The following is a 68859-nucleotide window of genomic DNA, read 5'->3' as shown; positions in this document are numbered from 1 at the left end:
TATTTTTCATTCTAATAATTGTATTAGTACTAAACTAATACAAATCCCACACATGATATGACCTATTATAAAGCATAAATACTGACTCGTATGAGAAAACTAACATGCATAATAGTGTATAGATGGAGAGACTTATGTGTCAATATAATATAATTCCTTAACCAATAAACAATAATTACAAATACCACATATCCTGATAAAAAATAATATATATAGTATTTCCTTTTGAACTTTAAAACAATATATTTACCATTATTTATATGTGTATATATATATATATATACATACATATATATATATATACATACATATATATACATATATACATACATATATATATATATACATACATATATATATATATACATACATACATATATATATACATACGTATATATATATATATATATATATATATATATATATATATATATGTATATATATATATATATGTATGTATATATATATATATATATATGTATATATATATATATATATATACATACATATATATATATATATATACATACATATATATATATATATATACATACATATATATATATATATATATATGTATTGTTGGGCTGATGGCCCATATTCAGCCCATGTGGGCTTTATCAGCCCACAGCCCACAGCCCACAGCCCACACCCCCTCTTAACCTAACTCTAATTAAGATTAGGGGGTGTGGTGGCTGCGTTTTAGAGGCAGATTAAAGCTATAAAAAGGCAGCAACGAGGCAGATCTTTAGAGTGACGGGATTCCAAAGAGAAGAAGGAGAACAAGGCAGAAAAGGAAGAGAAAGAAAGGGAAGAAGACAAGGACAACGCAGAGAGACTTTTTACAATTATCTAGCAGTGTTCTCATCTCAGGTTAGATCAAATCTACAGTAGACTCTTGCTGTGATTACTTGAGGAGGTTTTAGATATTGTGGGCAATGACGTGATCCTTGTATCCCAGTTATTCTCTTGTGGTTGTTGCTAGGGTTTTGGGCAAGAGATTGAGATTTGTATATTCATTATTCTCATAGTGGATTATCTCTAGTTTACCCCGTGGTTTTTACCCTTCACATTGAAGGGGTTTTCCACGTATATCTTGGTGTTCTGTTTGATTGTGTTTCCATTTTATTCCGCTGCGTATTTTGGTCTTTTAGTATTTGTTCCTATACAAAGGTTATTCCTGTTTATATCCCCATCAACTGGTATCAGAGCAGGGTTTTGGTGATTTAATTTTTGTATTTGAACATGGAGGCCAGTAATATTTTTCGCATGATTAGTTTGAATGGAAACAATTGGATGATATGAAAACCAAGAATGGAAGATCTCTTGTATTGCAAAGATTTGTATGGACCTTTGCAGGGGATAGTGCAAAACCTACAACTATGACAGATGATGAGTGGAAGAGGTTAGATCGAAAAACAATTGGGTTTATTAGACAGTGGCTTGATGATAGTGTCTTTCACCATGTTTCTACTGAAATTTCTGCATATTCTCTTTGGAAAAAATTGGAAAGTCTCTATGAAAGAAAAACAGTTGGCAACAAAGCTTTTTTGATCAGAAAACTTGTGAACCTAAAATATAGAGAGGGTGCTTCTATTGCTGAGCATTTGAATGAAATGCAGAGTATTACTAACCAGTTATCCTCTATGAAAATGTCTCTTGATGATGAGTTGCAGGCATTGTTACTTCTCAGTTCATTACCAGAAAGTTGGGAGACACTGGTGGTTTCCCTTAGTAATTCTGCGCCAGATGGTATTGTCACTATGAGTCAAGTAACAAGCAGTTTGTTGAATGAGGAGTTGAGAAGAAAGAGTTTGGCAACATCTCAGAATGATTCACAAGCACTTATCTCAGAGAACAGAGGAAGGTCAAAGTCCAGAAGCAGTTCATGTATGGGTAGGAGCAAGTCAAGATCAAGAAAAGATATTGTTTGCTATAACTGTGGTGAGAAAGGACATTACAAGAACCAATGTAAGCAACCTAAGAAGAACAAGAAAAAGGGAAAATAAGTGGAGTCTACAGAGTCAAAGGATAATACTACAGCTATAGTGCAGGGTGGTGATTATTTGATTTTGTCTCCTTCTGATGATATTTTTTCTTGTGTGTGTCAGGATCTTGAGTGGGTGATTGACACAAGTGCTTCTTATCATGCTACACCTCGGAGAGAGTTTTTTGCTACATACAGGTCTGGAAACTTTGGTGTTGTCAAGATGGGCAACTATGGCACAGCAGACATCATTGGCATGGGTGATATCCATTTAAAGACCAACCTTGGCTGCAAGTTGGTACTTAAGGATGTGAGGCATGTGGTTGACTTGAGGCTGAATTTAATTTCAATTGGAAGACTAGATGATGAAGCGTATGAAAACAGATTTTATAGAGGGCAATGGAAGCTCAGTAAGGGTTCTCTTGTTATAGTTAGTGGAAAGAAATGTCATACTTTGTACAGGTTGCAGGCTAAAGCTTATGGTGAGCAGTTAAATGCTACAGAGAAAGACTTCAGTATGGAGTTGTGGCATAGGCGATTCGGACAAATGAGCGAGAAGGGGCTGCAAGCTCTTTCCAAGAGAGAGGTATTGCTAGATCTCAGAGGTATACATCTGAACCCTTGTATTGATTGTTTGGCTGGTAAACAACATAGAGTTTCATTTGCTAGTGCTGCTTTGTCTAGAAAAATGCATGCCTTAGACCGTGTTTATACAGATGTATGTGGTCCTTTGAGGACAAAAACTCCTGGTGGATCTGTTGAGGTTCTTGGTATAAGTGGTGCACTTTATTTTGTCACTTTTATAGATGATTTTTCTAGGAAAGTTTGGGCTTATGCTTTGAAGACCAAAGATCAGGTTATTAATGTCTTCAAAGAGTTTCATGCTAGGGTTGAAAGGGAGACAGAAAGGAAATTGAAATGCATAAGATCAGATAATGGTGGTGAGTATACGGGATTGTTTAATGACTATTGCAGGTCACATGGGATCCAACATGAGATGACAGTTCCTGGTACACCTCAGCATAATGCAATTGCAGAGAGGATGAACCACACCATCATGGAAAAGATCAGATGTATGCTTTCACAGGCCAAGCTACCCAAAAGGTTTTGGGATGAGGCTTTGAGGACTACAGTTGATGTGATCAACTTATCATCATGTACAACCCTAGATGGTGATGTTGCAGAGCATGTATGGTCAGAGAAAGATGTTTCCTACAGGCATTTGAGAGTATTTGGTTGTCATGCATTTGTACATGTTCCAGATAATGAGAGGTCCAAGCTGGATGGTAAGTCTAAAGAATGTATTTTTCTTGGTTACTCACATGATCAGTTTGGTTACAGGCTTTGGGATCCAGAAAAGCAGAAGGTGTTCAAGAGCAGAGATGTGGTCTTCTTTGAGGATCAAACCTTTGAGGATTTGAAGAAGAAGGCACCAGCCAAGACTTCTGCAGAAGGATTAGCAGATTGTGACCCAGTTATTCCTCCAGTATATCAGGGTGATGGGGGAGATGTGCAGGAAAATAGTGTAGAGCCTGATGTTGATTTACCTGCAGGACATGTTGAGCAAGAAGAAGTAGGAGAGCAAGTTCCCGCAGAACCTCAATTGAGAAGATCTTCTAGACAACGTCAACCTTCCAGAAGATACTCTATAGATGAGTATGTGATGCTTACTGATGCAGGTGAACTAGAGAGTTACCAGGAAGTAGTTGAGAGTGAGCAGAAAGAGAAGTGGTTAGTTGCTATGCAGGAAAAGATGGATGCTCTTCAGAAGAACCACACTTATGATTTGGTGCTGCTACCAAATGGAATGAAGACCTTACCAAAAGAAAGACAGGAGATATGCCGACAGTTGGTCGGTATAGCTTCACATTAAGGAGTCATGGGACAGCCTCCCTTATGGGCTGAAGGGGGAGGTTGTTGGGCTGATGGCCCATATTCAGCCCATGTGGGCTTTATCAGCCCACAGCCCACACCCCCTCTTAACCTAACCCTGATTAAGATTAGGGGGGTGTGGTGGCTACGTTTTAGAGGCAGATTAAAGCTATAAAAAGGCAGCAACGAGGCAGATCTTTAGAGTGACGGGATTCCAAAGAGAAAAAGGAGAACAAGGCAAAAAAGGAAGAGAAAGAAAGGGAAGAAGACAAGGACAACGCAGAGAGACTGTTCACAATCATCTAGCAGTGTTCTCATCTCAGGTTATATCAAATCTACAGTAGACTCTTGCTGTGATTACTTGAGGAGGTTTTAGATATTGTGGGCAGTGACGTGATCCTTGTATCCCTTTTATTCTCTTGTGGTTGTTGCTAGGGTTTTGGGCAAGAGATTGAGATTTGTATATTCATTATTCTTATAGTGGATTATCTCTAGTTTGACCCGTGGTTTTTACCCTTCACATTGAAGGGGTTTTCCACATATATCTTGGTGTTCTGTTTGATTGTGTTTCCATTTTATTCCGTTGCGTATTTTGGTCTTCTAGTATTTGTTCCTATACAAAGATTATTCCTGTTTATATCCTCATCATTACTTATATTGAAAGAGACCCAACATAGTTCAAACGCTTTGATTCCTATAGTAATCCCTGTAGTAGTCCATTGTACTAACCATCCTTTATTGTTTTACTTGGAGCAGCACCACTGTCTTCTTATTCTTGTCTCATATATTTATTCACGCTGACAATGGTCATACCATTGCTTGTTTATGCTTCACCTCTCCTAACATTACAACACATATTCTAGTGAAGTACTTCTTTACAGTTCGAAGATTTTTCTAATACTAAGTTTGGTTCTTAACTATGCTACCTTTACACGCAAGAAATTTGGGTTTCTAGAATGACTATGGCTTGCATTGATATATACCTATTTCAATAATCGATTAGGGCATAAAAACTCAGAACCGATTGCATTTTTCTATGCTGATATATAAGCAATTTGGGTTTCCACAAGAACGAAACTTGACTTTTGAACAAAAACAACATTTCCTAGCACTACTTCTCCTGATCTTATTGTAGCTGGTGACTCTAATGAATCTCTTGTCGATTTTACTTTTTCTATTTATGATCTCGTCACCTTAATTGGCTTTCATTCGACTTCTTCAATTCCGTTCTCAAGGTGAACTCAACTTGATACTACTTCTAATCTTGGGGTGCTAATGAGAGCTTCAGAAGAACAAACAAATAGTATACCACTTCTTCTACGTCAAGCCAATATATTCTATTCACTAAACAAAAAAGGCTATCTCAATAAGCCTTTCCCTAACATAAGTCTTTATAGGGTGTGTCGATGTTCATTCTTAATGCAAGCCTCTAGGGTGTGGCACTGATATTCATTCTCAATACAAGCCTAAGTATGTTAATAGTGTTTTAGATTGTTTATTAAATTCTATACTTAAAGGAAACGCTTAATCGTTGGCAAGCCCTTGTGCATTAGGGCAGAGTTTATCGTTAGTGCTCATATTCTCTTCTTTGAAATAGGGATAGTAGTTCCTCAGCTCGTTTACTTAAAGTTTAGTCCCTAGCTCTAAGTGAGAAAAGTAAGAAGTCAAGAGTTAGATATTGAGTTTTTAAAGTAAAGAGAGTCAAGAGTGAGAGAGATCCATATAAAACAAATCATAGTTAAGAGTTAGTTTACTCTATTATTGACTTTGTACTTGAACTTCTTTTGATGGATAGAGAGGTGTGCTTATGGGAGTTACTTAAGTTGCACATTAGAGAGTCCTGAGCCCTATAGTTAATTATTCTATTACTCTTTATTTTACTTACTTTTACTCACTTATATAAGTCGATACTCTGTTTGTTATATTGTTTACTTGCACTTACTTCTATAAACCTATACTCTATTGTTTATATTACTTACTCGCACTTACTTCCATAAGCCTATACTATACTTACTTAGTACTTACATGCTTACCTTACTTACACTTACTTCCATAAGCCTATACTTACTTCACTTGCATTTACTTCCAAAAGCCTATACTCTACTTACTTGAACTTATGCTTACCTTACCTACACTTATGCTTAATGTATTTGGGATGTTTACACTTAAGGCAGTTTTGTGGTGCCTCAATTTAATGATTAAGTGAGTTTTGAAGTAATAGTAGTCAAATGTCAACTCTTATAGAAATAGCGAGCGAGATTTTCTTCTCTGAGTACTTCATACTCGCCCTACTATAGCATAGTGCCAGAGGTTGTCTTGGAGAGTGCTTTTAATCACTCTTCTTTTTAACCTATTATTTATAAGGTGTATATTCCTTATTCAATTATATTATATGCAAGAGATATTCAACAAGTGTTGCGAACAAGCTAATGAACAAATGTAGGATGATAATATTGTACTTGAGTAATAGTCATGAACATGTGATTTGTACTTGAGTAATAGCATAGCCATGAGCAAGTGTTCTATACTCGAGTAATAGCCTTGAGCAAGTGTTCGAGGGAAAGGCAAAGTCAATAATAAATAAATCAAATATATTGATCGGTGCCTCTACCTCTATCCTATAGTTTAGAGTTTAGCTATCGATATCATATATTTAAGAACTAATAGCAACCCAACAAGTAACGGTGACTAAGTACGAAAGAACTCACGTTAACACAAATAAGCAAGTAAAGAACTTGCATTAAAAGAGTTAAAAGCATTAGAAATTTAAGCACTAACGTGAGTGGAAACCTTTGGTTAAATTATTGAATGGAAATATATTTTTCTTTCATCTTTGTTATAGTTCATTTTATGATAGGTTCTTTTTCAAGGGCTCTTGTCATCTTAATTTTTTCTTTTGAATTCAATGGCCATTACTAATAAAGGTCTAGGTAGGGGATTTAATGGGATTTTGGGATAAAATCTACCTTCAAGCCTTACCTTGGAGTGGAGTTGGCTATAGACTCTATTCGAAAGTAATCATATAATTCAATTCCTTTGGTCGGACACAAGTGTGATATGAATTATGACGATGAGGAATAGACATGCTTTCCTGGGTTCCTTCAAGGGCTCCTAAAAAAAGCTTTCCCAGTAGGATTCTTGCTTTCCTGGGTTATCTTGGAGGTATCTAATATCAATCACTTAGAAAAGAGATAGACATGCTATTACCTCAAATAAAAAGGAGAGCCTATGATTGAGTGTGAGACCTCCTCTCCATTGATATAAGATACGACATTTATAGCCTTTCTATTAATTTATCTATATCTTGGAAAGTGAATGAATTATATAAGAGAGGCAAAAGTAAAAAAGGAGGTTTTGTGATGGTTTTGAAAGATTTTCTAGAAATCCAGGCTAGAGATTCCCATCGAGATATTTCTATAATCAGCAGTTCGTTCTATTGCACCCCAATGAAGCACTTTTCTTTCCTATAATCAATACAGTATCCTTTTTATGTCATACTCTTTATTATATCATAAAAGAAGAATTTTGATATTCAGTGTCTTTTGAAAAAGGGAAGAAAATGTGAAATCAATCTATATTCTTTATTTTTTTAAGAATACTTATCAGCCTTGGGGTAATTGAATTCACTTTCAATAGCTCAAATTGCTTATAAGAAAAGAATTAGTTTAATAAAGAAATAGAGAATGTGAGTTATCATGCATGAGCATAGGATTCCTTTCAGTTTAGTGGAATTCAATTTTCCCTGCTTAAAGTGATTGTAAAGGCTACTTTCAAGCTTAAAGGAGATTAGCAGTATGATTCATACTAGTGTTTTCGAACTCATAAGTAGTGATTCATACTAGTGTTTTTGAATGCTTCGATAGTCATACGTGTATGACATTCTAACAATTGATTGAATATTGAAACATCCATAGAGATAAAGAAGCCATTGATCGAGCCAACAAGGAATAAGGTGATTCAGCTTGGGCTTAAGTTGATATTGCTTTAGTATGAAAGAGTCAAAATAAAAGATAAAAAAACAAGGTCAAAGAATAAAGAAGGGCCAGAGAGTTCCCTCCCATCATCTCATCAATAAGTTGATTGATTCGTTAGGGCTTTCTATTTCTAGCTAATGGAAGACTATACAGGAGTAGTTTATAGGGCTAAAGTATCTTAGGGGAAGAAGTGATATTTGAGGTGGTTGGAGATTAACATCATAGTTCACAGGTCAAACTATCTATCTTCTTTCTTATTATTGGTGCTCGAGTCATGCACCTCTTTATAGTCAATTTTTAAGACAAATTTGTAGTCAAGCTCATTTTCCTCAATCACATTCTTTCTTACCCAATATAGAGGGAGACTCTAATATACCTTAGCTATATACTTGAATAGTTTACTTAATTCTCAAAAAAGGAGATCTATATCTTTTCATGAGCTAAGATATATCAAATTTAAAATGAACACTACCTTATACTTATTATACTTAGGAGTTTATCGAGCGTAATGATCCCCTTGATATCCAATCCCTTTGAAAAGTGTATGTAAATTCACTTTTATAAATAGTCTATCATGTCCCATTTGATTCTTTTGGCACAAAAGCCTAGAAATATGGGCTGAATCTATTTTCATTCCAATGGTAAGCCCAATCGTAAGCATATGTAGGTCTCGAACACTAGCAAACCCACTTTTATAAGGCTACCTATTTTTATGTAAGTTCTTAGCGATCTCCTTTCAATATCTTTTATAATACCAGTATCAGTTAAGTAGAGTTCTCTTACAAGCAATAGGAGATAGATCTAGTTTGAGTCTCTAGCCTTGTAACTTATAGCCATTTTCTAGCCTAGCCTATTACAACAGTTTACTTTGCTCTGATTAAGTTATTTCTATGTTTATCCCTAGCGATTATTTAAAAGAGTCCAATCCGCTTCAAAAAAGGCCTTAGTGTTGTTGAAATAGCACTATCAGTAATTATAGTTCTCTCAATAGACACCCCACCCCCCCCTCTCTTTCGGAGTAATATAAACCTAATCGCATTATACGATCAGAGGAGATGCCTTACGTTGGATTTTTTATAAGCTTATCTAGGGTTGATATCTGAGCACTTTCTATAAAGCTTTTCTTTTTTCTCTCGTAAACAAACAATCATGATATTGTAAAATTTACCGATACTACCGATGCCTAATAAACATCACCTTAAGTGTATAGATATTTTTCAAATCATAAGAGCATATACAATATGTTCTAAAATGTATTAATAATAAACCTTGATACTAGTCTAACTTAGCGTTAGAAAGTAAGAAACCCTAAATATTAAACAACTTCAATTGCAAAGGATACTGTGTTAGTTGTCTCATTCCTTCTCATGCACAGAAAACTAGTGATAATATCACCAATAGCAAAATTTTATATATACCAAAAATAAAATAAAAAATTCTTAATCTTTGCTTCTTAAGACTCGTTTTATTATTCCTTCGTATTTCTGTATAACTAGAAAAAAAATATTTATAAGAAGATCAACTCTAAGAAAACAAGAACATATTCAAGAATAAAAAATGAAATAAATTTAGTTGTGACATTTTCTTTCTAGATTCCATCATGGTTTTTGTTTTTTTGATAATGGCCAATTCCTTAACTGTTTTTTAATTAAACTACCATATAGACTGATCTATTTTTCATCTATACAATTAGAAGACACACCCTTAGAATATCAACTCCAAAAATAAATAAGAACATTTTCAAGAGTTGGAAACAAGATGGTATGCGTCTCGAGAGGTCCCTAAAGGGTCGTGTCATCATAGGCATCGATCCACTTTCCATCGACAAGCCCCTAGATCCTCAATAGTCCTGATTTCATCAATCAATCAATACAAGCCTATGGTTCCACACTCATCTGGCCATCAACCAAACCCCTAAGACTTGGATCAAAGTCAAGAATCGACACTACAGGACAAGATTAAGGAAAGATTGGATTGATGGAAACCAAACAAAAACCAGTCAGGAATTGAAACAACAAAATAAGATTGAAGAATGAGAAGAGACCAAGATATGTCAGTTTGCAATAAGAAAAGGTGAGTTCACTTGTTTGATGGTAGAGAGGGCAGATGGGAGGGGGAAGGTTACGGCCAAGGACACCCACATGGAGCACCGCCATTGGGGTCGGACGGAGTCATCGAGTGCAAAGTAAGACAAAGACAAAGACAACTCTAAGATGGGGTGGTTTGAAATTATCACTCCTTTGACATCGCTACATCACCGTGTACAAATATAGTGACGTCTCTCCCTGATGACATGGATATATAACGATTGATACGTTTAGTTAAATCTCATATTTTGATGATAGAATTAATTATAAATTATTTAATTTAATCTATATATTGAAAAAAATATACAGGATTAACTATGATAGTAGTAAAACATAAAGCAGGTGTTGTGCCAGAGTTAAGATCGAGACTTTGTCGAGAGTTCGAGAGTTCGTCGGAAGTCTAGACGTTCGTCGGAAGTTCTACTAGAACTAACCGAGAAGTCCAAGAGCTTGTCAAAGAAGCTCATCGGAACTTGCCAAGAAGTTCATCGTAAAGTCCAGGAGCTTACCGGGAGTCCGTCGGAACATTGCCGAGAGATCGTCGGAAGTTCGCCGAAAGATCGTCGGAAGTTCGCCGAAAGATCGTCGGAGGCTCGTTGGAAGAACAATTGACGTACCATAACAAAAATACTTTATTAAATATCTTAATCATTATAGTTAGTCCTTAAGTTGAATTAGGTTTGGGAGATAATCCCACTAACTCAGTCAGGGGTCAATTGGGCCCTTAACAAGACTGAATTGGGCCAGTTGAAATAGCCCATTCAGCACCTGAAGTCACGGTCGGCGATGGCACCATGACCTAGTCTCCCAAGTGGTCTGGGCGGTGGTACCACCAACAGTTAATGCTGCTAGTGGTGGTACTACCCCTGTCAAGTGGTGGTACCGCTAGAGCTCAGTCTTTGAGAGCTCTGTCAGGCGATGATACCGCCTAGTGTCAGGTGTCATGCGATGGTACCATCAGTACCCCGTAAATCCGAGATATTATACTTTTTAGCTCTAATTCTAAAGTCATTGTGCCTATAAATATCCTACCCTTTTCTGCATAGAAGAGTAAGAAAGTGCAATCAAAAGTATGAAAAAAATCTTAAGTGTTAGGGTATTAAAAGTGTTGTAAAAGTGAGAAGAGTCCTCCTCCTCCCTCTCTTAGCTTTGTAATCATCCAAGAAATAGGAGTGAGGCTTGTAAAGATTATCTCCTAAACCCATGAAAAGGAGAAAGCATTGTAAAGAGGTTGTTGGTCTTTGCTTATTGAAGGAGGACCATTAGTGGATATCGATGACCTCGACGGAGGAGGAATCGGAAGTGGATGTAGGTCACAACGACCGAACCACTATAAATTTCGGTGTATTCTTTCCTTACTGTAAATTCTGTTTACTGCATTCAACTTTATTACATCGTAAACTACTCAACCTTCTCTTCTCTATTTATTCAAAGTGAAATAAATAATTTGAGTCGAAATCATTTTTATCCTACGAAGGATTTTGAATCGACATAATTTTTTCGCAGTACTAATTCACCCCAACCCCCCCCCCCTCTTAGTATCGCTCTTGATCCTAACAATTGGTATCAGAGCAAGGTCACTCTTATTTGGTTTGAAACCTAAGAGAGATGACATTTGTTGACAACCAAGAAGGTCATTCAATCACACGTCCTCCAATGTTCAATGGGACGGATTACATATATTTGAAAACTAGAATGAGGATCTTTCTGATTTCTATGGATTTTGAGCTATGAAACATTATCAAAAATGGTTTTCAAAAGTCTTTATCTTCCAATGATTGGAATGAGTTGGAGGAGAAGACTTTCACTTTAAATGTCATGGCTATGAATGTCTTGTTCTATGCTTTAGATAAAAACAAGTTCAATCGAGTGTTTATTTGTGAAACGACCTTTGATATTTGACACACTCTCGTAATAACTCATGAAGGAAGTAGTAGAGTAAAGGAGTCAAAGATAAATCTTTTAATTCATACTTATGAATTGTTTCGGATGAAGCCAAGCGAGACAATTATCGACATGTACATCCGTTTTACGGATATCGTCAATAGTCTAAAAGTTCTTGGCAAATATTTTTTAAAATTTAAACTTTTAATAAAATATTGAGATCTCTTCTAAAGAATTGGGACCCTAAAGTAACAGTCATTCAAAAGGTCAAGGATTTAAATAACTTCCCTCTTGAAGAACTAATCAGGTCACTAATGACCTATGATATGACTTGCAATGCTCATGAAGAGCTTGAGAATAATCTTCCAATGAATAGGAAAGATATGACACTAAGAACTCATGAAGACCATTTGAAAGAAAATTCAAGTGATGAGGACTATGATGATGACTTGGCACTCTTGACAAGAAAGTTCAAAAAATTTATAAAAAGGAATAAATTTAAAAATGACACTAAAAATAAAATTGAACCCAAGAAAGAACAAGTTATATGCTATGAATGCAAAAAGGCAGGACATTTTAAAAGCGAATGTCCCCAAGAAAAGAAGAAGCAACCAAAAAAGAAAAAGATTCTTAAAGCAACTTGGGACGATTTAAGTGTATCTGAAGAAGAGGAGCCAACCAACACAGAGCAAGTTGCTCACTATACACTAATAGCTATTGGAGATGAAGTAAGCAGTTCATTAGATGCAAATTTATCTTTTGATGAACTACTAAGTACTTTTCATGATTTATTTGATGAATGTAAATTAGTTAGTAAAAAATATAAATTATTGAAATAGGAGTATGCTTCTCTTGTTAGCGATTTTAATAGATTAAAAATTGAGCATGATGATAGTTTAGCTCCTTGCACAAAATATAATAAATTAGAAACACTTAAAAAGGAAAACTTGCTACTTAAAGAAACCTTAGAAAAGTTTGAGGTTGGTAGCAAGTCCTTGAACATGATCCTTGCCAATAAGGGTCACATTCATAGAAGAGGTGGAATTGGATTTGTGAGTAGCTCTCACCAAAATCTAACTACCTTTGTTAAAGGCCCTACCTTGCATGTATCACCCCACACCAAATGCAACTTTTGTTGCAAACTTGGACATGTTGCCTATAAATGTCTACTTAAAAGATATAATCCACACAAATTGATTTAAGTTCCTAAAGGAACCTCAAATGACTAAATGCAATATGATAAGTTGTGTAGATCGATTTTTGAGGCATCCAAGGTCAAATGGGTATCTAAAAATCATCCTTTTTTATAGAAATATTTATGAGCAAGAGATGATACTTTGATAGTGGATACTCAAGGTATATGACTAAAGATCCATCTCAATTCTCTAAGATCACTAACCTAGATGAACGGTATGCCACCTTTGGAGATAACAATAAGGGTAAAATCATTGGCAAAGGAACTATAGGTAACAAATCTAACTTTTTGATTGAAGATATAGTGTTGGTTGATGGCTTAAAGCATAATCTTTTGAGCATTAGTCAATTGTGTGATAAAGGATACATCATTAGATTTGAATCTAATGCTTGCATAATTGAAAAATCACATAAAAACACATCCATGATTGCCCTAAAATAAAATAATATATACACTATTAACATTGATGATCTTTGTAATAAAATATGTTTTTTGATTTTGAATGACGATGCTTGGCTTTGACATAGGAGATTAAGTACTAATCTCTCAAATCTCATCCAAAGAACTCGTAAGAGGAATTCCTAACATTAAGTTTGTTAAAGATAATGTGTGTGATGAGCATGTCAACTAGGAAAATAAATAAAAGACAGTTTCAAAACCAAAGAATCAAATAAGCACATTTAAATCATTGCAATTGATTCATATGGATTGTTTGGACAAATTAATATATCAAACCTAGGAGGTAGCAAATACGCTTTGTCATTATAGATGATTATAGTAGATATACTTGGACATACTTCTTGACACATAAAAGTGAATAACTAGGAAAACAAATAAAAGATAGTTTCAAACCAAAAAATCAAATAAGCATATTTAGATCATTGCAATTGATTCATATGGATTATTAAGACAAATTGATACATTAAACCTAGGAGATAGCAAATACGCTTTTGATTATAGTAGATATACTTGTACATATTTCTTGACACATAAGAGTGATTGCTTTAAGTATTTTTTAAATTAAAAATCATAATTAAATTATTCTAAATTCAGTTCTAATTTAATTTAGACCGAATAGATTATCGGGCTGATTGCATTTTGATTTGATTTGGATTGAAATAAACAGTGATCACAACTATGCATGAGAATTGAATACTCTTTCTCTCTCTCTCAACTTTGGTGCGCATCTCTCTCTGGTTCGGACTCTTGACGTTAACGAGAAAAGATATTTCATATTTGGATTAATATAGTGAATATTTTTTATTTTGATATGACGTATCAGTATCTGTATATTTCTCCCCATAACAAAATATAATACTGGTCCCATCCATGATGAGGAACAAAATTAAGATGTGATCTTCTCATCGACATACGTACAGTATCAATTAGATACATGCACTATGCTTCGGTATTTTGTACTCCATGTCCCCCACAACCTAACCCATAAACTAATGGCAATTGAAAAGGATTTGAGGTGTACTCATCAATTTGTGTTTATATGCTCATCCATCACTATGTTCCATCAATACAAGTTTGGGCAGACTCAATAAAATCTAACCTCCATTATTATTATTATTATTATTATTATTATTATTATTATTATTATTATTATTATTATATATATATATATATATATATATATATATATATATATATATATATATATATATATATAAGTGCCTGTATTCGGCAACTTTAAGAATCGCCCTCTATCTTTGTGTCTTTGGTTTGCGGACCGCTGAGATATGTATCCTCGCATAAATGTAGATTCTTCTGCACCGAATCCTCAACACACACACCCTCTTTCCGGATTTCTTTCCCCTTCTCCGTAAGCTCGAATTGGAGTTTCCAACTTCTGCAAGGTATGCTAATCCTTCCCTCTCTGTTCTTGTCGTATTTGTTGTCACTGTTGTTTGCTCGCATCAAAATTGTATCTTTCTTGCTGGAAGTCTTGATGATGTTCCAGACTATTTTTCTCGATCTTCCCTCGTTTTCGAGGAGGATCGATTAGAATTTCTGATCAAAATATGATCCTTGGATGCCATTCAATATCAGTTCTTTACCCTCCAGTTTAAGTTTCATCTTAGCTGCCGATTCGTCTTCTCTTGGCATAAAATGATTCGGCTTTGAGCTAAAACTTGTATCCATCTGTCCTCCCTTTTGGAGTAATTGGCCGTTGTGCCAAGTGGTTGTCTCCGTCCAGGATTTCTCCTGTTCTTTGCACTGCTTGGTGGGCGAGAAGGGAGCAATGGAAGGAGGAGAGACGTTCCCAGTCTTGGGAAATGGCAGCCAAGGGGACGACAAGGTCTTTGGGCAAGTGCAGAGCCGGTTGGACCAGAACAGGAAACTGATCAACGAGATCAACCAGAACCAGGCGTCGAGGATCCCCGGACGCCTCAACCGCAACGCCCGCCTCATCGGGAAGCTCAACAGCAACATCCGCCGCGTCGTCGACGTGGACGTCGAGCTCTCCCTCTCCTTCACCGGGTCTAGGAGGCATCATCACCTGAAGCTGAAGCTGCTTCCCAAGGGAAGCCTGGCTACGAGAGAGTCAGGGCATGAAGCAGAGACCTCTCAACCCTCGAGGTCTGTCTCAAGTGCTATATTCTTTCAGATGCTTTAATGCATCCGCAAGAAAGCAACTTAGAATCTGAACGTAGAGTGGATGATTTTGCTTCCCCGTCTTCTCTTTTGCGGCAATCTCTCAAGCACGAGCGTATAAAGATGTTGTGGGAGACAGAGATCTCTACAGAGCGGTGCCATAGAAGAGGACAAGCGGCAGGCATAAAGCTTCCTTCAGATGGTGGAAGGCAGAGCAGAGCATTGGTCTTCTATTTTCAATCGGGATAATTAATCCATTAATTTAATATATTTCGATAATATCATTTCAGAATGCGTAGTGTCTATCTAATTTTTATAAATCAATTTAACTCGTCTTTCACTTTTGGGATTAACTCGTTTCTCATTTAGGACATCAATTAAATAAATTTTAGGAAATTGATATTACGTGATTTTTAGAAAAACACTCAATTTTTATTTTTATTTTTTAATAAAAATACGTGACGAAGATAAATTTTTAATTCATAATTTTATAATAAACTGTCAATGTCTTTGCCAACTAAACTAGCTAACTGACACTCTCAATTTTTATTTTTTTCTCTTAATTTTAATTTTTTTCTTCTTTTTTTTCTCTTACTCCTCAAAGGTAACGAGATCTTGGATAGACGACGTTATCTTAGGACAGAGATTAGGCAAGACTATGGATAGACGATGTCATCTTAGGACGAAGATTGAATGACGTCATGATGATGGGACAGGAGGAAATGAGTGTATATATAAAATTATTAAAAATGAGAGACACTCTGAAAGAAAAAAAACATATATCTGCTAATATAAACAAGTCGGGACAGCATCATATATCGAACACACAATTTCTACGTCGGTTGATATATCTGCTAAGATCGACAGACCAAATCTCTTATTGCATTACTAGATTAGGACAGAAATTTACAACACGATGTGGAAGGCAATAATTAACAGAAATTTAAATTCAGAACTCGATCAGACCATTAATGTAATTTAGCCGACAAAATATATCATTAAACTAATACTTGACTCTGCCTCTAGGCCAAGTGCGACATAACTCTAGCGGAGGCCACCTTCTTCACCAGTAGCCTCCATCTCTCGTCCTCGTCCTCCTCCGATTCCCCTTCCTTCTCCTGCATCCTCCGCTTGAATTGTCTATGGATTCGCAATGATACGAAGGCAAGTGAGTTACTTTCTCGGCTATTTAACTCACAGCAAGACCGAAAACGAGAGAATGCAACAAGAATAGATAACTTACATGCAGAGGGGAACCTTGCAGGAGGCGTCGTCGACCTCGTCGCAGATGGAGGCGTGGAGGCGGAGCAGCTGCCACAGGCGCTTGCAGCGTCGGCACCCGTGCTGCTGCCGCTTCTGCCGGTCGCACGCCGCGAAGTGGCGGATGAGCTGCCGGAGGCCGCGGCAACTGACGGCGTTGGGGCAGGGGGGGCGGGCGTGGGCTGGGAGGAGCCGGCCTGAGGGCCCCACCTCCCCGCACCCGTCGGCGCAGATGTGGCGCAAGCAGTCCATGGCCTCGTGCAGCTCCGCGTACAGCCTCTGCTCCGCCTTCCTCCTCGCCTGCCGCCGCCGCCGCTGTTCGCACCACAAGCAAAGCCACGACCCCATCAATCTATCTGTGTCTCTCGGCCGCCATGGCGAAGTTGGGTGCGTCGAGGGAGTTGATGCGTACGTACCAGGTGGGCGTGGTGGAGGAACTGGAGGATGTGGAGCTCGAGCCAGGGGTCGTGGTCCTGGAGGAACCGCCAGCCCTCGGTCTGCTCCACCGCGGCGAAGTCCTTCGATAGCAGCTGCAGGCACCGCAGGTGGAGGCGCGGCGCGTCGCACCGCTGCGACAGCACCAGCACGTCCACCACGCCCTCGGCGGTCAGCCGCAACGAGAGCGCCCGCTCGGCAGCGCGCTTCAACCACCCGACGCGGTACGCGCGCGACAGCGCCAACAGGTGCATTCCGTGCTCCCCGATCATCTCCTCCTCTGTGGCCAACACGCACCTGTCGTACGCCCGCCTATAAAACTCGTCATGGATGACTACAGGGAAGAAGAAGAGGAGGAGCATGACAGAGAACTAACAGAACGGAAGGAAGAAGAGATTCAAGACCTGGCAAAGTAGAGTGAGTGAACGAAGGCATTGACAGCGTCGCATGGGACGCCAAGAATGGGGATCTCCCTTCCTCGACTCCTGCCCTTATGCGGTCCACCCAGTATGCTCTCCAGCACAGGCGACGCAGAAGCCTTGGATTCAAGACGAAACAAAAGAAGAATAAGCGAAACGAGAAGGTCGCAAGCGAGACATTATGTCAGGCAGGTGAGCGACGCGGAAGGCCGCGGTCGGTTACCAGAACGGTGGAGTGAACAGGTATTCGCCGCCCGCCGGACGTCACGATCCGGACATCGGCCGGCGGGATCTCGACACTCCCGACCTCAAGCCACCGCTGGATCTCCGCCTCGCCGCGTTTCTTCTCTTCTTCGGTCATGTTTCCGAGCCAACGACGGATGTTTTGTGCTTCAACAACCCACCGATCCCTCGATATATATAGTGTGGGGAAGAGGACACGAAATGGATCGGAAGAAAAAGCCAAATGACAAATATGCCCCTACAGCACCTTACGATTCATCCCCATCAGAGCCATTAAAAACATCTTCCGGATGTCAATTATATCAAGCAAGTATGGAAAAGAAATAAGCCATTGTTGGATAATGAAGAATCATATAACTTTATTTTTCGGGACTTACTCCATCAACCATGATGGAAGAGGCGGGGAATGAAGACGGGTCACGATAGAAGGGGTCACGGACATGATAGAAGGGGTCACGGCTGTTAATTTACACGTCCCTTGGAGACCAGAAGAGGCGTCCTTCCCGTCTCCAAGGCTCGAGAGATTGGTGACGATGACTTGCAAGGATCCGAGTCATCCTCATCCTTAACAGCTCAGTTCCAACTTCTTCTGTGTAGTCGACTTGGCACTTCCCTTTTTGCCTATTCTTGAGGATAATTGACACTTTCATTAGTTCTTTTGGGTCAACAGTTCTTTTCGAGGACCACAAGAAAATATTTGGACAACGGTTCCTCTCTGAGTACATAGCAACTTCAGATTTATAAACGCGTCAGAAGCAAATTAAGTTTCCTTCTTCATCTTCATTTTGTTCCTCATTTATGACAATGTCCTGATTCTTTTTTTTTCTCCTTTTTTTTTTTTTACTTATATAAAACTCTTCACTGTAGCTGCATGAAAGATAAAGAAAATAATTTAACCCTCCACTAATAGTTTTCTAGTAATTCTTTTCCTTAATCTGCAAGAATCTCTTCTTTCACCACTGCATACTATCTTAAAGTATTCTTATTTAATCCTCCAACAATCTAATTATTCATGCATAAATATTTTTTTTGACTTAGAGTTAGAGAAATTGACTATGGAACTAACTTAATTATCGGAGGGATTGACTTGAGAAACTTCTCGTAACTTCGATTTTTGTGCACGTGACAATTCGGGAGAATATAATTTTTATCTCGACCGACTCTATATACATGTATATAAATAAGGATCACATCGTGGTGCCTAAGACATCGACAATATTTTTTCCCAATATATTGTATTCCTTTTCACTCCAATTACATGGTTTATGTCAAAACTAATATACGAAAAAAAAAATGTAAAAATTATTATCTAAATATCTATCACGCCTTCTTCCCCTCTAAAACCATGTTGCTTTCCTCGGTCTTCTTATCTAAATATATCCATCATGGCTCCTTCCCCCACCCCAAAAGCATGTTGTTTCCCCCGATCTTCTTGTCTGCGACAGTTCCCTTTTGTCCCTAATATCCTTTTTTCTTCTTCAAGACCAAAAATTAATCTGTTTATTCATTTATCTATTTATTTTAAATTCTATGGGTCCCACCCAACATGAAACATTTCCACAACCGCAACTTACAATGACATTGTCAGCTGATAACCAAAGCATTTGCAGTGACGACGAATCCTGCAATCACGACGAATCCTGCAATCCACCAAAGTTATGCAGCATTACGAGCGGATGATCTCTCGTGCAATGGCAGCATCCACAGCATTCGAATCGATGCGGCCATCCACCTCACGTCCTTCTCCTTCCTTTTTCTTCTCTCATGCCTATATATACCCTAATTCTCACGTCCGACATGTCTGTAGTCCTCTCCGGTTCACGCTACCAAGAAAGATGATAAGCTGGGGCGACATTTACAAGGTGGTGGTGGCCATGGCGCCGCTGTACGTCGCTCTGGGTCTCGGGTACGGTTCGGTGCGGTGGTGCCGCATCATCACGCCGGAGCAGTGCGAGGCCATCAACCGCCTCGTCTCCTGCATCACCCTCCCTCTGTTCACCTTTGAGTTCACGCTCCACGTCGACCCCTTCGCCATGAACTACCGTTTCATCGCCGCCGACGCCGTCTCCAAGGTCATCATCGCCGTGCTATTAGCCGCGTGGCCCAAGTGCAGCAGCAAGGGCAGCTACTGCTGGTCCGTCACCAGCTTCTCCCTTTCCACCCTCACCAATTCCTTGGTGGTGGGCGTGCCGCTGGTGAGCGCCATGTACGGGCGGTGGGCGCAGGACCTGGTGGTGCAGCTCTCGGTGGTACAGGCGATCGTGTGGCTCACGCTGTTGTTGTTCGTGTTCGAACTCCGCAAGGCGGGGTGCGGGCTGTTCTCGATGGCAGCAGCTCCCTCCTCCGCCGGTGGCGAGCTCGCGTCTGTCGAGTCACCGCCGCTCAACGACGTCGACGGCGGCGGCCCCGAGGTCACACCACGACCTTCCTTCTGGTCGCTGATGAAGACGGTGTGGCTCAAGCTTGCTCTCAATCCCAACTCATACGCGAGCATCGTCGGCATCACCTGGGCCTTCATCGCAAACAGGTACAGCACCGCAAACAACACGGCACGACGACACAGCTTCAAACACTTTGCTTGCATCTGATGGATCACTGACTCAGGTGGCATTTCGAGATGCCAAGCATCATGGAGGGTTCAATTCTGATCATGTCCAAGGCAGGGATTGGAATGGCCATGTTCAGCATGGGTAAACACATCAAACTCACCACTAAATCCTAACCATTATGGTGGATCAATCCGATGAACCCATCGCCATTGTTTTGCAGGGCTGTTCATGGCTCTGCAAGAGAAGATACTCGCCTGTGGACCGAGCCTGACCGCATTTGGGATGGTCTTGAAGTTTATCGCAGGCCCGGCAGCCACGGCCATCGGAGCCATCGCCGTCGGACTTCGTGGGGACGTCCTGCATCTGGCAATCATACAGGTAATCTAACTGTTCTGCCATTGTTTCGGTTGCATGCAATCTGAAGCAGAAGATGATCGTAGTTTACATTCTGATAGACTCAATGATCATTACTTCGATCAGCTCCACCAAAGTATATCTTTGATGTAATTTACACAAGACAGACAGATCACATGCACAACTATTTTATTTCTTGGAGATGGGAGAGAAAGCTTTGCATCCATACGAACACATCAAGACCATAAATAACCACAGCATGTGTAGAGCAAGAAATTGACCTTAAGACCTCCTATAAGGAAGAAAGTGTATGACATCTTCATCATTTCTAGATCAGAATTGGGAGGGCTTTATTCTCTACAGAGAAAATAACTCTGCATGTTGAGTCGATTAATTCTGCTGGTGCTGAACATTTCGCAGGCTGCACTGCCTCAGTCCATCACCTCTTTCATCTTCGCAAGAGAATACGGATTGCATGCTGATGTGCTAAGCACTGCGTAAGTTGATACATATCAAGATTGCATACACAGATTACACATAATATATTATGTTCTTCTGTTGTTTTAGCCATCTTTCCTGATTAGTTTATGATCATTCTCTTCTTTTTCAGGGTAATTTTTGGGATGCTGGTTTCTTTGCCTGTGCTTGTGGCATACTATGTGGTTCTGGGTTTCATGAGCTAACCCCAAACTCTTAACCCTTGTTCTGTTTTTGCTCTCCTGGAAAATTCTTCTTTCCTCCTGAATGTGTGTTTCTCTGCAATCCCTGTGTTGGTGAATTCTATGATGAGTCAAGGCTGAATATTATTCTACAACAAGCTTGGCTTTCTTGTATTTGTGATCATTTAGAAACATGATGCAGAAGATGAGGAGAAAAGAAAAAGGAAAATGTAAGTTATAAAGACAGATCAATTTTGTGGTTTTTTATTTTCCCAATTGCACCTATGGGTTTGTGGAATGTGCATCTGATGCTCACAAGATTACAAGGATGATGCCATGATATGTACTCCAATCCACAAGTAAATAAATGATGAACAAAATCAAGCATATGAATCCTTTACATACAAGTTATAGGTTAGCTTTCTATCTGCAGATGCCAAATAGGTCATAACAAAACCTAGAAGGTTTCCTGCTATCAGAAAGTTCAACAGGAGTGGCTTTGGAAAACATCATCTTCCCAGGAGAGAAAACTTTGAAGCATAAAAGACTGGTGGTTTTGGGAATTGTTCAAGAATACTGCATTGATCTCAAGACAGGAGAAGAACCCTCAGTACATTAAAGTGATGAGGCAGCTCAGACTGACTATAAAATAGAAATTACAGGCCAGTCATGTTAAATGAAAGAATAAAAAAATTAGCATTCCAAATGCACAAGGGTCACTAAAGTACCCTCAGAACATACATCTATAATCTATTATCATTGACAAAGAATTGAAAACATTATTAGAGGATTGAGCTATACATTTGTTGCTATGACTCTGAAACAGATGGCTGCTTTACATGAGACTTTTTTTTATTGTGATTGATTTCATCTTGGCAGCTGATGACAACTCTCCATGTGTCGAGCTTGACAGTGAACTGTATAGTGTGGTTAACTAATTTGTACTTAATTGTTTGAGTTAGTTTATGTTGAAAGTTTACTACTATCGTCCAGGGTTTGTCTTAGGTTAAGGATATGGATCGGACCAGCAATTATCTTCTGATACAGCCTTCTGCCATCTTTTCCTGAAGATATCTGATTCAACATAAGATCGCTGCCTCACCTGCAAAATAGCTCGATCGAATCAAATTAGGATAAAGAAAGCAGAAAAGAAAGATGGGCCTTATTTGTCCAAGACAGTAGTAACAGAATATCAAATAGTAGTAGGTGCTTGAATATATCATCAAAAAGGTGACCAGAAGCAATATGGCGAATGCAATTACTTACCGCATAGCTGTCGTTGGCAGCAGGTCTTTCAGAAGATACCTGTCGAGTACAAATCTATGAGTCAGATGGGTCAAAATAACTATAATTTGGAAAAGGCATGAGAACCTGACCGGTTCTCCATAATGAAGACTTAGACATGAAACAAAGTATAATACTTGGTCATTGCATCTTCGAGATTACAAAAAAAACTGAAGAGCCGAATAGTTCATGAGGCATTTGGAACAAGGGTGACAGGAGAAGGTTGTGGTCGAAAGTGATAATATTATCATTTTGAAAAAAAAAATATTTTATGAAAATTTTTGAAAGTTAAGATATTAAACAGAATTTTTTTCAAGAATAGTTTTTAAAGAAAATTTCAATATTATTATTATTATTATTATTATTATTATTATTATTATTATTATTATTATTATTATTATTATTATTATTATTATTATTATTATTATTATTATTATTATTATTATTATTATTATTATTATTATTATTATTATTATTATTATTATTATTATTATTATTATTATTATTATTATTATTATTATTATTATTATTATTATTATTATTATTATTATTATTATTATTATTATTATTATTATTATTATTATTATTATTATTATTATTATTATTATTATTATTATTATTATTATTATCGTGGATGATAAGAATATTAACCTCTTGCTCTGGTACCACAATGGAACTGGTCCATGAATCGCCTTCCCCTGGCCCCTCCTAGCCACGCCTCCCTTTTCCCCTGGGGGTTCGATCGTAGAAGAAGAAGGGCCGCCGATTCCCCCTCTCGCCTCCTCCTTCCTCCTCCTCCGTTTAACTTCCGACGCGAGCGTGCGAGAACAACCCCCAACACCTCGCTTCCCTCCCACCACGAGAGGAAGTCACGATTCCGTCACCGATCCGCACATGTACCCACCCAGAAGAGCGGTAAATAGGCGAGAAAGATCGGATCTTGCGCCTCTTCCGCCGTTGATCTCTCGTCCGAACATCTCTCCGTGAGAAATCCCGAAATCCTGGGTGCTTTTTCTACCAGAATTGGTGCATCTCCGCCCGTTTTCGGTTCTCTCCTCTCCCCTCCCCTCCCCCCCCCCCCCCCCCCCCTCTCGACCCCTTCTTTGGGCCTCAAGGAAATCCGGCCTCTTTTCTTGATTTGGGGCTCGCCTGGTTGGCCGCCGAGGATCCTGGTGCTGGGATATTCGAGTCGGCCAATCGACGCCTTCTGGATCGGTTTCCTGAGGTCTTGGTTTTGCGGGAGCTCCAGGGTTTTCGTCTTTGTTGAGAGGAAATCAGGTCCTTTCTGATCTCGAATTGTGCTTTGGAGGACTGGGATTGGTCACATGGAAGAGGACTGCACTTTAAGGTTTGGGTGGGTTCCTTGTCTACTCTGGTAGACCGGTTCATCTGCAGTGGCTTTGGTGGTTCTGGAAGTAGGCAATGCTGTACTAGCACGAACTGATCTGGGTTATTTCTGGTTTTTGTGACTTCCTCCTTTGTGTAAGTTTGATTTTGCCACGAGAGGAGAAAACCTTGCTGAGTGATTACACAGTGTTATAGTTAGGTTTATGCCCAATTCGAAGGTGTATGTCGTTTTCTTGACTGATTGATGTGGGTTGGGTCGAGAGCAATGGCGAGGTTCTGAATCTGGATATGTGTGTGGGGACATGGTGCAGAAGCAGGAGCATGGCTGGTGGTCCGTTCCCTTACCGGAACAACGTTACTGGAAAGTAGGATTTCTAGCCAAACGAGGCTCACTGTGCAATGTCTCGCTGCTTCCCATTTCCACCACCAGGATATGAAAAGAAGACAAGTGACCACATAGACTTGCTAGCAGAGGTGCTGAAGTTATATGCATTCATTAATTTGTTTGTTTTAATTTACCTTTATTTTGTTGGCTTATCATCTTTTGGTTGTGCGCAAGCTGTTTTTGCATTGGCCGAATCTTATTCTTTACTTTTGCAGATAACATGTTGTATGTATCCTATGTGGCAAAAACTTCTGGTTCAATAAATTATCTGGTTTTGCTTGAGACTATTAATCACAAACTGAAAAATGCATAAACTTTTAAGTGCTTTGTAACTAAGACTATATTAATCGCTTTGTTGATTGCCTTATCACATGTCAGTGCGGCAAGTTAAATACTGGATTAGTTCTAATGGTGACGGGATCTTATTTTATGACACTGAACTACTATGGTCTTACATTTGTTGTTTTAGATCACCTGAAGTTTGATGTTGGAACATGTTGGATTTTGGTGGTGCTCCTTTTCCCTTTAAATAATGAGCCAAACATTCTAGGATTTCAGTCTTATTATATGGTTTTCAACTTTGGCTCTCATGGCTATTTTTGTCCAATTTTCTAGTGCCATTACAGCAGGAAAGGATTTTTTACCTTACCATGTTCAACTAAAAAGCCGTTGAGATATATTTTCTGTTATGTTCAATTCATGACTTATGGTGGACAATACAACATCTTGATGTATCATGTTGGTCTTTGTTATTGAAGTTACTCATCTTTATATGTTTCATTTCACTTAGCTATATTTTTCATAGAATTAAATACAATGGCATAGCTAGCATTCTGTATTAATCCAACTGAGAACTTGTGCACAGCTACTGTGGTATGCCACATAATTATCGAACTCCGCGTTTTTTAATAATTTTTTGGTGTCTGTTTAGAATGTACCATCTGGAACATCCTGGTCCTATTAGTTTCCATTACTAGTGGTGGTATCAGTACCAATAGTGAGCTTAAATTTTAAACTTGATCTTTTTCACATTTTTACTTGATTTTTTCACTTATCATTTGATTTCATGTTTTTTGTTTTCTACTAAGTCTACAATTGTAACTTGTGAAGTTTTACTGTGCTGAAGCTTGTGACGGTAATTTTAAGTCTTACCACACTTAAACTTCATGCTATCTGTGACACAAACTTTTTTTTTTCGAAATTATATCTTTAGTTGAAAGAGGAAACAAGTTTTCATTTTTCTCTTTTAAAATTTAGTTAAGTACAAGCCAACTTATTTAGTTCTTGCCATAATCATTCTTTGGATGAATTTGATTCCTTTAATTTAAATCATTAACATTCTCTTCAGAGTACTTGAAGATTTAAAATGGCTTTCTAGTTGAGATTCTCTCTGGTAGTTAAATGTTAATACAGAAGCTTGAGTGAGGTAGGGCTAGCTCATACTTAGCACTCCTAATGTGCTGACAGTGCCATGTAGGCTTTTGACTTGTGTTTTGGTTCATTATACCAGTTTGAAACTTAGTCTTTAAGTATTACATCTTCTGTAAGTATGATTATTAGAGACCGATATGATATGATGCAGATTAACCGATATACATTACTGAAAAAGCTTAGTTCCAGTAAGGATAGGGATATTAAACTATGCAACAAATCTGCACTTTTGTTTAGGGGTAAGACATTATGGACTATTTTTGTAGGTAAAGGTGATAATCAGTGATGTACAATTGAAATGAATTTTTAATGTATGTTAGGGGGGGAAATATCTACTCTTAGTAAAAATAATCATAGAGAAAGCAACAAGAAGTATCAATGAAAGAAGAAATTATCATTTGATGTCACTGATAATTTTGATAGGTGATACAAATGATCTAAATTTATTCACTGATTTTGTTGATCGTCTATTGCTCAACATTAAAAATTGAAGTCTCGTAAGAATTATCTGCATAATACTTCTAAAATCACCCAATGTATTAAAGCTCAAACATTATTTAAAAGTCTGATTCTTTGGATATATATTGTAATCAACAATAGAGTTTGATGTGGATGTGGGAATATTTATATGTATTTTGTCGGAGAGTTCCATTCTTTTTAGTAACTAGAGAAGTAGAGCTTGGATACTCAGTTGGAAGGTAGTCTCGATAAGTAAAGCTTGGATAGTCATGTGAGACAGATTTTGCACTTTGGGTGCTAATCATGACATTTTATGATGTACGGTAAAAAGAGATTTCTTAATGTGCTACTAGCCTTGTTTTCTGCAATCCTTTGCATTTTTACAATAGAAGGCAAGCTTTAATACAATGGTGAGGTTGCACCTTTGCACCATGGTGAATAGAGTTTGAGGTATGGAAACAATCTCTCTCTACTTATAGAGACAAGGCTGCATATGTTAGACTCTTCCCAGACCCAGCATTGGCGGCATTGGATTTGTCCAAAACTAAATATCAATTTATGAAAACTATTGTATTTTACTCATATAAGAGGGCAAGCTCTGGTTTCATCATAAGGGTGCTCCTTTTTGACATGGGTAACCACAATTCAAGTCACGGACTTTGTCTTTTTGTTTCCAAAGGTGAGACTATATATGTCATGACCTGAAGCCTTGTATCAGTGGGATCTCATGCATTGAAACTCAAAGCCTTGTATCGGTGAGATCTCATGCATTGAGCTCCCCATTATAGCTTTAATTTATAGGAGCATCGTGATTGTTTCTGGGAGTCATAATTCCAGAGTTCTGCTACTCACTGATTTTTGAGGTACATTTAGAAAATGTTGAAACTGTTTATGTTGCCATGTCATTAGTTTGATAACTTGATGTCATTTTGTAATGTTGTGTATGAGATTCATACTTCTTAATTTACCTACAAGTGTTTTCTTATGTTCCAAAAATGCAGTCATCTTAAACTTCTTAGGATTTAATAATTTAGGTGCCTTACCTTGATATATGCTGTTCATCTAAAATACTGATGTATTAAAGTTAGTGGGAAGCTTGATGATATAAGCTCCTAGGTGCGAAACATTTAATTAGTGCAGTTGATTAGTTTATGTTGAATATGATATTTTCTTTCTGATGTTTCAGTTGGTTTGATTTAAATTTATATCATGTTTTTTTCCCTATGTGCAGCTTAGTGATAGCTATCTGGATTAACAGTAGATCGGTTATTGGGGGGGTTCTTTTCTTGGTTCCTTTACTTTTTGGATGTTGTTTTCTAATATATTATGATATCTGGATAATGGCATGCAAACTTTTTTCGCTTGGCTGAAGTAGCTCTTCGTGTTGTTTACATGTTTATAGTTGAGTTAATGTCTTTGTAATGTTGTTAGATCATTTTTTGGTGAGGATCTGAAACTTCAAACTTGTTTACCTTTGCTTCTGTGGTCAATTTTGTCAACTTTTAGGAGAAACGTAAAGAGAAGAAACATAAAAAGGAGAAGGACAAAGAAAAGAAAGAAGATAAAGAAAGAAAAGACACAGATCGGAGTAAAGGTAAACACAAGGAAAAGAAGGACCGAAAAGAAAAGCATAAAGAGAAGAAAAGAAAGAATAAGAACAAGGACAAAAGCAGGATATTATATGACAGGGCTGACAAACAGACCGAGTCTCCACATGGAGACATGCTTGGAGAATGCAGTCAGAAGACTGAGGAAACTAAACCTTCTAAATTTGCTGAGAAATTGGAGAGGAAGATTGAAGATGAAGAAAAAATGGCAGCAAACAGAGAGGCTGACAACTTCCAAAAAAGCATCGGTAACTTGGCTGATGCGACTGCAATGGTCAAGGAAAGAGTTGATGGTGATAAAATCGTTCCCCCCACCATGGGTCCTCTACAAAGGAGAATTGATGGTTTTGAAAGGCCGACCGACAAATTTACTTTTTCTACTCAAATCAAAAATGAGGCACTGGGCTCTGCAAATGCAGTCAAGAAGGAAAAAAGTACACATGACAAATTGGTTCCAAAACTTCCTAGTACGGGACAAAAAGGAAATGGTCATACAAAATCACCCTTGGAATACCCGGTGGGTTCTGTTCACAAAAGATTTGAGGGTCCATATGCTGCAGCTGCAATGGAAATTGATAACCAAAATAGTAAAAAAGTTGTCTCAAGCTCCAACAGTGACGTTCCAAGAACCATTAATGGGATGGGCCAACCAGCACAAAGCTTTTCTGCTTGTAAAAATGTTGGTGCTATCGGTCTTGCCACTAAGATGGAGGACAGAGGGCGAGCTAACAAAATCCTTCAAAACCACATCCTTGCAGAGCAAAGAAGAGTTGTTGGGATGGACGAGGCAGTGGCGAGGGATGCCAGCAACAAGATTGAGGAGGGGAAAGCGAAGAGCAAGGAGAGGAATGCTGATGATAGGAAAAAGGAAAGACATAGGGACCGGGTTCGCGATGAGAAGAAAATCAAAGATTCAGACAAGCACAAGGGCAAAAAGAAAGAGAAGACGAAAGTAAAGGAGAAAGGTGAACAGAAGGATAAAGAACTAAAAGAGCCAAGAGATGGCAGGAAAAAGGATCAGTTAGATAGTCTAGATGTAAAAACTTTAGCACCTCAGACAGATAATGCAGAGAGTTACCTTACTGATGAAACTATGAAGAAGAGAAAGGAAATTGATACAAATGGTTTTTCCAATGGTAAGTCATCTAATTTATCTATTCCTTTGTAATCCTGTAAGTACTCTTAGTTTCTATGGTGTTATAAACCTCATTTGTTTGGTTTATATCACTACATTGTCCCTGACATTGCAGAGAATAATTTGAGGCCCAACAAATTTCCAAAAACAGATCCTTCATCTCACCTTGGTGAAGAGAATGGGAGGACACTGGAATCATCACATGTTGGTGCAGCTAGTTCTCCATTAAAACTTGGAGCCATAAACAATGTTCTGGTGGAAAAGCCAATAGATAACAAGGAACACAAGATAAATGGCAAAGCGAGAGCTCAGTCATTCTCTGACAGATCGAGGCATCCAGTTGCTACAGATAGTGGTGCAACTGGTAAAGCTTATACAATTCCCCACCCGGACTCTGTGCATCTTGACAAAATATATTCTATTCCCAAAGTGGATGAATGGCCCGAGTATGACGACCAAGAGTGGCTATTCAGCAGCTGTCACCTGCTGCAAAAGCCGAAGACACAGCTTGGAGGTGATGAGGTACCCCAGGTTTGGTCCGAAGTACTCAGAATCGAGTCAGAGGACGTCGTTGCTTTGCCTTATGTCATACCTTTCTGATATCAGATGTTCCTGATAAGTGCCTGATTTACCTTGGAAGATATGGCAGCATGAACGAATAGGTGATTTGTTCTTTTGGTGCCTTCAGTTTCCATATCCCTGTTATTTCTGCTATGAGCTTCCTGGCTGAGTGAGAAAAAAAAAGGTCAAAGAAAGATGGCTCTATACTTGCAAGACTTGGATAAACTAGCATTCATATGGTTCAAGTCTGAATTATTTTCAGATACATAAGTGATTCAAGTCCATGAAATAGAAGGGAGATATTGCTAGATCATTACGGCGCTTCCACTGTCTTCAAGTGTTCAGAGGAGAGCTTGGTCTTCTTGCACTGTCGCACAATTTTGATTTGTATCAATGTAAATCTTTTGGTAAACAGAAATGTACATTGGAGGGGGAGAGGAGATGATGATATTGAGTCTTCTGTGATTCATCCATGTTTCAGTTGTTATGGTTGGTTTACTTCTCTTTCTCACTCTCTTGGAAAGTTTTGATTTGTATCATATTCGACCATTTTTCATTATGCAGTCAATGATCTTATTGCTTCAAGTCATGATGAATGGTGCAAACTTGGATTCACATCAATCATCATCTATTGCTATTTTCTTTGTCGACTATGGGGAAGAAATGCAACATACCATTGTACGGTGATGGATCAGTAAGAGAATGCTACAATGAATGATTCACAGACACTCATCATCTCGAACACCACTCAGGTGTTTGTTTGCAGTTGTTCATGACATCTGACACGATCCTTTCGACCATGCATCTGCCATCCATGAAGATCTCAGGGTAAGTCTCCTGCAAGCCGCCAAGCATCCTCTTCGCCGCCTCCACAATCTCCACGGCTGCTGCGTCGATCAACCAGTGAGAGCCCGAACCTACGGCGCCAACAAGTGCGGCGACCCTGTCCGAGATCGGCACAAGCACGCCTCTAATAAAGCTCCAAAAGTTTTCGATCTCGGCCGCCATGTGATGCTTTGTACCCGCTTGCCATCTGAGGACTCCAAATGGCAACACGATGAGAAGAGCAGCTCCCGAAGAACTCACACACCAAAACAGTGGCTTCAGCATCGTATCCTGGGGAGGAACTCCCATCAATGCCATCAAAAGGAGAGGATAAGATCGAACATATTTTACATAGCCATGGAGAAGAGATGAGGTATCACTGTCACCAGATGGAACCTCAAGAACACTATTAATGGAAGGCACTGCATCAGAAAGGGACAATTCTTCCGAAGACATTATAAATTCTGCTGACCAAGCGCAGGCCAGTTTCAGATGAGGTGAAGGTGATGAATGGGCTTGTTCGATGGGCAACGCTGGCTCAGGAGGGAGACTGCAGCTGAACACTTTCACAGCAGAAGTGAAGCTGCATGGAGACCTTTATGTCAGTGATGTGATGGTGGTGAAGGAGAGAGAAACCATGTCCCCACATGTTTCTTTTGGATGGTAGAGAGAAGATGATGGAATCAATGATGGAAAGGGAGGTTGGTATAAATGCCAAATCAATATATATATTTTTTAATCTTTTATTTATATTTTCTTTAAAAAATAATTTTATTTTGTTACCCTGAGTTGCATGCAAGAGGTTGGTAGGGGTAATTTGAAGCTACATGGAATTTATACCAGAAGAAAAATCATCCAATAGATTTATATCGACGAAGAAAAATATAAATTTTTGGTCATATATATATAATTAAATAAAATAAATACTTTTTTTGAATTAAATCAAAGTTAAACCATCAACTCTCGTATAGATCCGAATAAATTTTCTTCTGATATCCTTAGATTTACTAGAGAAAATATTAAAACCACTCAAAGTATTTTTTTTCTTTACAAAAATACTTACAAAACAAACAAATCATGATTTCTAAGGGTTCTTTTTACACTTAGTTTCTTGTCCATCAACTAATCTTATTGTTTAAATAATTTGGATTAAAGAACTTTGTTCACTTGATCCTAAACATCCTTTATTCCTTTCAAGAATGGAAAGTATGCCATTTATCTAAAAAGACAAAGAGAAGCTCTCGCCACTTTGCTTTGTATGCTTAAAAACTCTAACATGAGCAGATGTTAAAGAGATGAATGACACCTTAATCTGCATTCCATTTTGTGCTGATGCATTTTAATGCAATATAGCTTTTACTTTCCTTGGAATGAACAAAAAAAGTAGGAGGGAGTGCTTAAAGCTTCCACTGGATGCTTGACCATAAAACACTTGGAACACTTCAATTGATGCATAGTTGATTCCATCACATGAATCATTAAACAGTCACCCAAACAGTGCAATGAACACCTTTCTGCCATCACCAAACTTTGCTGGTTGATGAAAGCATGCCTGTCTCCTCCACAGATTTCAAAGAAAAGAAAGCAGCTTTCTCTGAGACAGCCACAGTCTTTGTACAACCATGTGAAAGGTTATACCATCAGCATCATCGGTTGGCTTCAGGAATCAATGCCATGGTTGGCACCAAAGAATCTGAAACTAAAAGTTTGGGATGAAGAATTAGAGTCCAGGTTTCAATGTGAGGCACATGATTCAGGGTGGTTGTCTGCATGCTGCTAATGAAGAAGGAGAAGAAGGTGAGGGAGAGAGAGACAGAGAGAGAGAGAGGGTGGGGTGTGGGGTGGGGGGGGGGGTCTCCCAAAGCAGAGCCAAAAGAGACAGAAACATGTGAGGCTCAAAAGAGACAATTTTTGAGTTGTCCAGCTTGAAGAGAAGCATCCCATCAACTTTCTCACACAAATGAGAAAGGCAGAAGAAATGAGAAAAAAAGGATTTTTAATGCACTGTCAAATTCAACTAAAGAAATTTGTGCACACAACATTCTTTTTTTTAACTGTTAGAATAGTTTTTTGGGTGCTTTCTTTGTACTGAAAAGTCTGACACCAATCATGTTTATTCTTTTATTTTAAGAACTGAGAATTTAAGGCTTATTTATGAAAATAATTAATTTTTTTGAGGATAAAACATGTGTCATATTTTTGGTATTAAATTATATATATGTTAAAATTTATAAATTGGCTGTGACAATTATATGTATTTTTTAAAACTAATAACATGATTGTTTTTTCTTACACTTAGAAAACATAAAAAAAGAAAAAAAAACATAAAAATAATAATAATAATGTCTAAATTATTTAGTGTCGATTATATGAATATTTTATCTTCTTATATCTATATAAAAAAGTTATGTCTCCAGTTAAATTTAAAATATTTATATTTTTATTATTTATAGCTTTTAAGTCTATAGTAATTGTATTACTCCTTCTCACCAATAACATAATTTTTTTTTTCTTATGTTTAGAAAATATAGTAGTAATGATATTTTTTGAAAATTTCTAAGTAGCACTCAAAAAATTCAAAAATAATACTCCTAATAATGTGAAAATATCATTTTACCCCATATGGGGTTGACTCTCTTTGTTTACAGCATTATACGAGGGTTGGTCACCCCCTTTTACCATAACCATCGTGTAAGGGTTAGCTACCCCTCCTCCATTATGCACGGGGTTATCATCGTAAGTTATTAAATTTCGATAAAAATAATGTTGTAAATGATGATCGGCAAACTAAGTTGAGTGGAGGAGACGATCAAAGCGATAGAGAGTTGAAAAAAAAAGTATGAATTTTTTTCAACAATTCACCCAAATAACAATAAAAAATATAAAGTAATGCCTATAAAGGCCTACTCACAAAATTTCCAAAGGCTTTGGCCTCCCCCTATAGATAGAGAACCTTTTTGACTCCACTCAAGCTACCCTAACAATGCATTGAGTTGCCTTCTGAGTTGGGATATGAAGTGTTCGCAGATGGTGTTTTCTCTTGGACCTTCTGATGTGTCCCTGAAACTTTCTGTACATGCATGATGGAGACATCAAGATCCACAAGGGTCCACAAAATAATTGCAGAGACATGAAGCAACAACAACAGGAAGAAGCCTTCAAACACAAATAGAGATTGTTCTAATGAAACTTGCTTTTCCTCATATGCACAACACAAAAACACATGAATCATCATAAAATGTTTTCTCTCTCAATTCATATACAAGTAAACAAAAACAAAAACAAAAGATCGGATGCGATCCGGCACACAGATCACCATAACGGACGGTTCGATTTGATCCAAATTAAAAAAATATTTTTAAAATTTAAATATGATAATTTAATTAAACAAAATTACAAGAGTAATCGCAATGTGGCAAACTATTGTCGTCTGTGATTGTCTATGCTGCTCACAATCTTTCTATCAGTTACTTACTTCTCCTTCTTGTTGGCTTCATCTCCTCATCTTCTCTAATACTTTCTACCAATAACAACAATAGTACTAAATACGGAAGAAGCCAATATAATCCAAGCGGCCAATTTGTCTCCTCCCATAGCAAGAAAGTGAGCAATTCCAACGCTATACACATCAGAGAGCGCACCCCAAACGTACGCATACAAGTATTTGTACGAGCTACGCATCCATTAGGCGTAACGGCTGTGATGTACCCGTATGGGTTTTCTATGCGGGCGTACGCAAGTCTTGTCGCTCGGTAGAATTCCGCTCACATGGCCGTATCGGTGATTGATGTCGCGACCGCCTCCATTTTGCATTTCTCACCGTCCGATCGGATCACGCTCATCTTAATGCAAGATCCGACGGTATACGATGGTTCTGTAGACCCTCTGCCTTCCCTCCGCATTCTCATTACTGGAATTCCCCCCTTCGACTGTCAGTAGCACTCAAAAGTGTCGTCTCTTTGAGGGGGGAAGAGAGAGAGATAGAGAGAGAGGACATTGGCGAGATCTTGGGAGATGGAGGGCGAGGAGAACCGGAGGGAGCAGACGCCAGGTGGGGGTCTTCTCCTGTGCTTCGTGCTCTTCGCGTTGCGTGGATTCTTTTGGTGTAGGTTTTTGTGTGGTTTTGGGGCTTAGATAGTGTGTTTCCTCTTCTTGAAGGGAGCGCGAGCCATGGAGGTGGGAAGGTGTGCCACCGGTGCGGGTGGGTGTACCCCAACCCGCACCCCAGCAAGAAGCACCGGACGGCCCACCGGAAGCACTGCAGCGCGGCGGCCCCGGGGCTGCCGGATGGAGCCGCCGACGTAGCCGCAGCCGTGGAGGTGAAGATGGCGCCTCCTGAGCAGCTCTCCGATGAGGACCCGAGGAATGTGTCTGGTACGGAGTCATAAGTTTTTACCGTTTTGTGCCTTCTGTTGCTCATCTTTTGGGGTTTGGTTGGTGCGATTGAGTTATTTTGCAGGAGAGGAGGTGGTGGAGGAGGAACCAAAGCCGGAGGGGGAAAAAGGGAGAGGAATGGACCAATCTGGAGTAGACGTCGAAGAACCGTGTAAAGGTGCGATCTTGGAGGCCGACGCCGCCGGTATGTGGACTACGTTGTGGCGATCTTTCATTTCTTTGCTATTTTCAGCTTATACTTTCATGAGACTGTCGAGGTCTTTTGGGTGGATTGTTTATCTTTACATAGCATAGGCCAAAAGGCTTGAATATGCTATCAACGTTTGCTGTTTTGATCTCTGTGGAATTTTATTGCGTGCCGTGTTCTCTTTATTCTTTCTTTATTTTTTTTGTTAATGGTTATCTTCTCTTATAATTAAATGGTAGAAAATTACTACCAGATTGTTAAATTGATGAACTAATATATTTCTTTTGATTGGTAAGAAATATAAGATTATGTGATGAATTGAGTTGTAATTTAATGACTTCCTGAATTGACAGTTTTATGGATAATTTAACTGTTTGTAAATTGGAACCATCACCATCAATTCTTAACCGGTCTGTGTTTTTCATGACTCCAAGGCTTGAATTATTGAAAGGATTGACATCAGTTCTTTCCTTACATGTTAGCTGTGAATTCAGCATATCTTTGTATATAACAAATTTCCTTCTTAGTTTTTGTTCAGATTTTTTTGGTGGATTTTTAATTGAACATATACTTCTTATTGTCATCTTTGACAAATTCTGCCATCATTCTATGAGTTCATAGAGATGTTTTGTACAGCTCATGTATGGCTTGTTCCGTTGTTACCTGAAGTCTTATACTTGTCCTTGGACTAGTATAATGTGCATGATTTATGTCATATAAGCTTAACTTGCTAATCCTTTACCTTTTGTTTGGTATATGAAAAGGGTGATTTAAAATATCTTAAGAAACTACATCATGGACTGGGATTCTCTGTTGTACCTAACTGGTGCAGTGCAGCAGAGGACTATTTGCTATGACTAGTCCTCTAGAGATCTGAAACTATTGACCAGAAGTATGAATGTTCTGTTCTGTTGCAGTTCAAAAGAAGCTCATGAATCTTTGGTGAAATATTTAAAATGAGATTAACAATTTAAGTATGTAGATTTGAACAAGATATGTTATTCTAAAGACACTTCCTTGTAGTATAGTTCTTCTCATTTGATTTGAAATTTTCACAATGCACTGTACCAATGCAGATTATTCTCCCGAATCAGATGCTTCATGTCATGGCAACAAGGTTCTGAGTTCTGATGTGGAATCAACGGCAAGTCAACTGGATGACACAATACACTTGGACAATGATTCAGTCACATGCCGAGGTGATAAGGTCTGTACAATGGAAGGGATAGATAGTTCATCTGAGTCCCCTTTGACCAAAGGATTTTGCCTAGATGCTTTGGAGGAAATGGATCATGCTGCAGTTCAAAATATGGTAGATAGTGCTACTGTAGAAGATAATATAATCATTGGAAACTATGTAGAAGACAAATTAGATATGCAGATTCCTGGCCCGCAGATCCTACCTCATGGTTCTTGTGCTAATTCCTCGCTGACAGACTCTGAGTTTCAGAGGATAGACAAATCCATGGAGTTTAGCATGATTGTAGATCAAGCAAACGCAATAACCACACTGGTTTCTGGTCTTCCTGATGAGGTTTCGGCAAATACAATGGAATTTGAATCAGTCATCTGCACTTCACCAGATGAGAAGACTGATGTTGCAGGACAAATCTCCCAAGTTCAGCCATTCTGCAATGATGGGCCATCCATGGGGTTTAGCATGATTGTAGATCAAGCAAATGCAATAACCACACTAATTTCTGGTCTTCCTGATGAGGTTTCGGCAAATACAATGGAATTTGAATCAGTCATCTGCACTTTACCGGATGAGAAGACTGATGTTGCAGGACAAATCTCCCAAGTTCAACCATTCTGCAATGATGGGCCATCCATGGGGTTTAGCATGATTGTAGATCAAGCAAATGCAATAACCACACTGATTTCTGGTCTTCCCGATGAGGTTTCGGCAAATACAATGGAATTTGAATCAGTCATCTGCACTTTACCAGATGAGAAGACTGATGTTGCAGGACAAATCTCCCAAGTTCAACCATTCTGCAATGATGGGCCATCCATGGGGTTTAGCATGATTGTAGATCAAGCAAATGCAATAACCACACTGATTTCTGGTCTTCCCGATGAGGTTTCGGCAAATACAATGGAATTTGAATCAGTCATCTGCACTTCACCAGATGAGAAGACTGATGTTGCAGGACAAATCTCCCAAGTTCAACCATTCTGCAATGATGGGCCATCCATGGGGTCTAGCATGATTGTAGATGAAGAAAATGCAATAACCACACTAATTTCTGGTCTTCCTGATGAGGTTTCGGCAAATACAATGGAATTTGAGTCAGTCATCTGCACTTCACCAGATGAGAAGACTGATGTTGCAGGACAAATCTCCCAAGTTCAACGATTCTGTAATGATGGGCCATCCATGGGGTTTAGCATGATTGTAGATCAAGCAAATGCAATAACCACACTGATTTCTGGTCTTCCTGATGAGGTTTCGGCAAATACAATGGAATTTGAATCAGTCATCTGCACTTCACCAGATGAGAAGACTGATGTTGCAGGACAAATCTCCCAAGTTCAACCATTCTGCAATGATGGGCCATCCATGGGGTTTAGCATGATTGTAGATCAAGCAAATGCAATAACCACACTGATTTCTGGTCTTCCTGATGAGGTTTTGGCAAATACAATGGAATTTGAATCAGTCATCTGCACTTCACCAGATGAGAAGACTGATGTTGCAGGACAAATCTCCCAAGTTCAACCATTCTGCAATGATGGGCCATCCATGGGGTTTAGCATGATTGTAGATCAAGCAAATGCAATAACCACACTGATTTCTGGTCTTCCTGATGAGGTTTTGGCAAATACAATGGAATTTGAATCAGTCATCTGCACTTCACCAGATGAGAAGACTGATGTTGCAGGACAAATCTCCCAAGTTCAACCATTCTGCAATGATGGGCCATCCATAGGGTTTAGCATGATTGTAGATCAAGCAAATGCAATAACTACACGGATTTCTGGTCTTCCTGATGAGGTTTCGGCAAATACAATGGAATTTGAATCAGTCATCTGCACTTCACCAGATGAGAAGACTGATGTTGCAGGACAAATATCCCAAGTTCAACCATTCTGCAATGATGGGCCATCCATGGGGTTTAGCATGATTGTAGATCAAGCAAATGCAATAACTACACTGATTTCTGGTCTTCCTGATGAGGTTTCGGCAATTACAATGGAATTTGAATCAGTCATCTGCACTTCACCAGATGAGAAGACTGATGTTGCAGGACAAATCTCCCAAGTTCAACCATTCTGCAATGATGGTCCATGCAATTTGGAGATTACTGATGGTGAACTCTTTGAGACTCCTACTCATTTATCAGCATGTGGTTATCAGATTGCATTGCCTGCTAACTCACCAGTAAATGGAAATGACCCGGAGTGTCCGCATTCATTACCAATATCATCAAACATGCTTTTGGTTGAATATACCAAGGTGAAAATTGAGTCTCTTGAAGACTCTGGGTTGGTGGAACCTGATCTTACAATTTGTGCAAATGCTGAAGCAGGAAGCAACATAGGTAGACATGTAATTGTTGAGTCGTCAGTTGTAGAATCAGATAAAAATGGCAAAAGTATTTCTTCAACCTTGCAAGTTAATGTCAATGAGATGGAAAGGGATGAGTCAAATGATGAACGCAACTGTCAGGATATGAACAGTGATAGGTCTCAGGTGGTCAATGAATTTGAATTTGAAGATGGGGCATCAGCGAATAAGTTTGAAGGTCCGAAAGGAGAATCAGATTGGCTTAAAACACCTGAACAAGTTCCAAGTGTAAACAAGGCAATGGATTTAGATGATCGAGTACCTAATTCATGTGAAACTTGTTACCTGTACAAAGGAAAGGGTACCAACCTATCTCATGAAGGAATCTCAGCTGATAATTTGAGGGTTGCAGATTCTGCTGTCTCGCTTTCTGGTATGAGCCAATTTAGTGCAACATCTGAAATAAGTAATAATAGTCAAATTGTTAGACAAGGAACAACAGAAATAAACATTGATGCTCTGGTTGAGGATAAAAATCTTGAAATGTTTAAAGAAAATAATATGGATTTAAAAACAAATTCTCAACCTGAAGGTCATACCACAGAATTGGAGCCTCCAACCAGAGATGATATTGGAAGGACAGAATTGCAGAACAACGAGGATGTAATTGTTGCAGATAGTGTCTTAAGCTTAACCCAAGAGGATTTCAGCTTCAGGTGTTTACGTAGTGTTTTGAATAATTACTTGGATCAACAGGATGTCCAAGAAACTCCTGTAGAAAGATTCAAACAAAATGCTGATCTCGATGAAACAATTGATCAGTCTCAGAGGCAAGCAGAAGCTTTTTTCAAGGAAGAAATTTCAGAGAATGGGCTTCCTAGTGAGCATTATGATACACTGTATCCCAACAAAGATGAAACTAACAAAATGGAGACTACATGTGGATATCAACTGGAACTGCAGAATGTTTTTGTGGTTGGAAGAATTAACCATGTTAGCAGTGACAAGAATAACTCATATAACCCATTTGTTACAGAAATGGATCATGTGCCCACTGCTGAAAAAGAATATAGTCTTCTCGCCATACTCGAGGATGAACCAAACACAAATGCACACAGTAAAGCTGGTTTGTGCCATGATGATGAAGAAATCCTTAAAACTGAGGAATGCTCTGAATCGAAAGTTGATGTGCGATCTTTTATTGGAAAGCCTGGCAATGATTATGACTCAAAAACTAGTGATAGATCTGGAGTTGCTCCTAGCATCTTTTATCAGTCTTCAAAAGAGGAAGATGTTCATGACAAATCTATGCAACAAAATGAGTTTTATATTGAAATGGTAGATTACTCGATCAATTCAAACAGCCAAACCGGCAACATTGATGCAGTTTCAGAATCTGTTCCAGGTTAGAATTATATCTGTTTTTCTTTCTGTTTGATGCTAGCGGATACTTTGACATACTCTGGAAATTCATTTTATTATTTGGGAGAAACACTCTTCACATTGCTGCTTCAGGTTTATTTTAACAAACAGTCCATTCTGACAAAGAAGATCTAGGGCATTGAGATCAAGCAAAGATAGATCCAACTACTAAAGAACAGTAATGCTCATGTGATGTAGAACAGAATAGAGAGAACAGAGAAGTAGAGAGAAAGCAAGAGAGCAAGAGAGCAAGAGAGCAAGAGAAGAGTGTAAGAGACTCGAAGAGAGAAGATGCAAGCATTTTTTCATTCAAATCTGAAGTGCTTGATTTATTGACAAGCTCTACTATTCATAAGGGTTTAGGAGTATTGGTACATTTAGTGAAGACAATGATTCCCAAAACTAATCTTTTAGGGAATTAGTATGTCTTCTAGAAATCCAAAATGTGACTTCTAGGATATCTAAATAGTAAATGAGTGCATTTAGTACCAAGGGAGTCTCTAGAAAAACTAATTGATGACTTTTTGTTGATTATAAACTTTTCTAAAGTTTTTTGTAAAGCTAGATAGTTCTTCATCATCATGTTTCTTCAAAATTCTAGGCGATCAAATTCAGTTGGTCTGGATCTTATCTCTAATAACACAAGGGTATACTACAAGGCAACGAAGAGGCACTAGAAAAAAAAAGGACATGGAAAAAGCTCTACATGATCCAGAGTAGAATTTCAGTGTGGTTGAATCAGCATGCCCGATAGTTGCTAGAACTTCATTCCATTTAGTGATTGTCATTAAACTACCGATCTCATATGGAGTCTTAGTTGTAGATGGTGATGCATAATTTATAATTTACAAGAGAAAAGTATTTGTCAGATGCCTAGAACTTCTGTAGGAGTCAGCATCTGTAACTCATTGTTGCAAACATTAGAAGTTGAGACTGGTGAACAAACTTTTAGTTCTCTCAGTACCATTCAATTTATTTAGTGACTTGGAAGATGTCATGGCCCCTGCAAGATTTGCACTTTGAACTTCTATGAGGTCAACACATGTGAAAGATGTTGAACTATCTATGAGGGCTTTTCTACGATAATGAACTCAAGAGTTCTAAAGTGAACTGTTGTGTTTTGGACATGGCCATCGTCATCGAGTTATTTGAAATTTAATCATAATTCTTTTTTCTTTTTAAGGGTCTTTTACCTGTTTCAAGAACTATTCTTTACCACTTCTATTTCAGATGGAGCAATACCATCCTTGAGTAGTGCAATGGAGGAAGGGTCCAATTTTGATGCAGAAGTTTCACCACCCACAGATTCTCTCGTCACTAGGGATCTACACACTTCTGATCCAACAACAGAAGGTACTACTCACAAAAGCAATCTCGATCACAATGATACATTGGAAGAACCTTCTGATCCAGCAGCAGACTCTCTCGCCACTAAGGATCTACACACTTCTGATCCAGCAACAGAAAGAACTATTCACAATCTCGATCACAATGATACATTGGAAGAACCTTCCTTGATACCCCTTGTGGAGCCAGAGCAGAAATCAGATTCTATTGAGAACAAATCAGTCCATGATTCCAAAGATGAACCGGAAGGAAGAAATATCAAAGAGGAGAACACTGCCGGCGAAGTGCCAGACTCGAATGCTGGAAAACCACATGTTATGCTGAAGAATCTCCTTGCTGAAGCAGAACTTGAGAGTAAACAGGAGGCAACCGGCAGCCAAGGGTACAATGCATCACCGTCGTCCAAGAGAAGTTGTGGGGGTTCACAAGATGATGGACAATCACTGAGAACAGCAATATCCGATGGGCCTCTCGATACTCAAGCGGATCACAGGGAATGGAACTCTCCTGCTAGGCTCCCTGTCACCAAGCATGAGAAGAAGAAAGCAAAAGGAAGGCAATCTTGGGTACCATTCATTTGCTGTCCCTCTGTGAACTGAGTTCATATGCAGGAAATGGAACATTGTTGTCATTCTCTATCCTATTTCTATCGAAAATGAGATATCAAGATATTGCAAGTTTGTTGTAAGTATTAGACCTAGATAACATGATACTCTTCTTTTTGCTTTGTTTTTTTGTAAAATCCAGTTGATAATTCTTACTACATTGGTATTTGGCATCAGTTTCTTTGTGATAAATGTCGGTACACAAGTATTTGGTGAGTGGCTTCAAATGTTAGTCTTGATTAGAATGAAATCGAGTAGTTTATATCTATTTCTTTGCAAGGATTAGACCCCCCCCTCTTGTTCTTTCCTTATGTTGTTTAGGTTGAAACCTATTTGAGGTTTGCTTAACAATGATTCTTGTGGAGCTAACTAGAGACCAGTATGGGATTCTCATATTAAGGTGAATGGAACTCTAAATAACTTATAGATTTTTAAATATTAATCCAAATATATTTAGGTTCTAATGATAATGGACCTACCATAGTCTAATGAATCAACTCAGTTACTTTCCACATAATCTTTTTGCATCATATTATTCATTCTGATAAGGATGTGATAACTGACATGTTAAATTTATTGATCTAAAATTATATAAGCCCAAATCATTAGTAGTGAAGTCAACAATTGTACTTCCAAATCCAGTAGGACTATATCTGGTGTCAAAAAAGGCAAATATATATGTTCTCTCTTGCACTCATAACAGCTCAAATTTAAGTGGCTGCAGAGGCAGTGTGACCAGAAAGGTAATAAAAATGTTCTCTCTTGCTGACCTCTTCAGCGTTAACACCACAAAGAATGCAGCAAAGGAAGCATAACGATCCAATTTTGGTGGATGAAAATACAAAAACCAACCACGATGGTAAATTGTCACTTTAAAACCTTACAACACTGTAATTGTCCCCTACAGATGGTTGGACCATCACTTGATACCATCTCATGCATACAAAAGTTTTCATGCCAAGTAAAACGATCAAAGGAATCTCAATGTATCTCGAATGGTCATAGGTAATGTTGTTAGTGACTTCACCCGTTCGTCCCTGTCGCCTGCTGCAGATTGCCTAGTTTCCTGCTTTCTGTAGATTATTACCAAAAGCAAGTCGAGGTGTCATTTATGTGCATTTGCAGCATTAATTTCATGGTTGTTTAACTTTCTAAGATAAAGAGTACTTACGCTGGCTTCCGTTGGCTCTAATTTGCTCATTTTAGCAAAGATGTTGCTGTAAAATTTGGCATCTTTCTTGTTGTATTCCTTCATCTTCTCCTTCAAAGTTTTGTATTCCAATTTCACATCCCTATATGATGACACAACCATGAGTGGACCAAGTATCGATAGTGAATGTCTATACTCGAACAGTAACATCAAAAAATATTTTCACCCTTGGCAAACCTGTTATCAGGATCAATTTCAAGTGCTTTCTTAATGTCCAACTCTGCAAGATCAAAGTCAGCGAGCTGGATATAAGCTTGGGCCCTCCTATACAGGGCCTTAACATTTCTGCTCTCAGTCTCCAGCACCTAGATTTGCAATCGCTCATACTTAGTATACATACAAAATGAAGGACTACTCCATATCGGTCAATTCAACACATATGATGAGCTGAGATAGCGATCAATACCTTCGTGCAGAGCTTTTCTGCCTCTTTGTAATCTTTGAGCTTCAATTTGCAGGCTGCATTGTTGAGACTGCATATGGCTTTCAGTGCTTTGGATTGCTTCTTTTCCTCTTCACTGAATGAGCTGTCATGCTCGATGAACTTTGAACCCTGTACACAAAGAATAACAAAAGAGATAAGTGACAAATATCAAAATAATTATATGGGACAAAGAGACAAGAAACTGATGAAATACATAAAACAAAACCTTTTCGTATCTCTTGGAAGCTCTCATATATTTGCCCATTTTGAACAGTGCATTTCCCTCTTCTTTCTTTTTAGCAGCTGCTTCAATCTTCTCTGCAGTGTTCATGTCCCATGACTCTTTCTCCTGAAGATATATGTTGTGAGATTCGTTTGTTTCCAGAACTAGAATGTGTTCATCAAATATGTAAGTTTGGGAAGAGATACACACCTTTACAAATGATACAAGCTCAACCTCATAAATAACAGTGGAGTTGGCAGGAACCACAGCAAGGTCCTGCTTTGATTCAGTGGACAAGAAGGCATATTCAGGTGGAATTGTCACCAAAGCAATCTCTCCGTTATTCATTGTCATCACTGCTTGGTCAAGACCTTCGATAACTTTTTCTGTCAAAAATATCATGAATCAACCATTCCTATTTTCATTGGCACTTGATGCAGACCCAAAAAGGAAAAAAAAAGGACAAAATGATAATAATACCTTCAGCAGTCTTGAACTCAAATGGTTCCTGCTCATCATGACCCTTCTTCACAAAAATTGTCCCATCTTGTAGTTTCCCAATCAGTTTCACTGGAGATACCAAACTAAAAATGCATCAGATGTCAACCTAAAGGGAACCAAGTCATATGACTTGTGAATCACTACCTGTCACAACTGCTCCTTCATTTGGGTGATCATAACCTTCTCCTTCCTTGAGGATCATTTTAATTATCTTCTTGTCATCCCCTATCTGTGTAACAGTCTTCCAAGAGACTAACTCAAGCTCCACATAAAGATTTGCATTTGGTGGCACGGCACCTTCGTCTCCAGAAGCTGGTCTACCTTTCTCACCAAACGCATCTGTCCTCCAAAAGCACATCAAACATAATTGCTAAGATTAAAGTTTATAACAATTTATCCGTAGTTAAACTACAAAATTAGTCTGATTAACTTACATTGTGGTTTCACAGTGAGAAGCACCTTTTCAGCCCTCTTCATAGTCTTTACAGCTTTAGCTAGTGCAGGACAGAAGAGACCTAACCCCAGGAACATATTCCAGTAAGCAAATAAGACCAGCATTCCAAAAACACAGTTCGTTCATACTATACCAACCATCTTTAACGGTAAATTCTACTCCCTCTGATTTTGAGATAACAGTTCCATCCTCAAGCCGGGCTTCATATTTCACTAAAGAGACAGAAGATATTGCCAATTTTAGGTTTATAAAGCACACATACAACAACGAACCAGTTTTCAAGGACAACAGAATGTACCGAGCACTTCATCTAAATCTTTTGGATTCTCCCACTTTTCTCCTTCCTTGAGGATCTTCTTGAATATACCACCATCTTTGCATATGTCCTTGACACTACACCATGACAGTAGCTCCACATCAAATTGGAGAGTGGCATTCGGTGGGATAGTGGGAGGAGAACCATGTTCACCATAAGCCAATTCCGGAGGAATGGTGAAGATGGCATTTTCACCCTTCTTCATGGTTTTAATACCTTGATCCCATCCCTTTATGACTTGACCTAAAAGAAGGAAAGTGCAAATAAGAGGCTTACGCAATTGATTTCTTGACAGAGGTTCCAATACATGCTGGTAACTGAGGTGTGCAGAACAGGAAGCATGCAGAAAGTGCAAGCAATAGAAGTTGTGAACAGCTCATAGTCACTCTTCTGGTGCTGTTGATGCATATGTGCAGCAGACATTAGGCATAGCAGACAGCAAACACCCAAAGTAACTATCGAGTTTCCAGAAAAGGCAACTATTCATCATATCTTAGATAGCAACGAGCATGGTAGCATTCCTTTGGAGAATCTATGACCACGAAATGAGCAGAAGCAAGTCTATAAAGACAAAAGCCCACCTTGACCGAGCTTGAACTTGAACGGCGTACCCCGATCACGGCTCGAGTCGAACTTGGTCCCATCGAGCAGAGTCCCAGTGTAGTGCACTGCGATCCAAAACCACAAAGGTCAGGTTTTTCGTCATCCCAAAACTCACTCGCCAAAACCAACGAAGGGAAAAGAAGAGCAAAACACGCTACTTTTCACCAAAGCTCGACAACCCATGTACCTTCAACTTCGTCGCCGGCCTCGGGCACGTCCCACCCGTCCCCCTTCTTGACGAGCTTCTTCTTGAGCCCCTGCTTCCCGATCTCCTTCTCCTCGCCGATCTCGAACGAGGGGTCCTCGTCGGGGAGATCCATCAGGCGGTCGTCCGCTGCCTCCTCGCTACCCGGGAGATCGAAGTCTTCCTCCTCCATGACGGCGGCTCGGCGCAGAGATTAGGGCAACGGGATTGGTTTCGGACAACGCGAGCGATCGAACCGGATTGGGGGGGGGGGGGGGGGGGGGCGGATAAAGACTAGAGATTTATAGTGAGCAGCAAAGCAGAAGGGCTTCTAGAGACTTCTGAAGGGCGAGTGAAGCGTTTCCCATTCGACCGCTTCTATGTATACAAAGATTATTCATTTTTATATATTTAATAAAACATTAATATTAATATTTTATTTATCTAATTTAATGTTTATGATTGGCTGGAATAGACGATTGTAATCGATGTATTTACTCGTTACTAACCTCTTTTTTTTTTTTTTTTTTTTCTTTCTTATCCTTCACATATGCCTTATACAAAACAGTTAATTCTAGATTTAAATTCGTTGTTGTACTTCCTATAATGAAAGAAGGGCGATTTTTCTAAAAGAAAGCTTCTATCACTTTTTTTTTTATAATGCCGCCTCACGTTTTCTGTTTTTTTATTCAGTATTTTTATTTTTTTCTAATATTTTAAATATCATTCGTTATAGTCGGTTGTCGTCGTATGTCTATGTCTCATTGTGAGATATCATTATTTTGATTCTTTTATTTTCGTCCTATCATGATCATTTCCGACGATGATCAATATAGATATCAAATATGAAAATTAAGAATAATGATATGATATTAGAAAAGTAAAAATTTGAAGAGCTTTTATAAGAAAATCAATCGTGATAAAAGGAGTTTACTATTCATAATCTTTTTTACTATTTATAATCCCTTAAAAATAATAAAATATTATTTTTTTTTATTATTTATAATTTTAGTATTATCGATTTTATTTTATTTTTTCCTACAATCCCTTATTTTATTATGCTCCCTATCGCCACCATCACTATTAATATTGCTACGTTGCTTATCATTGTTATCAAAAGTCATCCTCCAAAGAGGAAGAAAAAAAAAATAGGAGGAAGATGGAGAAGATGAGAAACAAGAAAATAATATTTATATTTATTTATAAAAAATAATTTTAAAATAATAAAAAAAATAAAAAAAAAATAAAAAATATAATTTATATATGAATCCAACTTGATCAATATATGTCTAACCTAATCCAATCCACATACTGAATCGGGTGTGACATGGTTTGGCCAACGTGATCCAAATTTGAGTGTAAAACTATCTTCTATTGAATCTCAGATTTTGATGATAAAATCAATTGATAAAGTTATGATTTAATCAGTGTTTGAGTGATGTTAGACTAACTTTGATTATGGAAAGGTAAATCGATTGAAGCAAGAAGAATCAGACATTAGGCTAGAGTGAAACATGTCAAAAGATTGGACGTTGGGCCGGAGGACTGGTCGACGTGTAGGAAGGACTTCATGCCATGAGTTCGGGCATCGGACAAGAATGATCAGATATTGCACCAAAAAGATCAGATGTTGTGGGAGGTCAACATGTTGATCGGGCAACACACCGAAGGAGAGGACCAAGTGTCAAAAGTTCAAACGAAGCGCCGGATGAACCAATGATATGCTGAACAACATAAGATTTGTGTTTGTAATCGGTCGTGTCTTGATCAAAGTATGTTATGTCGTAATTGAGTTAGTTTTGGGTGTAACTATGCTAACTCAATTAGGGGCCCATTGGACCTGTTCTGGGGTTGAGTTAGGCTCATTGAGAGGCCTATTCAATGACCCAAAGTTGGGTCAAGCAGTGGTATCGCTAGAACAAGCGGTGGAATCGCTTGTGAGCTGGAAAAATACGAAATGTACTTCTTACAAAAGACCCTGGTACTGTTAGTATTAAGTGGTGGTACCACCCAAGCATAATCTTCCATACTATGTCAGGTGGTGGTACCGCCCAATGTCAGTACTGTAGGTGGTGGTACTGCTTAGTGTTAGTACTGTAGGCGGTGGTACCTCTAGTACCTCGAAAACCCGAGGATTTAAATTTTGGCTCCAAATTTTGAAGTCATTTAGGGTCTATAAATATCCTACTAATTCCTGCTTAGGTAAGCAAGAAAAAGAGTAGAAAGGGGAAAAGTATACTTAAGAAAAAAATATGTAATCTCTCTTGAGTTATTGAGTCTGTTCCTCGTAAAGTTAGAAGTTTTGTAAGGGAGGAGTGAGGTTTAAAAGAGAGGTGTAAAGGTTCTCTTCTGAGCCTATGAAAAAGAGAAATATTGTAAAGAGGGTAGATAGTCTTTGCTCATTGAAAGAAGATCGTTAGTGAATGTCGGTGGCATCGACGGAAGATGAATAAGGAGTGGACATAGGTCGCAATGACCGAACCACTATAAATTCGGTGTGCAATTTTTGTTCTGCTTTTCATTATCATTCCTTATTGATTTAACTACTACTACTCTTACTTACACTCTAAGTTTAAAACATATTTCTCATACAGCTTCATCAAATGAATTTTTTCAAATCGACGTTTTTATCAAAAGCACTAATTCACGCATCCTCTTAGTGTCGTTTACGATCCTAACAGTTGGTATCAAAGCTAAGTTTCTCTCTATTGGTTTAACACCCAAGAGAGACTAAATGATTTTTTTCGATAATCTAGAGGGTTATTCTATCACTCGTCCTCCTATGTTTGGACATCAAGAGAAATAAGAATTGTTAGTTTGTACATCTTAAGCAAAAATTAATAACTTACACATCTCAAAAAATTATCAGCTTGCATATTTAAAAAAAAAATTCTAGTTACACTTTTCTCATTTTTGTGGATGACAAATGAGAAGAATTTATGATGATTTAAATCATGCATGGTATGATGTACTTTGATGTTTTGAAATCATGATTATGCATAAAATACTCATGATTTTATGATGCATTGATCAATTAGTTCTTTGCATGGAATGAAGAAATACTCATGATTTTCTATATTTAAAGTTTCTTTTAATATGACAGAGATAATAGAAATTTAGTTTAAACTCCATAATCAATTGGTTGTTATCGTAAAAAAGAGAGAGATCAATCTCAAATTTTGATGATGAAATCAATTGATGAAGCTATGATCTAATCAGTATTTGAGTGATAGAGGACTAACTTTGATCATGGAAAGACAAATCGATTAAAGTATGCAGAATAAGATGTTAGGCCGGAGTGGAACATGTCAGAAGATTGAACGTTGGGACGAAGGATTGATCGACATATCAGAAGGACTTCGTGCCATGAGTTCGGACATCAAGCAAAAAGGATCGTATATTACATTAAGGAGATTGGATATTTCGGGAGGTCAACATACTGATTAGACAATACGTTGAAGGAGAGGACGAAGTGCCGAAGGTTCAAACGAAGTGCCGAATGGGCCAATGACATACCGGACAATATAGAATTCGTGTTTATAATAAGTCGTGTCTTGATTGAAATAGGTTAGGTCGTAATTGAGTTAGTTTTGAGTGGAACCATACTAACTTAATTAGGGGCCTGATCTGGAACTGAGTCGAACTCATTGGGAGGCTCATTCAGTGACCCAAAGTTGGGTCAAGTGGTGGTACTGCCATAACAGGTTATGGAACAACCTGTGAGTTGAAAAAATACAAAATGTACTTCTTCCAAAAGACCCAACGATGGTACCGCTAATACCCAAAAACTTAGGGATTTAAATTTTAGCTCTAATTTTTTAAGTTAATTAGGATCTATAAATACCCTATTAATTCCTACTTGGTAAGAAAGAAAAAGAGTAAAAAGGGAGAAACTATACTTAGAGAAAAAAAATTGTGTAATCTCTCTTTAGTTAGTGAGTCTCTTACTCCTAGAGTTAGAAGTTTTGTAAGGGAGGAGTGAGGTCTAAAAGTAAGGTGTAAATGTTCTATTCTAAGCATTTGAAAATGAGAAAGAGTTATAAAAATGTTAGTTGATCTTTGCCCATTAAAAGAAAATCGTTAGTGAATGTCGATAGCTTTGACGAAAAAGGAATCAAGATTGGGTGTAGGTTACGACAACTAAATCACTATAAATTCGATGTACAATTTCTGTTCTGCTTTTCATTATCATTGCTTATTGATTTAACTACTACTACTCTTACTCGCACTCTTAAGTTTAAAATGCATTTCCGATATCTCTGAACGAAAAATTTTAAAATGATGTTTTTATCGAAAACACTAATTCACTCTCCCCTCTCTTAGCATAGTTTATGGTCTTAACATCTTCGAGGTCATCTTTCATTATATTATAAAATTATTTCTGTAATATTATTCTTACATTTTATATTTTTAACATAATATTATAATTTAAAATAATTTTAACAAAATTATTAAATCTATAATGTGATCAGTTGATCCATCACTTCCACTTGATCTGATTCTAACTGATGGACCTGGGTTGATGTTGGTGATCATCGTCTTGTACATGTGTTTGAGGGACTCAAATCTGTGACGAACTAAAATTTAAGAACTCATTTGGGATTAACCCTATAGTTTTAGGATTATATATGTGATTAACCCAACTTAATTAATTTTTTGCAGATTGCCATTTTCTGCAACTAATTTTGTGATGATAAGTCAGTGTTCTACAAAAGCTTTATGTAATCACATTCACAAGATGAAGTGAATAAGGTGTGTGTATATATATACATATACACACACACATATATATATATACATACATACATACATATATATATATATATATATATATATATATATATATATATATATATATATATATACATGTATATATGTATATACATATACATATATATGTATATATATATGTATATATATACATATACATATATGTATATACATATACATATATATATATAAATATACATATACATATACATATATATACATATACATATACATATACATATATATATATATACAAATACATATACATATATATATATATATATATATATATATGTGTGTGTGTGTATATATATATATGTGTATATATAAATATATATATATATATATGTATATGTATATATGTATATATATATACATATATACATATACATATACATATATACATATACATATATATATATACATATATATATATACATATACATATATATATATATACATATATATATATACATATACATATATATATATATATATATATATATATATATATATATATATATATGTATGTATGCATGTATGTATGTATGTATATGTATATGTATACATACATACATACATACATACATGCATACATACATACATGCATACATACATACATACATATATATATATATATATATATATATATATATATATATATATATATATATATATATATATATATATGTATAACATTATTTTGATGACAATCAAAATATTATAAAAGATCAAAATAAAATTGTAATACTAGCAGTATGATTTAAATAGGATAGTCTCGATCCGTCCAATAATCTTTCTTAATATTTTTTCTTAAAATGTGATAGTATCGACAAACGTGGACTCGGGGTCGACATGAATAATTAAAAATTTAGCCCAAAAATTAAATTATATAATCCATTCTATAATTTCTAAGATATTATTTCGATCCAAAAATGAAGCCAATAGATTAGAGGTATAAAAATTATTTAAAAAAATGATATTACCATTATTCTGTTGGATTATTTATATCTGAAAAGGTTCTAACAGATAAAAAAATCGAAAAAGGCAAAAAATTCCTCAAGAAATTGTTCAAATGATAATTTTCAAGGTAGTATTTGAATTCAAACAAAAAAAAGTGGGGCCATCAAATCAGAAGAATTCAGATTGCCGCAAGCCAATTAATATGATCACGAGATGGAGCTTGTGGTATTAAATGGCATGGATCAATGCAAAGACAAGAACAGTGTGCACCCCACCCCCCACCCTAAAATTAATATACTACATGGAGGAAGAGCCCTAAGCAAGAGTGTTATGTGTGCGAGACAAAGAGGAAGAGGACACACACCTTGGACTTCCAATGTCCATGTTGTGAGCACTAATCCATGCATCAAGAATCATCCACTGCATTAGATGCCAAAGGGAATTGAAATCACTCTGACCTTCTCCCTCCTTTTACCTCTATCTAGTGATGTGTGGATAGTGTAGTTTATTGCTCATCACTTAATGTGCTCTTCAACCGGGAAGAATACAAATTATAAGTTGGAAAACTTGTTGATCTCATAAATCTTCCCTAACTTAGTGGGCAAAGAATTTATTAGATCATTACCAAATTCAGAGATAAATCCTTACCTTCACCATTTATTATTTACAATATATATATATCTATATATGTGAGGATTTAAGATATATATATAGGAGAATATAATTCCAAACGGAGGAAAGACTTCTTCGCCCACCACCTGTTTGTTCTGTTCCCATACGGATAGCCGCTTCTTCCTCAGGTTCACCCAATCCCATCAACGGCTCGCTCCCGCTCAGAACGAGATCGAAGGCTTGCAGAGCCAAACAGAGCATCCACTCGCCTCCATCTGTCGCAAATCCAACACAGTGTTCGTGTTGGTGAGGGGTGGGGGCGAGGGGGTTTCAGCCAAAGGCCTCTTCTTCTTCTCCTCTTATCTCCCAACCCATCCTCCCTCTCTTCTCCCTGTGGAAGGCGAGAAGCGCACAAGGAGAGAGCGAGCGTTGGTTGCCCCGGGCGCTCCCTCGGCCTCCGAAGACACTGCCTTGGCCGACCCGGACGTCATGGAGAAGGACGAGCAGAAGGAGAAGCAACCCGGGGAGGAGCAGAGCGGCGACGCGGAGGAGAAGATGAACAGGAAGCTCAGCTGCACCACCGTCGACGAGGACGGCGGCGACGAGGACGAGGAGGAGAAGGGACCCGTGGAGCTCGGCCCGCAGATCGGGCTCAAGGAGCAGCTTGAGATGGACAAGGTGCGGTGTGCGACGTGGCCGCGAGGATGAAGGAGAGGGTGTGTTTGGTGCTGATCATGCAGGGTTGTGGTCTTGCAGGACGACGAGAGCTTGAGGAAGTGGAAGGAGCAGCTCCTCGGAAGCATTGATCTCAACGAAGTCGGAGGTAATCCTTCTTCTTCTTCTTCTTCTTCTCGTTCTGCCACGAGAACCGTTGCGTGATCTGGTAAACATGCACATGTTTTCTTGCACTCAGAGACCCTCGAGCCAGATGTGAATATCCAAGACCTCACCATCCTCGCCCCCGACCGCCCCGACGTCGTCCTCCCCATCCCCTTCGTCCCTGACGCCAAGGGCTTCGCCTTCGCCCTCAAGGACGGCAGCCGCTACCGCCTCAAGTTCACCTTCACCGTCTCCAACAACATCGTCTCTGGCCTCAGATACACCAACACCGTGTGGAAGACGGGAATGAAAGGTGCCACCTCGGTCTTTTCTCATCTTCTTCGACGTGAGTGTGCCTCAGGTGTTGTGGATCTTTGTCCAGTGGACAGCACCAAGGTGATGCTGGGAACGTTCAGCCCCCAGAAGGAGCCCTACACGTACGAACTGGAAGAAGAGGCGACCCCTGCGGGTTACTTCGCGAGGGGATCGTATTCTGCCAAGACGAAGGTAAGAAGTCGCCGCACAACTCCTCCATCCTCACCCTTGGTCTTCTCTTCCTCATGCTTTTTGTTGCAGTTCGTGGATGATGATGGGAAGTGCTACCTGGACATGACTTACTACTTCGAGATTAGAAAGGACTGGCCGACGCCGGCTTGATGGATCGATCGCAAAGGGTTATGATCACTTGTGCTGTATCATCTGTTATCGTCGATCCGGAATCGAATTCACAGCTGACTTGTAGGTTTGCTTTGAGTTTGAGCTGCAGTTGTTCCAGGGGGAGATGTTAAACAGACATCTATTTTGTGATGTTGACTCACAAATCTACTGGTTCTTTGTTGTGGGTGGGTGGGTGAAATAACAAGCTTGCAGGGTTTTTGGACACACTTCAAAAGCTAAGACTGTTTCTTTGGCTTCTCTAACATGACATTTTGTATTGCTTCCTTCCATTTCTAGCTTTCCAGTTTGATTTCCTAAGAACAAAACTGTGCATTGTTCTTTGTTAATTTAAGTAAGTATCCATTACTTGTGCAGGAAGAAGTAGAAATTTGACCATCGGTACTAGAGGTGGCATATCATGCTGTAAACCTATCAAACTCGCCAAAAAATACAAGTGATTTGTGGAAACTTTACTTTAGGAAGTTTTTCGTGATTTGTGGAAATTTGTTAATTTAGATCATCATATAAGATGATGATGAGCCCATTTAGTCTCACTGGTTAAAAATGTGGAAAACCAAGAACAGAGTTGTCTGTACAACGTTTTTCGTTGTTCATGAGACTTGAAAATGACTATTAGATAAATGATGACTATTAGATAACAGAGTAAGACCTCCATCTTTTCTATTTAGTCACACATAAGTGACAATATTTTTTGAACATAAAAAAGGATAGGATAAGACGTGAGTGAACACATAATCATGGCTTAAGTGGAGCTTAATTTCATAGAAACAGAGATTGAATTCCACAAAGAAACAAGACGGCTTATTCATGTTGTTATCAAACTCAGGACATCTGATCTGCCACACAACTTACTTCATCTGATAACACAGCTGGTCTTTTCCTCCCTGCAATAATAGTTTTACTCCATACGCTTCTGCTTCTGCACATAGCCATGTTAGGAGTTCCCAGATTCTGCAAGAGCAAGTGCACTAATTAATGGATGGATAAAGAGTTCATCCACTAAAACTGATCCACAAAAGAGACGTATCACCCCCACATATAGAGACAAACCAGCATCAATACACAGCTTATTTTTGCAGTGTTTGAAGACAAAAAGACCACACTATTAACCCTCTACAAATACATTAAAAGGGATTATTAACTTAGAACAGATAGACGACTATGCTATGAAGAGATCCGAGTTGCCATGCAGATTCGCCAAAGCTCAATTATGTTTCTGCTCTTCTTCTTGTTCTCATTATTCTGTTCCTAGTGTTTCAGAAGAAGACGTACACCTCGGTGTCAAGATTATCCTTTTTCTTTACTTCAATGAACATACAAGAAATAATAATCTTTGGAACCAAAAAAATTGGAATAAGTTGATACAATTCAACTCAATAAAAGAAGAGCCCAAAATTTTTGGGGAAAAGAAAAATACACAGATGTTGTCCATTGATGATAACACAAATTTACTGAGGAATGACGAATGACTTTTTAAATGACCAAGAAATGCTGATCTGACATGGCACAAACTAGAGAAAACACAATCAAAAGGTCCATGAAATTTCCAAAGAATTGATCTTTGCAAGTTGCGCCAAAATTACCACACACATGCTTAAATAATCATTGATGAGATTTTAACAACTGAAATGAAAAAGGCAGAACATTCTTCCGTTCAACCTCACAGATGTTGAGAAGGAAATTTATCTGCAATTCCAAATATGCCAAGTGTAAGAATCTGGACAGATTCTTTATTTATTCCACTTCACTTCCCGTTTAATCAGCAACTCACCTTAATAACATTTAAGCATGATGCAGATGTTGAATCTGCAAAAGAAACATTTAGAAGGGAAAAAACAAAATTGGAGAGCCCATACCAAACATAATCATTATACACCAACTTTATGCTGCCGAAAAATTTCTCTGGGAATATGTAAAACTGCAGGGGAGGAGCCTTTCTCTAAGGGGACATAAGTGCTTCAATTGTATATGAAAGAGACTGTGCCCACTCAGATTTGAATAACAATGTTCGCAGTGTCTGCATAATGTCATAATCTGGATCCAGCTTCCGCTGCCAACCCTATAAAGAAACAAGCAGAAGCCACGGTTATGTCATAGAATGAAAACCAATTTAATGTCTTTGGAAAACAAAAATATTCAGGTTGCTTCAGTCAAAGTAATTAAATAGCCACAAAGTCGAATACATCATTTCATTTTTATTCCCACCCACATACAAGGAGTAAATATCTCAAATAGGTCAGTTTCAATGAAAAGCTCTTAGATATCAGTTTATGTATGCAGCAGAAGAACAGAATCATGCACGAAGCAGGCACCATTCATGTGAAGCATGAGATCTTTGAAAAGGAACTCCGGACATGACCAAACAACTTTTTCAGCAAAAGAATTTTCATCAATATATGAGTTGTAGTAGATAAATGTGCTTGCATAAGGCCTATTGTTTTTGTTTTATCGCATATAAATGGTTGTACCTAAGAATGAGAAAAGAAAAGAGAACTTCATATTGACTTTGAAATCCTGATATTTCACCAAGAAATTATTGAACACCATCCTGATCCAGGCCGGCTCATCTTAATTCCAACATCATGAAGAATATAAAACTATGTTTAAAGATGATTTCCACCAAAAGCAAACACAATGAGTCTTTCAATTTTCATTAAATGAACAACAGAACATTGGAATTTTTGTATTTTTGTAAAACTATTGACTGGGAAATTCTTCAACAGCTGATGAGTGCATACAAAGCATGATCAGAAAATATTTGATCAATTCTTCTAAGAAAAGCTTCTAAGAGACTTCTGTTGCCCTATGCCTCTATTGTAATTTTAAAAATGCTTTAAAAGAGTTTATCTAATTTTGGGCCTCACCAAAAACCACAAATGACAACTTGATGCCTAAAATTAAATGACAGGCAAACATATCGACTTTCACAAACAAGACAAGAAGACAGATGCATCCCATCATTCCATGCTCTGCATGATGTTTCTGTTTCATGACCTCAAACTGGAATTGGTTGGTTATATGTATATACACAAGCAACTTATACATGCCAAGTACTACAAATACGAGATACAAAGAATCGGAAACTGATACATATCGTGTGGTAAATTTGATGAAGAGATTGTACCTCCAAAACCAAAGTTGTCACCATCACAGTGCAAACATTACCATCGATATTGACTTTATGACGGCGAACTTGCTCGAGCAACTGATGCATGCATTCAGCTGGATGGACAGAATCCCCTTCAGGAGAGCCCCAAAAACTAAATGATTTATCTACTTCCTGAAATATCATACATAAATAAAATGAAATAGCACACACATGAATGAATATACAGGTTTATGCATATAGTGTTGGAAGTAAATTTCAGTGCACAATTGGATCACAAAATACCAATTAAAAATCCCAGCCTAGGAGGAGATTAATCTCGCCGTTCAGAAAAAGAAGCTACAACAGACAGTACCTCAATGAAAGCCTTTGGATTTGAGCAGTTTTGATTTCTTGATAACCTTAAGGTGCACTCAGCTGCAGTGCGTCCATCTCGAAGAGCAACAGCTTTAAAAAAGTTGAGCAGATTTACACGGTCGCTGCTGGAAAGTTCTGCAGTCATACCTACATCGAGAAAGATGACATGAGGCTTTGATTTAAAGAGCCTTTTATTTGAGTGCTTGGTTTGAGCTCGGACAAGCATATTTCCAGGATGCAGATCTGCATGGACGAAATTGTCCACCTGTAGGAAAAGATGAATGCTCGAGTTAATTATACAAAGAAGAGTCACATTGATTGAAGTGTAATAATGCTTAATAATCACAGAGAAGGTCGCAATGGTTCCAGAGTTGCATAACATGTTCTCAAGGAAAAAAAGGTGGTTCTCACCTTGATCCTCACCCATCCAAGATAATCAAAGAGTCAATTTTTTGAAGGAATCAGGTAGACAGTTACCATCAGCATAAGGATTCTCTTTAAACATTGCTAGTATGAGTTCTAAAAGAAGCATGAACGTTCACTTAAAGAACCATAAAATCATAAATGAAGTATCGGCAGTGAACGTATTGCAAGTTCTGACTACTTCCTTATACTGTTCTGCAAGTCTTATTTGGATGTAAAAGTAATATACACAGGCAAAATAGCTCTTGGATCAACTGACTCACCAATAAAGGGTATACCCAATGGATGAGGCTCCCACCAACACAGATGCAGGAATAAAGACCAGAAATTTTAAAAGCTTATAAACCTAAGTTTGGAAACATGGAATCATAACAAATAGATAACTCCAACAAAGAGATAAACAAGAAATATACCAGAAGCATCTTCAAGAGTGCATGAGTCCCAATGTGAGCAAGCGCACTTTTGAGTCGGTCATGCCCTTCAAGCTCATCAACATAGTAAGAAACACTTTGTCCATGCTCATAAGTCTCCACTAAAACAGCAGGATGGACAAGCGGATAGAGAGGTTTTGGGAAAGACACATCCTTCCACCTGCGGAAATTATAGATAAAGCGGCTTAAATGGGCAGCTTCCCTTGCAAGATCTACTTGAGACATCATGAATACAGCAAACTGTTGCACGCTTTCATCCAAGCGCAACCACTTCAAGGTGGGCATGAACTTGGAGATTTTGGCCACCATATTAATTATCATGAAATCCCTCTTAATGGACTCACCAACACCAGGATGTCTAACCTTTACAGCAACAACTAACTGCTTTGCATGTTGACCAGGATGGCGAAATCTCAAAGAAGCCCGATGTACCTGAGCTACACTTCCAGATGCCACAGGTTCCTCCTCAAAATTCTCAAAAACATCAGAAAGTTTGCGGCCGAATGCTCTTTCTATAGATTTCCTAGTGTAGGCAAAGCTATGTGCAGGTGCTTTACAATGAAGCTTTGCCAATTCATAGCAAAGATCACTAGGGAAGAGGTCCGGACGTGTAGCAGCCCACTGACCCCATTTTATGAATGCTGGGCCTGCTTTTTCCAGAGTAGAATGAACAAGATGATTCCACATTTTTCTGAACTGAGTATCACAACTATCTGCTAGTGGAGCCAATACTATAATAGGAGAGAACAGAACTGCCAAATAGAATGCTCTTAGAAACAAAATAAAACACTCCAATATGGAAAGAATAAAGGAGGTGAGGAAAATATGGCTATCTTGTGCTTGCATATAAAGTGCATTTCGTGTTGGAAAGTACTCCCCATCTGCCCAAGCTGTCTTGGACAATGCAATCTCCCCAGTAATGAATGCAAGAAAGCTAGGAACCAAATGGGATCTAGCGACAGCTAAACTTGCAGCACAAGCAATCTTACTGACAGGTGAAGATGCAATTCCTCTATAAGAGTACATTACACACAGCTGTTTCCAGGCAACTTGAATATGATGTGTCATCGAACTTCTAGCTGAAATGACAAAGAACTTCCTCAAGGGATTATTCTTGGATATATTTTCCTCCGTTTTATAGAGCATAAACAAGTTATTCCATCCATGAAAAACCTTGTTCTGTGGGAACAATCTGCATGAAAAAGGTAAACCATTTGCTGAAGAAAATCCAGGATTCGTTGTGGAAAAGCTGGTTCTGGGATTTGCTAGAAAAGAATAACCAGCTTTTCTGAATTTTTGAAAAGCCAAAAACCTGCAAGTGGGAGAAATTATATTGGCAAGTCAATGAGGACCTTATCAGTAAAATATAATTACAACATTCAAACTGGAATTTACTATAGCTACTCAATAGTATTGTCAATAAATTATAATGAGAAACATGTCAAGATATGTAATTAGATGCTTTAGCATAGGTAAATAGGTAAACCAATTTCTTACACAGATAACACATGCATTCCCATGGATGAAACAATGGCAACCGTGTATACACATTGGTTTTGAAGGTCATCACAAGTTTCATCATTACTCACCATACAACAATAATATAGTGTATTTTGGGTTACGATGACATGCCACAAGATGTAGATTACATTTAAATATTGTACTAAGTTGAGTAATATTGTATTGAAAATCAATTTCAATGAACAAAATTCTAACCACAAGAATGGCTCTGATTTTTTTTTAGTTTTTCCAGTAAATACTAACTTTTTGTTCTAGTTTCAAAACGAATAACAACCGGTGACATGTAACAAAATTCCCAATCCTCTTCAACTTGTGTTATACATGTTTCTATCCGAGAAACAAAAGAAAAACAACATTGATCTCTAAACATAGGCCTATTAGACTGACCTCGACGTCATTATGCACTCCAGAAAAATCTTCCTTAATTCCTTATAGAGCGTTTGCCCAAAGAATCACATGCCTTGACTGCAACAACCAAGAAGGTATATGCTGAGAATTCACTTGGAAGAAGAAGCAAAAGGCAATCACAGACAGAAACTCACGGTTCGCGTTTCGCTGATGTTCTAGCGGCAGGATGGCGCCAACGGCGTAGGAATTCGAGCCCTAAGGAACCCAGCTCAGAAAATCATCGGCAAGATCTCCGGTGGAGTTGCCCTAGGGGAATATAAGCCACACAAGCGATCGAGGGGGCCGTCCTCCTCCTCGATCTGAGGGAAGGAATGGAAAATGATAACGGGACGGAGGCTCAAATTTAGGATTCGTGTTCGACGGAGGAAGGCAGCGACGAACGAGAGAGAGAGAAAAATGGGTAAACGGCAGGAAGACAAGACCGCGAGAGAGAGAGAGAGAGAGAGACAGAGAGAGGCGTGAAGGTCGTCCCCACGTGATCGCTCGACGACCGCACGCGGCATAGTGAGTCGGTTCACATAAGACGGGCGCATGAAACCGAATCCGCTCCGAACGGTTAATTAGTGACAGTATCGGGTCGGATCGCAGTCATATCGGATCCGGATCTACTTATCGATTGAGGTATTGAGGAACAATGACATCAACGTGATAAAATAATTAATTAAGTTTTAAGATCAATTAAATCGATTTTTTTTTCAAAAACGTATTTTAAATCTTTCTTTCTTTTGCATCATTAATGCTACCATACATCTCTAATTACTCACATTTCTTGTGAATAATTATCTTACCATAACTATAAGTAATTATGGCCATAACTTGCAAATTCTAATCAAATTAAGACAATCATCTCAAAAAAATTCTAGCCAAATTAAGGCTATATCTCTAAAATTGATCTCAAACCAGCAGATGTCTAACAAGCATTGGATGGTGCAATCTCCAAGTAGGAAAACTTCCTTTAGAACTAAAAATAGACATTATGTCTGGCTCTATTTGATATATTTCCTCAAATAACATAAAATTGATAGATACAAATAGATGGAGTCAAGTCAAACAATGTGGTTATAAGCTTAATTTAGTTCTATACAGGCTTCCAACGACCTTCCTTGGAGATGGATCATCCGGTCCTGTGTCTCGCTGACCAGATGTGAAGTATAGCCATCCATTCCAGAAAGCAGCTAAGGTTGTCTTGACTCGGAAAGGCATGCGACCGACTACCGACCATTTCTGTACATGTTAAAGAAGAAATCATATCTAATGAGGGAAACATAACATCCACAAACATCATATCAATTCACTTAATTAGTTTTCAGGCCATCTTAAATGGTTTCCTCTGTTATCCTTTATTGACCCTACGTCTGAGGTAAAAGATAATGCATTAGATGATCATAAATTATATTTCTGAAGCAAGAACAAACAAGAGAAAATAATCCTTACCAGGGTGTCTAAATTAAACCGAAAGACCTCACCAAGTAGAATCATCTTCTTGGTAATAGGGTGTTTCAGTGTGGTGCCACCGACAACAATGATTGAGTTGTTGACAACAACCCATGCAAACTCTATGTGGGAGTTTGGTAGGGGCATCGAGGGCAGCTGCTTCCATCTTTTCCCATCATCCAGCATGTAAACATCACCATATTGAACCTGGAGAAAAGGATAACTCCACTTCTGAAGCATCAATTTTCACCATTTAATATATAAGCATGGTATGCAGTTGCTAGTTGCAACAGAAAATAGATACTTGAGCAGGATAATATCACCATAAAAAAACCGACTCAAATAAATGCTTTGTGTTGATATTCATCCACCACATCAAGTAGCATGATGTTCAATACAGAAATGTTCTTCAACAACAGGTTTTTTATGTAAAAGACTCTCAATTTCCTTTCTGGCACAGAGGGAACTTGATCAGTAGAAAGATACCCGATGAACTCCAACATGAAGCATGAATACATGCAGCATGATTCATCTTGGTTTTAAAAAGCATTTGCTCATGCTTCAGACTTTTGTATAAATTTTTTTTGAAAAAAATCCTCAAGTGTAACTCCTTGTTGCTTGAAATAATACACCATCTTCTTTAAAATTAAATTAAATGTATTATCTTTTAGGTGTGAACCAAAAAAGTCAAAAATACAAAAAAAAAAGAGTGACAGACATGAAAAAAGGAAAAGCAATAATATGGAGTGGGAATATGTTTCACCAGAACAGAACTTTTCTTCAGAAAAAAGATTATTATTTGCCATCTCCTGTAACTATCTATTCTATGACATTTTTTTCATGTTCGACTGTGTTAGGAGCACTGTGATGCTTATGCCTGGAGAAAACATACCAGGTTCTAGATCATTACACTAGCTAGGATCCTAGTATACCATTTTTTTCTTGCTCCATAATCCACATGTAGGCATGTCAAATGACTCGCATTGTCATACTACATTCAATGAGTTATGAAAGAATCTAAGGTTAAAACTGATCAAGTTGACCTCACAAACACAGTTTCCATTCTCATGTACTGTCACATATCTCTCTCCTAAAGTTGCACAATAAAGACATCAGCTTGTCAAACGGGATAGTGATATAAAAATAGATTAAGTGATTGACAGTCACTTGGCAGGTAAAATATAGTTTCAGTACCTCATGTCTTCGAGAACATTTGTAAATTGGTGATCCTGGCTTAGCCATAAAATCACCCTCTTGACCACCAATAACTATCAGTTGATCATTGGCGACAACGCATGACCTGACGGCAGAATAAAGTATAGCATGAGAAATAGGAAAATATGTGTTTTTTGTTATATGAATCATAATTTGACTCATTCTGTAAAGCCCATCTATTATCTCTATTCCAATCAGGGAAGTGTGGAGTTAGATGAGCATTACTAAAATCAACATTACAAAAAGTTCTGAGTTGGCAATAATTTAAATCTACGATCACCCAGATACTGTTTGGCAGGCTAATTGAAGCAAAACTTTCCTCAAAATAGACTTAGGTGGTGGCATTACAACTACCAGATATTCTAAGTTTGTTAAATGGAAATGGCACCACAATTATGACTGATAGAACACATTGGATTTTATAAACAACATGAAATTGAGGGGTGTAAAATAACCTTCTAAGCAAAAAGGATCCTGCTACATCTATAACCTTATGTAAGTTTATAGTCGTCACATCAATGTTTAATGGGGGGCATTAATTTCTACAGTGTGACATCTCAACTCCAAGGTGTTAAGCCAAAAGTCAAAAATATCATGAGAAGTTAGGAATGATACATATTATGTGTAAACATGAAGTTATAGTTTGAAGAAAGATTATGGAAAAATACCTGTGAGGACCACCGCGTGGTATTGGTATCTCGGTTGTCCATTCTTTTTCTAATGCCATTCCATCCTTTACTGCAAGGCTCCAATGATCCAATCCAGGTTCATGGCGATCCTCTTTGCTGCCACCCATAACATGCAGTCTGCCTCTCCAAAGTTGAGTTGCTGGGGCATACCTTAAATGCAGTGAAATCCAGATGAAGCTATTTCAATGTTTAGTTAAAAATTATAATGGATTAATAACCTGGTTATTAATGCCAAAGAAAAAGGATGTCTTCCAGAAAAGATGCCACTGACAACAAAATTGCAGCAGCTTAAGATGGTCACGATGTGTTAAACTGCCCATACCTAGGAACGGGTAGTGGGGGCAATTCATTCCACTTTTTTGTCTCTGTATCCAACACAAAGTTGCGGTTAGTAGGGCTTCTACATTGTGGGCCATACTGTCCTGTGACCGCATAAATGTATCTTCCATCTGTTGCCATTCCCAAGTGTGAGTTTGCCATTTCCCTTGGCATATCGAACCTTCCGCCCCACGAATTGTTTTTGAAGTTATATATATCAACATGAGAATGCACCTAAAAGACGAACGCATAGAAGAATATGAATTAAAAGGTAAAGCAGCTCTTACGGAGTCCACCATGACATATCAAAATGCTCGTAGAAGAATAAAATCATACTAAATTTGTTTAGACTGTTTTGTGTTGACAATTCAGTAAATCTTGACAGTGATAACAATGAACAAGAACAACATAATATACCTTGTCTAGTTTAGCAGCTTTATCCATCATATTGTTTTGTAGGTTCATACAACCAGATGTGTAAATTAGCCAACAAAAATACCCTGTGAAACATCAATAGCTATACAAAAAACTATATTGTTCTTTTATAAGGCATCCTTACCAGCTGATAACAGGTAGTCAATGTAATTAGTAACAAGTTATATGCATAATGTCCGGGAATTAATGCCTAATATGTAGGGCCTTTCACGAGTCCAACTTTCATTGGATGGAATGACGTGAAAGACCAATTATCTTATTTGAGATTGTCTTTTACATTTGTTCCTCAAGTTCATCCCGAAGGTTCACCAGTCATAATCTTCATCAAATGTAATATAGAGCAACAAGACATATATAACTCAATTTCTCTCATATATTAAAAAATATCTATATATTATTTAGCATGGTTATGCTAAAACTTAATAACTAAAGGCTAAACATGGAGTGCACTAATCAAACACCAGGAAGAAGGTCAAAGGCAGAAGTATGGTTTCAACTTCACAATCACTTCCTTTTATAGACAATTGAAAGAGCTACAGAATGTGAATGAAGTGAAAAGCCTAGAAAAACAGAAAAAAGGCATCAAAATTTTCAAAATTCTTACATAATCAATGGTACCATATCCAGCAAATACATAAAAGAGGTCTTTAATTTGTATGGCAGCCCCATCTAGACGAGGTACGGGTGCCTCGGGCATCTCTTCCCATTCTAACTGTGGTGCTGGTATATCAGCAAAAGTTGCATTGAGAACCTTGACTGATAATTTGATACCTTTAGAATTTCCTTCAGACTGTTGGAAAGAAAATTAATATTATGACTCACTTGGAATATGTAAAGGCATTAAAAATGACTTATACATACAAAGAGAACAATTTGCAGGAAATATCAGCAAAAAGATAACTTATACAAGCAAGATAACCAAACAAAGAAAAACCATTTTGTTTCAGGTCCACATTCTAAAAAGAGGATTATTGTGAAAACAGTTCTTTCATTCATAATGCATAGTCTGTGGGACAGCAGAAATTAATTCACTTAAAAGAGAAAAGACCAATGAAGTAGAATGAAGCTCATTGCATGAAACACAGACAAATCATAGTTTTATTCCCTTGCAAATGTTTTGACAAATCAATTAGGCAAATTCAGCCAGAAAGCAAAGCAAGAGATAAGATACAGAACCTAGAGGAGTCTCATGGGTTACGTATAACAGTAGAAGGATTTCAGATGGCATAGACAGATATGCTTAAACCACTTCCTCAACTAGAGAATCTCTGACTAACCCAAGGTTAAAATACATCATGGAATCCTCAAAAATAATAGAAATTAAGTGCCAAAACAGAACAAGAACAAGTCATGGTATACTTCGGTAAAACATGTCCCAGCATTCACATGTAAGAAAAGATAAACAAGGCTAACTCCAAAATTATAAAATGGACCCGTGTCTAAGATTATTTACAACATCTTTCAAACCTGGTAAATATTTTTCAAGACTAATTACGACGTATTTAATGTAAAAGAAAATCCAGTTTGCCAGACTCGTCCAATGTGCGAAATTTTAATAGAACATACCAATTTCAGCATTCGATGAAGACACAAAGTTGAGCAGAAAATTTATCAGTGCAATACTCCAGATAAAAGACCTCAAACCGTGATCTAGATGAACGAACAACACAAGACTAACAGCTTTGCGAATGTTTCCACTACACACAATAAATTTCGAGCATAACAAGAAAACTGCTGATAGAATCCAAATCCAACGAGAAAAGAGGCTACATTGCATCCAGATAAAATCCTCCAGGAACCAGATTCGAGAATCTAGCTTCCCAAACAGAATCCAACACGACAAGATCATAATCGAGCTCAGTTGATTGGCCTTGTCTGTGGAGAGTTCCACTTACTAATGAAGCAACAAAATAGAAAATGCAGATCGAATATAGATCGGACGAGAAAAGAGCCTACATTGCATCCGAACCAAATCCTCCAGGAACCAGCGCGATGAGATGGGCATGGAGCTCACCTGCTTAGCGTCGGGGGCGGAGAGAGCCATGGAGAGGTCCAAGTAGGGGGACCAGTAGTGGAAGGAAGAAGAGGATGGAGGACGAAGAACGCGGTAGGGGAAGGAACGGGAAGAGGAGGAGGAGGAGGAGGAGGAGGAGGCCCAGAGGAAGTCGGCGAGGAGGACGAGGGCGAGGAGGATGATGCAGGAGAGGAGGAAGATGTACTTCCCCGGCGTGTGCTTCCCGGTTCCGAATCTGGCCATGGATCGAGGGAGAGCGAGAGGGAGAGGGAGAGGAAGAGGAGTGGAGGGGGAACCATAGAAATAGGGGGAGAGAAGTGAGGAGAGGGAGAGGAGAGTGAGGGGAAGAAGTGGTGGAGAGGCGGCATCGGGGAGGAGAGAGTGGTGAGGTGGAGCGCTGATGGGATTCGTGGTCGGGGTCGACTATTACTGTGAGCGAGCAGGGGGTGGGGGGGGGGGAAAGCGGTGGGTTTGGAGGAGGAGGGGCGGTATTCGACTCGGACAACTGCGCCGGGCCGTCATTTTAGGCGATCGACGACCGGTATGGAACCCGGCGAAGAGGGCGGATTGGGAGAGCTGCCACGTGATTTTATTTTTTTTATTTATTCCGAATGAGAAATACTTGAAGAGTTGAAGTAAATAAAAATAAAAGTCATGAAGTTGTTCATTTTAATCATTGGAAAATTTTAAATTTAATATTTTAAAATTTTAGTTGTTTTTATATGTCATATGTTAAGGCTTCTTTTGGTTGTTTGCTTGTGTCTAATGAAGTGAAGCGGATTCATGACCAAATAACGATTCTAACATAAAAATAATATAATATAATTTTTAAAAATTTTAAATAAAAAATGGATAATCTCTTAAAAGTTTATATTATTTTTCATAATTTTTTAATTTTTTAAAAGATAAATATTATCTCGTCCTATTATCGTCTTATAATTGTCTTATCTTGTCATGACTCGCAATGTCATTTACTATGCTACCTATCATCTTAAGAGGCTCTGTCATCTCCCTTAATCACTCTTAGCTTTGTCGAAGCCTTATCGATGCAAAGCAATTGCTCGTTGCTATCTTTATCACCTTCATCGTCCTCACCATCCTCGTTGCTTTGCATTATCCTTACTACTTGCATCATTCTCGTTGCTCCATTGCCCCCTACCCTTCTCTCTTCCCATGTCTTCATCCTCCTCCCCAAGATTTAGCTCATTCGTTAGTGAAACTAAGCTATTGGATCCAGTGGTGCTAAGATTCACTTGAGAAGAACGGATGATGTCAAAATCTAATGAAAGAGACATCATGTTACAGGAAGTTAGTGTTGAGCCAATAAGTTCAAGGCAATGACACCTCACGATTGGACAGAGTAATATCATTTTCTAAAAACCAAAAGATGCTCTATATAAATAAATAAATAATATCACTCAATACATAATCAAATTTTGAGATTTTTTAATATAGAATTTACGTAAAAAAAGAAGCATTTAATATAGAATTCAAATTTTTAGAATAAACTATATAAAACAATTCATTAGATAACTAACAAAATTTTATCATATTAACAACTTCAAAAAAAATTTATGATTTGTCCGACGTAAGGGTTGGAAATGATATATTGTTTTGATTTAAGATGTTTCGGCAACGAGATGGAACGAGCGATGCAGGGGCATGAGTAGCTCGGACGAGTGATCATTTAGCGATATGTCCGATATCATGGGTGATATACTTTTCACGTGATTAGTTAAGTATATAGGTCCTCGATAAATACCGTTGGATATCAGTACTCTTATTTTCATAATTTTTTTTCCTCCTTTCCTTTTTTTCATTAATCTTTTTCCATCTTATCATGACATTCATTTAATATAATTATACAAATAATTCATCTATTTTTAATAAATTTAATTAAAAAAAATGTAAAGAAGACATTTGCATCTGCAAAAGATGACTTAGGGCTTGTGAGGTTATGAGCGATAAAAAAAATGAGATCAAGAAAAATAATGATGAATAAATATTGAGAGTTTATGTATTCTTTAAGAACTCATCATCTTCTGTACTATTTTCTTACAATTCCAGTATCCTGCACATGTAAAACAATGGTGCATTTAAGCCAACAGTATCATCCTGTTCCTGAGGCAAAGCCACCTCCATTGACGTCTGACACAGTTTACATCTGTATTCTAGATGGTCAAAGGTCCAAGATGGGAGAAGGATGACTGACCTCAGACACAAGCAATTAATATTTGCTTAAGGTCAAATCTTGGCAGACGAGGAACATCCTCATCAAATGGATTAAAAGATTGGTGGCAATTCATATGGACACATCTTTCTAAAAAAATTTAAATATCATTATATTCTTAAGAAATGCCCGAGCTGTCAACATTGATCCATGGAAACCTATTCAAGGTTTATCACAAATTTTATGTTGTTGTTCTTTTCTTTCTATTTGACAAAGTATGATTTTTTTGTTTTGCTCCAACATAAATGGAAATGTTATCCATATCAAATTTACAAGATTGATGCCTTTTTTTTTATGCTTCTACATGAAGAAAGGTAATTTTGGTGATAAGAATCTTAACATATATATTTATTTATGGAACACTAAGATTTTACCATTTGTCAGAATATTTGAAGAGAGTTGTGGAGGCTCATCCACCTTTGTTAGATGAGGTTGAAGAGTAGTTGCCCTGTTTCATGGAGTGAGTGATGCACCAGAGGCTGTTGTGGGCTTCAAGCTGAG

At 38.1% G+C, this 68859-nt stretch overlaps 8 protein-coding genes and 1 pseudogene across 13 annotated transcripts; 5 read left to right on the top strand and 4 right to left on the bottom strand.

The window, feature by feature from the left end:
- Nucleotides 1-14721: 14721 nt before the first annotated feature.
- On the top strand, nt 14722-15686 carry LOC135651106 (protein ELF4-LIKE 3-like; annotated as a pseudogene).
- A 762-nt stretch (nt 15687-16448) lies between these two features.
- On the bottom strand, nt 16449-18167 carry LOC103999944 (BTB/POZ and TAZ domain-containing protein 1). Of its 2 annotated transcripts, none has more exons than XM_018819681.2 (5): nt 17938-18167; nt 17700-17833; nt 17277-17607; nt 16844-17175; nt 16449-16740 (listed from the first exon to the last, which is right to left on the bottom strand). In XM_018819681.2, exons 1-5 carry the CDS (start codon nt 18073-18075, stop codon nt 16623-16625), a joined length of 1053 nt encoding a protein of 350 aa, XP_018675226.2. In that variant the 5' UTR covers nt 18076-18167; the 3' UTR covers nt 16449-16622. The 2 variants fall into 2 exon arrangements, with proteins under 2 accessions (XP_018675226.2, XP_018675227.2); XM_018819682.2 differs by having other exon boundaries at nt 17277-17592; nt 17938-18166.
- Nucleotides 18168-19779: 1612 nt separating this feature from the next.
- Nucleotides 19780-21605, top strand: LOC135650840 (auxin efflux carrier component 5-like). Its single transcript, XM_065170464.1, has 5 exons — nt 19780-20484; nt 20562-20647; nt 20727-20884; nt 21281-21357; nt 21471-21605. Exons 1-5 carry the CDS (start codon nt 19793-19795, stop codon nt 21541-21543), a joined length of 1086 nt encoding a protein of 361 aa, XP_065026536.1. The 5' UTR covers nt 19780-19792; the 3' UTR covers nt 21544-21605.
- Nucleotides 21606-23479: 1874 nt separating this feature from the next.
- Nucleotides 23480-30317, top strand: LOC135651733 (uncharacterized). Of its 2 annotated transcripts, none has more exons than XM_065172121.1 (3): nt 23480-24624; nt 27932-29168; nt 29319-30317. In XM_065172121.1, the coding sequence occupies exons 1-3, from the start codon at nt 24550-24552 to the stop codon at nt 29765-29767; spliced, it is 1761 nt and encodes a 586-aa protein (XP_065028193.1). In that variant the 5' UTR covers nt 23480-24549; the 3' UTR covers nt 29768-30317. The 2 variants fall into 2 exon arrangements, with proteins under 2 accessions (XP_065028193.1, XP_065028192.1); XM_065172120.1 differs by having other exon boundaries at nt 29283-30317.
- A 4171-nt stretch (nt 30318-34488) lies between these two features.
- LOC135651553 (uncharacterized) lies at nt 34489-42299 on the top strand. The gene is made up of 5 exons (XM_065171709.1): nt 34489-34604; nt 34712-34927; nt 35013-35132; nt 36212-40051; nt 41299-42299. The coding sequence occupies exons 1-5, from the start codon at nt 34568-34570 to the stop codon at nt 42012-42014; spliced, it is 4929 nt and encodes a 1642-aa protein (XP_065027781.1). The 5' UTR covers nt 34489-34567; the 3' UTR covers nt 42015-42299.
- A 517-nt stretch (nt 42300-42816) lies between these two features.
- LOC135651554 (70 kDa peptidyl-prolyl isomerase-like) lies at nt 42817-46200 on the bottom strand. Its single transcript, XM_065171710.1, has 13 exons — nt 45939-46200; nt 45730-45816; nt 45131-45391; nt 44970-45044; nt 44813-44893; nt 44523-44717; nt 44358-44447; nt 44088-44263; nt 43881-44003; nt 43637-43783; nt 43408-43535; nt 43192-43312; nt 42817-43093 (listed from the first exon to the last, which is right to left on the bottom strand). Exons 1-13 carry the CDS (start codon nt 46126-46128, stop codon nt 43079-43081), a joined length of 1689 nt encoding a protein of 562 aa, XP_065027782.1. The 5' UTR covers nt 46129-46200; the 3' UTR covers nt 42817-43078.
- Nucleotides 46201-52412: 6212 nt separating this feature from the next.
- LOC135650504 (rho GDP-dissociation inhibitor 1-like) lies at nt 52413-53912 on the top strand. Of its 2 annotated transcripts, XM_065169906.1 has the most exons (5): nt 52475-52958; nt 53037-53103; nt 53194-53412; nt 53482-53606; nt 53676-53912. In XM_065169906.1, exons 1-5 carry the CDS (start codon nt 52770-52772, stop codon nt 53754-53756), a joined length of 681 nt encoding a protein of 226 aa, XP_065025978.1. In that variant the 5' UTR covers nt 52475-52769; the 3' UTR covers nt 53757-53912. The 2 variants fall into 2 exon arrangements, with proteins under 2 accessions (XP_065025979.1, XP_065025978.1); XM_065169907.1 differs by having other exon boundaries at nt 52413-52958; nt 53194-53606.
- Nucleotides 53913-54376: 464 nt separating this feature from the next.
- Nucleotides 54377-60507, bottom strand: LOC103999935 (uncharacterized). 3 transcript variants are annotated; one of them, XR_010501993.1, is made up of 7 exons: nt 60158-60507; nt 60003-60080; nt 58077-59406; nt 57239-57505; nt 56902-57057; nt 55634-55836; nt 54377-54728 (listed from the first exon to the last, which is right to left on the bottom strand). XR_010501993.1 is itself a non-coding variant. In XM_009421838.3 (6 exons), the coding sequence occupies exons 2-6, from the start codon at nt 60011-60013 to the stop codon at nt 55717-55719; spliced, it is 1884 nt and encodes a 627-aa protein (XP_009420113.2). In that variant the 5' UTR covers nt 60014-60080; nt 60158-60507; the 3' UTR covers nt 55479-55716. The 3 variants fall into 3 exon arrangements, 1 of the variants encoding a protein (XP_009420113.2); XR_672822.3 differs by lacking the exon at nt 54377-54728 and adding an exon at nt 55225-55463 and having other exon boundaries at nt 55549-55836; XM_009421838.3 differs by lacking the exon at nt 54377-54728 and having other exon boundaries at nt 55479-55836.
- A 490-nt stretch (nt 60508-60997) lies between these two features.
- On the bottom strand, nt 60998-66575 carry LOC135651290 (kelch repeat-containing protein At3g27220-like). Its single transcript, XM_065171286.1, has 7 exons — nt 66129-66575; nt 64719-64904; nt 63684-63913; nt 63341-63511; nt 62652-62757; nt 61458-61664; nt 60998-61247 (listed from the first exon to the last, which is right to left on the bottom strand). The coding sequence occupies exons 1-7, from the start codon at nt 66369-66371 to the stop codon at nt 61083-61085; spliced, it is 1308 nt and encodes a 435-aa protein (XP_065027358.1). The 5' UTR covers nt 66372-66575; the 3' UTR covers nt 60998-61082.
- Nucleotides 66576-68859: the final 2284 nt, after the last annotated feature.

Source organism: Musa acuminata, chromosome BXJ3-10 (assembly GCF_036884655.1).
Source record: "Musa acuminata AAA Group cultivar baxijiao chromosome BXJ3-10, Cavendish_Baxijiao_AAA, whole genome shotgun sequence".
Classification (NCBI taxonomy): Eukaryota; Viridiplantae; Streptophyta; class Magnoliopsida; order Zingiberales; family Musaceae; genus Musa; species Musa acuminata.
This window is presented reverse-complemented; position numbering and strand designations above follow the sequence as displayed.

What these genes read in the sequence shown, in the direction of transcription:
- LOC103999944 (XM_018819681.2), bottom strand. Translation starts at nt 18,075, where the DNA reads ATGACCGAAGAAGAGAAGAAACGCGGCGAGGCGGAGATCCAGCGGTGG. An exon ending in CTGTTCACTCCACCGTTCTG is followed by an intron (nt 17,834 to 17,937) that starts GTAACCGACCGC and finishes CTTGAATCCAAG; the next exon opens with GCTTCTGCGTCGCCTGTGCT. An exon ending in TGCAAGGTTCCCCTCTGCAT is followed by an intron (nt 16,741 to 16,843) that starts GTAAGTTATCTA and finishes GCGAATCCATAG; the next exon opens with ACAATTCAAGCGGAGGATGC.
- LOC135650840 (XM_065170464.1), top strand. Translation starts at nt 19,793, where the DNA reads ATGATAAGCTGGGGCGACATTTACAAGGTGGTGGTGGCCATGGCGCCG. An exon ending in TGGGCCTTCATCGCAAACAG is followed by an intron (nt 20,485 to 20,561) that starts GTACAGCACCGC and finishes TCACTGACTCAG; the next exon opens with GTGGCATTTCGAGATGCCAA. An exon ending in TGCATCTGGCAATCATACAG is followed by an intron (nt 20,885 to 21,280) that starts GTAATCTAACTG and finishes AACATTTCGCAG; the next exon opens with GCTGCACTGCCTCAGTCCAT.
- LOC135651733 (XM_065172120.1), top strand. Translation starts at nt 24,550, where the DNA reads ATGTCTCGCTGCTTCCCATTTCCACCACCAGGATATGAAAAGAAGACA. An exon ending in ACATAGACTTGCTAGCAGAG is followed by an intron (nt 24,625 to 27,931) that starts GTGCTGAAGTTA and finishes GTCAACTTTTAG; the next exon opens with GAGAAACGTAAAGAGAAGAA. An exon ending in TACAAATGGTTTTTCCAATG is followed by an intron (nt 29,169 to 29,282) that starts GTAAGTCATCTA and finishes CTGACATTGCAG; the next exon opens with AGAATAATTTGAGGCCCAAC.
- LOC135651553 (XM_065171709.1), top strand. Translation starts at nt 34,568, where the DNA reads ATGGAGGGCGAGGAGAACCGGAGGGAGCAGACGCCAG. An exon ending in CCGGAGGGAGCAGACGCCAG is followed by an intron (nt 34,605 to 34,711) that starts GTGGGGGTCTTC and finishes CTCTTCTTGAAG; the next exon opens with GGAGCGCGAGCCATGGAGGT. An exon ending in AGTTTCAGAATCTGTTCCAG is followed by an intron (nt 40,052 to 41,298) that starts GTTAGAATTATA and finishes CTTCTATTTCAG; the next exon opens with ATGGAGCAATACCATCCTTG.
- LOC135651554 (XM_065171710.1), bottom strand. Translation starts at nt 46,128, where the DNA reads ATGGAGGAGGAAGACTTCGATCTCCCGGGTAGCGAGGAGGCAGCGGAC. An exon ending in TGAAGGAGCAGTTGTGACAG is followed by an intron (nt 44,448 to 44,522) that starts GTAGTGATTCAC and finishes TGGTATCTCCAG; the next exon opens with TGAAACTGATTGGGAAACTA. An exon ending in TGAGTTCAAGACTGCTGAAG is followed by an intron (nt 44,264 to 44,357) that starts GTATTATTATCA and finishes TATTTTTGACAG; the next exon opens with AAAAAGTTATCGAAGGTCTT.
- LOC135650504 (XM_065169907.1), top strand. Translation starts at nt 52,770, where the DNA reads ATGGAGAAGGACGAGCAGAAGGAGAAGCAACCCGGGGAGGAGCAGAGC. An exon ending in TGATCTCAACGAAGTCGGAG is followed by an intron (nt 53,104 to 53,193) that starts GTAATCCTTCTT and finishes TCTTGCACTCAG; the next exon opens with AGACCCTCGAGCCAGATGTG. An exon ending in CGTATTCTGCCAAGACGAAG is followed by an intron (nt 53,607 to 53,675) that starts GTAAGAAGTCGC and finishes TTTTTGTTGCAG; the next exon opens with TTCGTGGATGATGATGGGAA.
- LOC103999935 (XM_009421838.3), bottom strand. An exon ending in CACTCTTGAAGATGCTTCTG is followed by an intron (nt 57,506 to 58,076) that starts GTATATTTCTTG and finishes CTTTTCCTACAG; the next exon opens with GTGGACAATTTCGTCCATGC. An exon ending in ATCCAAAGGCTTTCATTGAG is followed by an intron (nt 57,058 to 57,238) that starts GTACTGTCTGTT and finishes ATGATATTTCAG; the next exon opens with GAAGTAGATAAATCATTTAG.
- LOC135651290 (XM_065171286.1), bottom strand. Translation starts at nt 66,371, where the DNA reads ATGGCCAGATTCGGAACCGGGAAGCACACGCCGGGGAAGTACATCTTC. An exon ending in CCCCCACTACCCGTTCCTAG is followed by an intron (nt 63,512 to 63,683) that starts GTATGGGCAGTT and finishes ACTGCATTTAAG; the next exon opens with GTATGCCCCAGCAACTCAAC. An exon ending in GGTTTAATTTAGACACCCTG is followed by an intron (nt 61,248 to 61,457) that starts GTAAGGATTATT and finishes TAACATGTACAG; the next exon opens with AAATGGTCGGTAGTCGGTCG.